General features: G+C 36.9%; 4 protein-coding genes and 2 long non-coding RNA genes across 7 annotated transcripts; 2 read left to right on the top strand and 4 right to left on the bottom strand.

The window, feature by feature from the left end:
- The first annotated feature begins 27,425 nt into the window (after nt 1–27,425).
- Nucleotides 27,426–30,637, top strand: LOC110912366 (nicotinate-nucleotide pyrophosphorylase [carboxylating], chloroplastic). 2 transcript variants are annotated; one of them, XM_022157066.2, is made up of 11 exons: nt 27,426–27,588; nt 27,738–27,834; nt 27,939–28,099; nt 28,201–28,334; nt 28,433–28,496; nt 28,589–28,671; nt 29,414–29,497; nt 29,608–29,760; nt 29,848–30,024; nt 30,096–30,163; nt 30,296–30,637. In XM_022157066.2, exons 2-11 carry the CDS (start codon nt 27,773–27,775, stop codon nt 30,390–30,392), a joined length of 1,083 nt encoding a protein of 360 aa, XP_022012758.1. In that variant the 5' UTR covers nt 27,426–27,588; nt 27,738–27,772; the 3' UTR covers nt 30,393–30,637. The 2 variants fall into 2 exon arrangements, with proteins under 2 accessions (XP_022012758.1, XP_022012759.1); XM_022157067.2 differs by lacking the exon at nt 27,426–27,588 and adding an exon at nt 27,639–27,659.
- An 855-nt stretch (nt 30,638–31,492) lies between these two features.
- On the bottom strand, nt 31,493–34,760 carry LOC110912363 (U-box domain-containing protein 11). Its single transcript, XM_022157064.2, has 4 exons — nt 33,692–34,760; nt 33,345–33,461; nt 32,887–33,258; nt 31,493–32,799 (listed from the first exon to the last, which is right to left on the bottom strand). Exons 1-4 carry the CDS (start codon nt 34,187–34,189, stop codon nt 31,729–31,731), a joined length of 2,058 nt encoding a protein of 685 aa, XP_022012756.1. The 5' UTR covers nt 34,190–34,760; the 3' UTR covers nt 31,493–31,728.
- A 681-nt stretch (nt 34,761–35,441) lies between these two features.
- Nucleotides 35,442–36,298, top strand: LOC110912365. Its single transcript, XR_002577879.2, has 2 exons — nt 35,442–35,534; nt 36,058–36,298. It is a non-coding gene; the product is annotated as an uncharacterized LOC110912365 (long non-coding RNA).
- Nucleotides 36,299–39,292: 2,994 nt separating this feature from the next.
- Nucleotides 39,293–46,690, bottom strand: LOC110912364 (multicopper oxidase LPR1). Its single transcript, XM_022157065.2, has 3 exons — nt 46,306–46,690; nt 39,640–41,097; nt 39,293–39,558 (listed from the first exon to the last, which is right to left on the bottom strand). The coding sequence occupies exons 1-3, from the start codon at nt 46,513–46,515 to the stop codon at nt 39,505–39,507; spliced, it is 1,722 nt and encodes a 573-aa protein (XP_022012757.1). The 5' UTR covers nt 46,516–46,690; the 3' UTR covers nt 39,293–39,504.
- Nucleotides 46,691–47,744: 1,054 nt separating this feature from the next.
- On the bottom strand, nt 47,745–61,917 carry LOC118484971. Its single transcript, XR_004875306.1, has 3 exons — nt 61,905–61,917; nt 61,711–61,833; nt 47,745–47,823 (listed from the first exon to the last, which is right to left on the bottom strand). It is a non-coding gene; the product is annotated as an uncharacterized LOC118484971 (long non-coding RNA).
- Nucleotides 61,918–63,242: 1,325 nt separating this feature from the next.
- LOC110910250 (threonine--tRNA ligase, mitochondrial 1-like) lies at nt 63,243–63,730 on the bottom strand. Its single transcript, XM_035981107.1, has 3 exons — nt 63,648–63,730; nt 63,443–63,570; nt 63,243–63,368 (listed from the first exon to the last, which is right to left on the bottom strand). Exons 1-3 carry the CDS (start codon nt 63,661–63,663, stop codon nt 63,258–63,260), a joined length of 255 nt encoding a protein of 84 aa, XP_035837000.1. The 5' UTR covers nt 63,664–63,730; the 3' UTR covers nt 63,243–63,257.
- Nucleotides 63,731–72,089: the final 8,359 nt, after the last annotated feature.

Below are 72,089 nucleotides of genomic sequence, written 5' to 3'. Positions count from 1 at the left end.
GCATATGTATAAATGTATGGAAAAGATTCAATATGTTGTGTGTGCGTGCAAGAGGTAAACATCGAAAGTAAATTCGAATTTGAAAGATTGCATCGTATAAAATAAATAGTAAAACACATGTTCGATTAAAATTTGGGATGGTTCCAAAACGGAACGTTGACTAACCAAAGTGGTCGAAAAAGTCTTTCGAATTTGAGGAGTATGCTTTGGCCTAATAGGTGAAATACTCTCGCCGACAAGTCGGTTATCGGTATTTACCCTTCCGGTTACTACATGTCCCAAATCAATTGAAATTTCGAGACTTGGCGGGATTTATGAAAATCAAGGAGTGGAACTAGTCGACAAGGTGCGGGTTTCACCCCTAACTTGGCGATTTAGTATCCTAAGTGTGGTTGGTACTCGTCGGGTCAAAATTTGATTTCAACACTTTGACGAGGGTCCACTAGAATTCAAAATTTGAATTTCTCCATCAAGGTGAGGATTTCACTCCTAACTTGGTGGTGAATTTCGGGTAAGAAAGAAAAGTAGAAGGATTGAGAGTCATTCACCAAATTGTGGGTTTCACGCCTATTTTGGTGAAGTCGTCTCGTTTGTGTATTACGTGTGGCTTTGAGGTTAGTATAATTGAGTAAAAGACGTATGCTCAAAATGGTATCAACAAGTACAAGCATACTAAGTATTGCAAGAAATAATATGAAAAGGCACTTCAAGAATAACACATAAGGATGGAATAATGCAACAAGTATTAACAAACAAGGCAAGTATTAAAACAAAAGTGACATATATGTTTAAAAAGGCAAAAAGCAAGTAAACGAGGAGTAAATAATGTATCATGCAAGTGGTTCAAGAAAAACATAAGAATAAGGCTCTAGAACTATAGACTAGGTTAAAGCATTCCTACTTTTCCTAATTCCCTATAGTTATGGCTCTGATACCAATCTGTCACACCCCAACCAATGGCGGAAACATCGGGATGAGACGAAGTGTGAAGATTGCTAGAGACATCATAACGCTATTTGTGACAATATTTAATAAACCGATTTCATTTCATAATTCATTTGTCAACATTACAAAGAAATCAAATAACGTCAAGTTCAAAGGAATTACAATACAACATAATCAAAATTGATACAACGATTAAACCTAAACGTCTATATGTGTATCTAGGCATCAACGCTACTTCATTTCATAGCATCATCATCCTCAACCTGTAACATGTTTAAAATAAAGTTCAATGCAAAAGCAAAGGCGAGTATACAAGTTTTAAGCATAAGTATAAGTATAAGTATAAAAGTTTAAAACGAATCCACATGGCAACTTAGTCTATACGAGATCAACCTAACGTGGCATGCAATATTTCTAGCCAACCTCTGTTTACGCAAGAAAGTTTAATTAATTCAACATGACCCAAGTTTAAGGGGGGCGGTGCGTTACTCCTATAGCGCTATACATGTCGAAGGGAGGCTCGTGAGAGCTAATGACTAAAACATATCACATAAGTATGGTCCACGTAAGCATCGAGTATCATAACATAGTATTCATGTATAAGGATTGTTTTGTGCATTGCATAAAGAATAAGTTTAAGTGTAGTTTAATAGTAAAACATGTTAAACCCCAAAAAGTGGTAAACATAAAAAGGGGGTTGCGAGTATACTCACAAAATTGCTAAGTCTTCCGATTATCCAAGTGTTGACGAGTGTATGAGATGAGAAGGATGGAACATCGAAGTCTCGAGATTATGAGTGGTTAGGATTGCGACTCCTAGAAGATAACGCACGAGTAAAAGATAAGGAAGGCCGAAAGCACGAAAGTGATTTCCCTAGATATGAAATACGTGAACGTTCTAATTATTTATAAGTTAAATAATTAAAGACTTAAATATTGTATTTTATCTAAATATTACCCATTGATATATAATAAAAATTGTAAAGGAATCGGTTAATTGTGATAGAAGTAAAAGGGAAGTTCTAAAAGAGTTGATGAACATTTAAATTCTTAAAACAATTCTCATAATATTCTATTTTTACTAAAATAATTGTTAGTTTATAAAAAGATTTAAGTTAGTTTAGGAAGCAAAACAAAATATGTGAACATAACTGACCTGGTAATGGTTTTAAATATCAACCAATTCAACCAGTTTTAATTTAAATTTAATTTGGTTTATTGTTAATATATATTAGAATGTGAACACTACCATTTACACTTAAAGTCATGTAATAAAATAATTTTTTTTTGACGTAAAGTCTTAATTTTTGTGAAGTTATACCCATTATTTAATCAATACAAATGTAACTCTAATTATTCAAATCAATATAATAAGAAGTGGGTAAAACATAATGATGCCACAACATTGTTGGAAAGCAAAAACCCAGATATTTGAACGTAAGTTTATTCGCCATTTTCATATGTTAGCTTTTAGACAAAAAAAATGGAAAACTACCTCGCCATTGGGCTGGGGTTTTCTTTTGTGATATATAGTTTTGCACTTCATCTTCTTGGTTTTAAAAGAAACAGTGAACATAACATGGTATGAACCAACAACAAACCCACTGTTATACTTCCTCAATTTTGATCAAACACAACAGTCGTTCCATACGTAAGAGAAATAAGGGAAAGATAAATTGATTCGAAGAAGTAAAATTTACCGAAACGATGGACGATTCGCGCGTTGAGTTTCGAATGTCTACGGCCGCGTCGGGTTATCCGGCGACGCCTAACTTCCTCCGGCAACTCCGCCAATCGTACGTCGCCGTCGGACAACGACAACATCGTCATCATCTACATTCCAATCTCTGTCGCGTGCCTCCATCTCTACCTGCCCTCTCTCTCCGTCACTGAGAAGGACCCACGCCGCCGTGTACGGTGGTCGGAGGCGTCCCTCCTTCCTATCGTTCTTTGTCGCCAGCCACCGGGAACTCATCGATCTCTCTCTCTCCGCGTTTGGCCATCGTGTGCCACCACAATCCGGTGGTGACCGATCGTTTCGACACCGTGCAACAGGGGGGGAGGCTGTGAACATCGCCGGCCGCCGGTTAATCGGCTCCGGCGTCGGTTAGTCATAGAGAGGGAGTGGAGGTGAGGTAGGTCGTGTGGTTTGTGTGTTTTTAGTTGTGTGTGAGTGAGGTTATAGTTGCAGACCAAAGATTGGGAGGGAAGATGTGAGCGGCTGAAGATAAGAGTTAGGGTTTAGATTCTTCTCTTTTTTTTATACATACAATTATATGCACAAATAGTCCCTCAACTTTAAGGAGTTAATTAAATAGCTAGATTAACTTGGTTTAAGTTTGATTTTCTATAACTAACTAGGTTATCTAAATAACTTTAAATTAATTAATTAATTACACAGATAATCAACCATAAAAATCTTTCGACGGTTATTTAATTCGCGAAGAATTTCCATTGGTTCAAGGTTAGGGTTCGAATTTCAAAACGGGTCGGATTTCGGGAATCCATTTTGACGGATGTTACAGTTTTCTCTAACCAACGCAGTGTTGCAGTTGCCCCTTCGTTACCTGCAAATTCAATAGGTTTGCAAGCAAGAAACTCTTTGTAAGTGCAACCAGGTGTTGCAGCTTTTATCCTCTTAGGGAGTGGGGCCTGTTGCGGATCATGAGTGTCATGATTGCCGCCTCCATTTATGTTGTTACTGCCGTTATCTTCTGGAATACGTTTACTAGGAATTAATTGTGGTTCGGCAGGTTTCTGAACAACAACCACAATTTCTGGAATAGCATGGGCTATTCCTTGGGCGATAAAGTGCTCAATATCTTGTCGGGTTATATATTGATCTTCCGGTTCTTGCTCAGATTGATTTACTTCATTAATTGGTTTATTGTTAGCGTTTTCCATCTGCTAATTAGAAATTTATTAGTGTCTAACTTATTACTAACAAATTTAGCACAGATAAACACATAAATTACTACAACATACAAACATAACCAAAATTGTCGATTTCTCGACTTTCATTTTGTTATTGTATATTGTATATGCCTCCGTACACACCGTATCTTACAAAGTTTTATTGCCCATTTTACAGAATTAGTTTTACTATGTTAGTTATAATACAGACAAACTTTTTCCATCCTTTTCTATCTTTTGGTTCACTGGCAGTTTTAGTAACGACGCTCCCTCTCGTCGTACTTCCAAGATAGTTGCTCCCCCATTTCCCTGATCCTATTACCTGTACCTATCAGTTCTTCACCGAACTGACGAAGTTCAGCTAGGTTTTCATTACTCATGGGAGGATTAGGGATAGGTTCTGGGTCAAATTGTGGGAGAAAACTATAGGGACTATTAACTATATTTTGGAATTGCCAGTCATTGGTCCACCATTCCTCCATTTGGCCTAATGGTCTGGTGTGAACTAGTGGGTCTGGAATAGCTGGTCCTAGGTTTAGTGGGAATTGGGCTGTAGCCGGGAAAGAGAAGAGATTATCGTTGATAGGCTCTAGAACATCACAATTATTCAGTAGGCGGTCTATTTCGTCCTGAAACGTGATTTCCTCAGACTGTTTAGAGCTTTCTCCAATCTCTATTCCCTTTTGCTTTAGGTTTATTCCTAATTCCTTTTCTGGTGGTTTCGAACTTTCTCCAGTTTCTATTTCCTTTCCCTTGTTCATGCTCACAGGGTTTTCTATTTTGGGAAGTCTCCTAGTGGCTGGTTTCCTACGACGTACTTTCCTCCACCCTACGTATCTTCTCTTCTTTTTAGGTTTGGCTTTTTTCCAGCGGTGGAGCTTTGAATTCCACATGTTCTTCTATGTCAGCAATGTAACCAGTAAAGTCGTAAGAGACTTCGATAGGCACTGGATATAAGTTGAGATTCTGGAATGCTTCCGACATCTCATTCATGATGCATAGTATATATGCAAAATACAAGAATGTAATGTTAAAACTTTGGGACAAAGTTTAACAAACAAACACTGAAGTTTTATTGCATACTAATTTATCCAAAGGACAACAGAAATAAACACACTAGGATTTTATTTATTTACTGGATTGTGATTTCTCTTACTAGACCCAACTTATCGGATATTTAGAGGTTGGCATTTTCTGCTACAGTAGCTAGCATATAGAGATTTGCCCATTTCTTGTCTATTTTATCTTCCCAAGGTGTACTATTACCCAACTCTTGGACTTCTGGGTTAAACCTAACTCTCTTGGTTCGGGGTTTCTTTTTCTCCTGACTCTTCTTAAGTATCGAATCCCTTTTCTCTGGGGAAAGAGGATTCTCATAGTTTGCCTTGCGGACAAAGATTCCTTCTTCTAGGTTTACTGGGTTTTTAGAAGAAGATGCAATATCTAATTTGTGATAGATAGCAGACAGCTTTTGTTTACCCATACTGTAACTAACAAATAATCAGTTAATACAACAAATAATCTCAGAATGATAACTAGTAAAATTAAGTATTTTGTCAAATACTTAATTCCGTAATAGGCTTAAATCAGTGGCTCGATCAGTGGCTCAATAGTTATTAATTATTAGCTCTGATACCACCTTCTGTCGCGACCCCCGACCCACCCTGGACGGAATCGGGAGCCGCGAGCAGTCCAGTGGTACCCGTGGTATCTGATTTATGCGGCAGCGGAAGTCTTTTATTACAGGATCTTTTCACCGTAAAAATTTCTCGTTTAATATATTACACAAAGTTGTTAGGGATAAATTTCCATAATTTACAATACGTTGATTTCACACAGAAATCATTATTTGCCAAAACATGTTTTATTTATTTATTCACAATGAGCCACTTCTCTGAGCTTGTAGTGCTTTACTGCACTTTTCCTGGATCACACAGATCACCTGAAACATGTTTTGAAAAAGGTTTTGTCAGCGGGGAAATACTGAGTGAATCATTCTGTTTTCTAAAACGACCCGTTAGTTATAAATTACAGTATTAAGGGGAATTACAATGTTTCTGATATCAACCAACTACCCACAGTATTTGTCACTCGACCAACCATTGGCTAGCCCATTTGTCCAATGGTGTCTGTGACTGTGGTCAGATCACCCCTTGGCCACCCGTTTGTCCAAGTGTGACGGGAAATAAGTAATGTATACAAAACCCCACATACCGGCTGTAATTTGGTGATTACATAGACTTAATCCCTGTAATTATAACCTTAGAAAATAACTTGGAGTTTTGTAAACTTACTCACAAACTGTGAGAAAACAGTTTAAAAGAAGAATGACTCACATTGCAGATTAACGAGCAATAGATATAAGCCTACTGATTAGCCTTGATTAAACCTAGTTTAACACAATGCACACACAGGCAGGTTAGTAACTAATACAGCAGTTACGTCAATTCACGAGATTAAACCCTCACAACGATTAATCAGTGCAATACTCGATAATTCAATCGGATTCACAACGAATAACAGAGCATAGTCCGAATTCGAACAGCACTCTAATATTCAAGTCGAAATCACGACGAATAATCAAAGTACAAGCTCAATTGAGCAGCACCCGGATTATTGTTGGATAGTTATAATCGATCGGATGTTGAATCGTAATAGCGATCGAGTTATTACCCTGATTGCGGCAGCACCTCGTGATCGTGTGTGTGTGATTGTAGTGTAACAGTGAAAACTCAACGTACACAGAAGCTTTTTGCAACGTTTTAACACCACAGTTCAAGTGCCAAGGTCAGCTATTTATAGCCAGAATTTCGACTCGCTTACGGACCGTATGCCTAACCCCTTACGGTCCGTAAGGGAACCTGGTCTGCTTACGGTCCGTAAGGACCAACCTTTACGGTCCGTAAAGGGTGCAGCCTACTTCCTAGCCTAGCTGAGTTCGGTTGTAGCCTTGGTGAATCAAAAATTTCAACCAATCAGCATCTTGCAACGATTTTAATTAGATAATTATCAATTAGGGTTTGCCCCCCTCGAGTTTTAGGGGCCCTGATCCTGATTCCGATTGTTCCGGAAATTTCAGGGGTTATGCCAAATTACTTGGGCGTCTTAATTAGGGTTTTCTTATTGGATAATTATTATCCTAATTATGGATTTTAGTGACAGTTGTTACAACAAGTACATCACAGTGTCATACAACATCAGTCGCCTAAGGGCTACATCACCCCAGTCCAAAAACTATATCAAATCAGTGCCAATACATCAAATACATGTCAACAAAAGTCAGAATCATAATGTAGTCTCCAAAAATGCTGTGCAGTCAAAAGCAATCGCCGTCTTCTCACCAACGTCTACCCATACGGTACTGAAGAGCTCTACACTGATGGCGGTGGAGGACGGGGAAAGTGGGTGTAGAACAAACGACACAACTGGAGCTAGTCCTCCTCCATGGCTCTCTGGGTACACAAGAAAGAAGCAACCTGCTGCTCTAATGCCGAAAGGCGTGCAGCATAGTCCGGTGGTAAAGTTCGAGGGTGCTGCAAAGGAGTAGGGTGGGTCTGACCCTGGCACTGACATGTCGGCGGCTGAGCTCTCTCAAGCTCCTGAATGCGCCGCGTGTGTGCCTCGTGCTGGGTGACAAAGGACATCAAAACGTCCTCAATGGAATACCCCATGTGGAAAGGATGGTAGGGGTCGGTCGGTGGCATAACAGGTGGTGATGACTAGAGGAACGGCTCACTGGCTGGATCAAAAGGTGATACAGGAAATGGTGGAACAGGGGAAAAAGTAGTAGAAGACGGTGGTATAGCAGGGATAGATACCGGTATATGTCCAAAAGGGTGAGCCGAAGAACCCTCTCCAGGTCGTGCTGGAGGTGTAAACTGAGGGAATGAAACGGAGGTATCAACGTGACGAGTATCAGTGATCTGAGGGGGAATAGGTGGAACCTCATCATCAGCAGGAATCCACCCGTGCTGGGCGTGCTCATCTCGTGGGTCCATCTGTGCCTCAAAAAGTGCACGATCAAACTGAACAGGCATAGGATCATGGTGGGGTGCAACAAGAGGGTCAACCGGTGCATCAGCAATAAGTGGGGGATCAACATGATCAACAGCAACGACATGATCGCCCTCCAACAACGGAGCATCCACATGGTGATCATCAATAGGTGGGTCAGCAATCACAGGCTCAATAATGGGTGCGCCAGCATGAACTGGGTCATGCTCAAACGCAGGGTCTAGAGCGGCTACCTGCTCAGGGGCCATGGCAGGCTCGGGATCATCAAAGGCCATCTCAAAATCAAACTCAGGGTCGATGGGATCAACTGGGCCAACTGGGTCGACTGGATCTTCCATAGGCTGATCCATAGGTATAAACTCTATATCCTGATCTAGGTCGAATCCTAGGGGAAAAACAGGATCGGAATCCTCCTCATCATCGTGGTCGAAAGCAAAGCTAGGAGCAGGGGCAACAGAGGATGCTCTATCTGGATCTGAACCGTGAGAAAAGTGCTGCGCACTCTGAGTGTGTGAAGGTGCGGAAGCCACAGACTCGAAAGAGTCTGGGACCGGAGAGTGAGCAGGTGACTCCTCAGCGGGAGCATCTGCGATCAGCAAAAGATCACCAGCAGCAAGAAGGGCCTCGCCCTGAACATCCTCCTCTAAGGGCTCGTCATCAAACAGATCGACGTCGCCATCAACGTCGGCGTCTATAACAACCCTCGGTAAAACCGACATCCTCATAATAATTCCGATACCCTAATATATCTATGTGTCTTTATATGTACCCCGTATGTGAAAACCGAGCCCCAAAATAGATTATATTATATAAAACAAATAAAAACAATAATCTTTAAAGTTGAGGCGGGCCGCGTAGGGCCTCACCTCAAGTTAACGCGGGCCGCGAGAGTGTTTAACCAGACTTTTCCTAAAACCCAAGTTGATGCGGGCCGCGTACATGGTGGGTTAAGTCCATGCGGGCCGCGAGTGTCCGGAATTGTGGCGTGACCCGGTGCGGCCACGTGTCCAACTCGTGTCAACCCTAGATGATGACCGGAACAAGCTATACGTTGACTTTGGGTCAACGCGGGCCGCGTAAGGCCTGGCCAAACTTCACGCGGGCCGCCTGGAAGTCCAATTACAGCCCTATATAAGAAGGCAACGGGCTTTCGGTTTTCGTCGCTCACAACTTTCTTTCTTTCTAAAATTCTGAAGTAGTATACACTATACCCGGGCATTATACCCCCTAAAATAGCGAGGTTCTGCTACGATGTAAGTATTATAACCCCTGGAGACGTATTAGATACGCTGCCCGATTGATCTAGGGTTCCGTAACGGCTGTCGTGGTTCTGCCCGACGTAGTCGTTGGAATGCCGTCTCGGGGAGGGTATTACTAATGTTAAAATGGGTTATTATACTAACACACGTGCATTTGTGTAATTTATAGATTATCTCCAGGAAACCCTTACGAAAAACCTAAAACAGCAATGTGAGTTGATCCACTTTTTGTAAATCTTTTGTTACTGTTTTTACAAAACCTTAAATATCTTTCCATGCGAATGACAGTTATTGAGTATTTGTAAGAATACAATTACAGTCGGTAAATTTGGGGTTTTGTATACAAAATTTGTTACCACCTGGTAAAGGAGTAACATGACCATAAGTCGGAACGACATTATCGAGTGGTGGTAATTGATATAACTTGGAAACAAATGTAATTGCGGATGCGCCCTCAATACTGTTCACTGTGAATTTTTATTTAAACTTGATTAAACTGGGATTCACTCACCAGTATTTCCCACTGACAAAATGTTTTTAAAACGCGTTTCAGGTAACAATATGTGAAAGCCAAATAGAAGCCAGCTGGACAGCACTGAAGGCTTGAAAAAGTGGCAATAAAGTTACCTAATAATAAAATGGATGTTTTTATTCAAATAAATAGGATGTATTCCTATGAAACGTGTGTATTAAAAAACTTGGGTTTTACCCATATGTTTAATGTTATAAAACATGGTGGTTACTCTGATTAAAATATTTCCTAACTACGGTCCTGATGAAAATTTCCGCTGCCAAATTGAATAAATAAATGTGATACCACCGAAACTGGCTCACGGCCGCCCGTTCCCGGGAGATAGGGATCGGAGGCTGTGACAGAAGGTGGTATCAGAGCTATGCCACTGATTCAGCCACAGAAGTGTTCTGCTGACATCAAAATTCAAAGTGTTAGGAAATAAATTATGGAAATACGTGTATAATTGTATTTCTTGCTCTGTGTTATCTGACGATTTGTTAGTTTACAGTATGAGTGACCAAGGACCTTCTGACGCCTATCGTCAACTGTCTGGTTCGCCTAGGAGCGAAGGCACCTCCTCTTCTCAGCCTGCCCTCTCAGGGTATTCTGCTGACACAGAAGAAGGGATCTTTGTGTTTAAGGCTCAGTCTGAAGAGCCATTTCCTCAGAAAAAGAGGGGATGGTTCAGTAGGGGAGCGCACGAGCGTAGGAAAAGAATGAAAAAGTTGCAGGAACAGCGAGTGTTAGCCGCAGCAAAAAGAGAAACTGATGCTTATAATCAGGATATGCTCAATAGGGGTATCGCTAATATCCACATTTTAGCAACCACTGCTGCTGATCCAAACCTGGAACAAATGCTAGCACCCCAACCACAAAATCCTGATCAACCCATGGAAATAGAAAACCAGATAGAAATGCCTGATTTCAACCCGGAGGAAATACCTAGGGTACCTGCACCTGATCCTCTAGACCCAAACAACTACGACCCCTGGTGGGACGATGTTAGGGACTATGTGCAACAAAACCCAATACAGGAAAATGTGCCAGTGCCCAACTTAGGAGCTTACCCAGGATTAGATCCTCAAGATCCCTACAACATTAGTGATGCATATGTTAGGGAAATTTTAGAGAATCCATACCCATACCAGGCCCCTATGCCTCCGTATCAGGAACCCATACCTCAGTTTCCAAACCCAATCCTAGAACCTGCACCCCCAATGAGTGCAGAAAATGTCCAGGAACTTAGGACTTTTGGGGAGGAAATTTTAGAAAGCAGTGATCGTATGCGACAGGTGGGAGAACGCCTCGTATGGAAATACGATGAGCATAATATGGATTTTTGGATGAATCCATATCAGTGAAGGTGATGGTAGAAACAGTAATAATAATAATAATAAAATAATATATGTGTGTATGTGTTAGAAAAAAAAAAAAAACTACGGATGCATACTATTAGTATTGTAGCTTTACATTTCAGTCGGTACTGGTGTGTATTGATGCATACTATATAAATAGAGTAAAAGTCGCAATGCTCGACGTTTTTGGTTAAACGTGCGTGTTATGTGATTGGATATATTCAAATATTAATTGTGATATTAATATTTGGTAAATGTTTAAAATTCAGATGGCCGACGCGGGAAATCAAGAAAATCTGAATAACGATAACCAGAGTAACATTAACGTGGTTAATGAGAATTCGGACAATAATAATAACGGAAACCAAATGGATAATAGTGCCGTTCAGCATATTGTGGCACAGGGAATTATAGATGCAATGCCATTTATTATTCAAACAGTTCAGGAAGCGAATAATAAAAGTAAGCATAGCAGTGAGCGACCAACTGAACCAGAAAACAGCGTAAACAATGGACCCATACTTCAAGCGCCCGTTCCCAAAAGAAGAAGAACCATGCCACATGGTTGTTCTTACAAGGAATTTTGGTCCTGCAAACCAATAGAATTCTCGGGCAATGAAGGACCCATTGCAGCTTTACGCTGGATAGAGAAAACTGAGGCAGTTCTGAAAATAAGCAAGTGTGCTGAAGAAGATAAAATAATGTTTGCTTCAAATCTGTTTAAAAATGCAGCCTTAGAATGGTGGAACACTATCCTCCAATCCAGAGGAAGTGATAGGATTTATAATATGGAATGGGAAGAATTCAAGAACATGGTAGAAAGGAAATTCTGCCCTCCCAATGAAAAAGAACAGATAGCAAATAAGTTTCTGAATCTAAGAATGACCGGGGTAGACAGTAAGGGTTACACTACCACATTCTTTGAATATGCTAGGATAGTACCTACCCTTGCATCACCTGAACCGGTATTAATCTCCCGTTACATCTGGGGATTAATTGGAGAAATTAGACATGTAGTCAAGGCCGCTAGACCCCAAACCATAGAGGAAGCTGTAGAACTAGCCAATACCTTGACAGATGAGTTAATCCGTACTAGAGAAGAAGACCAGAGAAGAAACCTAACCCAAAGGCTTACTCAAGAATTCCGTTCTGGGAATTCCAATCGTAGGAATGTAGGTTCTACCTCTGCACCATACTGCAAAGCCTGTAAAAAGAAGCATTCTGGAAGATGCTCTACTTACTGCAATTTCTGCAAAGCACCAGGACATAAGGAGGAGACATGCAGAAGAAAACCAACTAATGGGATGTGCTTCAATTGTGGAGAAAAAGGTCATATCAAGCCAAACTGCCCAAAATTGACCCCAGCTGCAAATAACAAGAACCCTAGAAATGCTAGAGCATTTGTTTTGACTGCAGACGAAGCCAAGATGATCCCAGACGTCATTACTGGTACGTTTTTAGTTAATGATATTTTTGCTAAAGTATTATTTGACTCTGGTGCCAACCAAAGTTTTATTAATACTTCATTTTGCAAACTCCTAAATCAATCATTAACTAAACTACCACAAGAATGTCTAGTGGAAACCGCAAATGGAGAAACTGTTAAGATTTCTGAAATCTTGCAGGGAACAAATATAGAAATTTTTAATCAAAAATTTATTGCAAACCTTTACCCAATGAATCTGGTAGGATTTGATGTGGTGTTAGGAATGGATTGGTTAATAGCCAATAAAGCCAGTATTTTATGTGAACAAAAGACAATTCAATTAAAATCACCAAGAGGTGGAAAGATCTCAATTAAAGGAGATAAACCATGTAGACCCACTAAATTTATCTCTGTGATGAAAACTGCAAGTTGTATAAGGAAAGGATCTATAGTGTATTTGATTTCTATAATCACTAACACTAAAGGAAAAGAGTTAAAAGATACCCCAGTAGTATCCCAATTTTCAGATGTCTTTCCAGAAGAATTGCCAGGACTACCGCCAGACAGGGAAGTTGAATTCAGAATACATCTGTTACCAGGAACAGCACCGATTGCCAAAGCACCTTATCGTTTGGCACCCGCAGAAATGCAAGAACTGAAGAAACAACTAGACGAGTTATTAGAAAAAGGATTCATACAGCCAAGCTCATCGCCATGGGGAGCGCCGATTTTATTTGTTAAAAAGAAGGACGGATCAATGCGTATGTGCATTGACTACCGGGAATTGAACAAAGTCACGATTAAGAATCGGTACCCATTACCGAGGATCGATGATTTGTTTGATCAACTTCAAGGAGCTCGATTTTTCTCTAAAATCGATTTAAGATCAGGATATCATCAATTAAAGGTACAGGAAGAGGATATTCCTAAAACCGCATTCAGAACAAGGTATGGTCATTATGAATTTACTGTCATGCCATTTGGTTTAACCAATGCCCCAGCCGCATTTATGGACATGATGAATCGAATATGTAAGCCATATTTGGATAAATTCATAATTGTCTTCATAGATGATATTCTCATTTATTCTAAAAGCAAAGAAGAGCATGCAAAGCACTTGCATTTACTTTTAAGTTTATTAAGAAAAGAAAAGCTTTATGCAAAATTTTCAAAGTGTGAGTTTTGGTTAGAACAAGTGCAATTTCTCGGACATTTGGTAAATCATGAAGGAATTCATGTAGATCCAACAAAAATCGAAGCAATTACCAAATGGAAAACCCCAGAGTCACCAACCGAGGTTAGAAGTTTCTTAGGATTGGCCGGTTATTATAGAAGATTTATTCGAGATTTTTCAAGAATAGCCATTCCTTTAACTAAGTTAACCTGTAAATCTGTTAGATTTGAATGGGGACCAAAACAAGAAGAAGCCTTTAGAATTCTTAAGCAAAGATTAACCCATACACCAATACTAGCATTACCAGAAGGAACTGAAGACTTTGTAGTATTTTGTGATGCTTCAAAGTTAGGTTATGGATGCGTATTAATGCAACGTCAAAAGGTTATAGCTTATGCATCTAGACAGCTTAAGAGTCACGAAGAAAATTATTCAACCCATGATTTGGAATTAGGAGCTATAATTTTTGCCCTTAAGATTTGGAGACATTATCTTTATGGTAGTAAGTTTACCATATTCACAGATCATAAGAGTTTAAGATATGTTCTCGGGCAAAAAGAGTTGAATATGAGACAAAGACGCTGGATGGAATTGCTTAGCGATTATGACTGTGATATCCAGTATCATGCAGGAAGAGCCAATGTAGTGGCTGATGCTTTAAGCCGAAAATATTACGAAAGGCCAAAAAGGGTACGTTCTCTTAAATTAAATCTACAAGTAGATTTAAACAATCAAATTAGAAAAGCACAAGAATCAGTAATCAAGGAGGATACTGAAAAATTAAAAGGAATGATTAAAGAATTAGAACAAGGAACAGATGGAATTTGGAGGTTCCATCAAAAGAGAATGTGGATACCTAAATTAGGAAATTTACGTCACCGTATATTAGAAGAAGCTCATAAGTCTAAATATACGATGCATCCAGGAAATGATAAAATGTACCAGGATTTAAGGAAAAATTTCTGGTGGATAGGAATGAAAAAGGATGTAGCAGCTTATGTTTCTAAATGTTTAACTTGCTCACAAGTTAAAGCTGAACATCAGAAACCCTCAGGTTTGTTACAACAATTAGAAATACCAGTTTGGAAATGGGAATTGATAACAATGGATTTTGTTACCAAATTGCCTAAAACAAGGAAAGGTAATGATACAATCTGGGTGATTGTAGATATATTAACCAAGTCAGCTCATTTCTTACCAATGAAGGAAACCTTTAGTATGGAACAATTAGCCAAATTATATGTAAATGAAATTGTTTCATTACATGGCATTCCTTTATCAATTGTTTCTGATAGAGATAGCCGTTTTACTTCTCATTTTTGGTCAAGTTTCCAAAAAGCAATGGGAACTAGGCTAAATCTAAGCACCGCGTATCATCCTCAAACAGACGGACAAAGTGAAAGGACAATTCAGACAATGGAAGACATGCTTAGAGCTTGTGTAATTGATTTTGGAGGTAATTGGGACGAACACTTACCTTTAATAGAATTTTCTTATAATAACAGCTATCACACAAGTATCAATGCTGCACCATTCGAAGCACTTTATGGACGAAAGTGCAGAACCCCAGTCTGTTGGGCAGAAATTGGAGAAAAACAATTATCTGGACCTGAAGTAGTACAAGAAACAACTGATAAAATCATTCAAGTCAAGGAACGACTGAAAACAGCACGTGATCGACAAAAGAGTTATGCCGACAACAGACGCAAACCATTAGAATTTCAAGTGGGAGATAAAGTATTATTGAAAGTCTCTCCCTGGAAAGGAGTGGTAAGATTCATCAAGAGAGGAAAGCTTAGTCCCAGGTATATTGGACCTTTCAAAATTCTTAAAAGAATAGGACCGGTAGCCTATCAGCTACAACTGCCAGAGGAAATGGCAGGAATACATGATGTATTTCATGTATCTAATCTCAAAAAGTGTTTAGCTGATGAATCACTCGTAGTACCTCTTAAGGATATAGAAGTTAATGAACAACTCAAGTTTGTGGAGAAGCCTCTGCAAATTGAAGATAGGAAAATTAAGAATCTTAAACATAAAAGACTAGTTCTGGTCAAAGTGAAATGGAATTCCAAAAGAGGACCTGAGTACACGTGGGAGCTTGAATCCGAAATGCAAAAGAAATATCCACACTTGTTTCAGTAGATCTCGAGGACGAGCTCTAAAACAAGGTGGGGAGGATATAACAACCCTCGGTAAAACCGACATCCTCATAATAATTCCGATACCCTAATATATCTATGTGTCTTTATATGTACCCCGTATGTGAAAACCGAGCCCCAAAATAGATTATATTATATAAAACAAATAAAAACAATAATCTTTAAAGTTGAGGCGGGCCGCGTAGGGCCTCACCTCAAGTTAACGCGGGCCGCGAGAGTGTTTAACCAGACTTTTCCTAAAACCCAAGTTGATGCGGGCCGCGTACATGGTGGGTTAAGTCCATGCGGGCCGCGAGTGTCCGGAATTGTGGCGTGACCCGGTGCGGCCACGTGTCCAACTCGTGTCAACCCTAGATGATGACCGGAACAAGCTATATGTTGACTTTGGGTCAACGCGGGCCGCGTAAGGCCTGGCCAAACTTCACGCGGGCCGCCTGGAAGTCCAATTACAGCCCTATATAAGAAGGCAACGGGCTTTCGGTTTTCGTCGCTCACAACTTTCTTTCTTTCTAAAATTCTGAAGTAGTATACACTATACCCGGGCATTATACCCCCTAAAATAGCGAGGTTCTGCTACGATGTAAGTATTATAACCCCTGGAGACGTATTAGATACGCTGCCCGATTGATCTAGGGTTCCGTAACGGCTGTCGTGGTTCTGCCCGACGTAGTCGTTGGAATGCCGTCTCGGGGAGGGTATTACTAATGTTAAAATGGGTTATTATACTAACACACGTGCATTTGTGTAATTTATAGATTATCTCCAGGAAACCCTTACGAAAAACCTAAAACAGCAATGTGAGTTGATCCACTTTTTGTAAATCTTTTGTTACTGTTTTTACAAAACCTTAAATATCTTTCCATGCGAATGACAGTTATTGAGTATTTGTAAGAATACAATTACAGTCGGTAAATTTGGGGTTTTGTATACAAAATTTGTTACCACCTGGTAAAGGAGTAACATGACCATAAGTCGGAACGACATTATCGAGTGGTGGTAATTGATATAACTTGGAAACAAATGTAATTGCGGATGCGCCCTCAATACTGTTCACTGTGAATTTTTATTTAAACTTGATTAAACTGGGATTCACTCACCAGTATTTCCCACTGACAAAATGTTTTTAAAACGCGTTTCAGGTAACAATATGTGAAAGCCAAATAGAAGCCAGCTGGACAGCACTGAAGGCTTGAAAAAGTGGCAATAAAGTTACCTAATAATAAAATGGATGTTTTTATTCAAATAAATAGGATGTATTCCTATGAAACGTGTGTATTAAAAAACTTGGGTTTTACCCATATGTTTAATGTTATAAAACATGGTGGTTTACTCTGATTAAAATATTTCCTAACTACGGTCCTGATGAAAATTTCCGCTGCCAAATTGAATAAATAAATGTGATACCACCGAAACTGGCTCACGGCCGCCCGTTCCCGGGAGATAGGGATCGGAGGCTGTGACAGCGTCGAGAAGCAAATCGTAAGCAGGATATGAAGCAAGTGGTACGGGAGCAGGGATCTCCACAAGCGGTAGGTCCCCGGCCAAAGGGCCATCAGCGAGCTCATCAGCACCATCAGGTAACGCAAAGGGCTGAAAGTCATCCTCGTCTGTGCTAGTAACGTCGGATGTGTGAACCTCGCGCTCTGAAGACTCTAGGTCGTCTGATACTATAGGTCTAGGGCCTGTGGTGTCTGAATCACCAGTGCAGGTCGAGTCCATGTGTCTGTCACATAAACGCAAACATGCACAAATAATCAGTCATATAATCAGGTAAACACATTAGTCACCAAGTAAGCAATCAAATAATTCTCCTAGTCCCACTAGCCTCCCAGTCTCCTAGACTGCTCTTCCTAGTCTCACTAGCCAAATTCTCCCAGCCTCTTAGACTGCTCTTCCTAGTCTCACTAGCCATCTACCTCGATCTCTTAGATCGAGCCTCGGCCTCCAAGACCGAGCCTCAGCCTCCCAGACTGAGCCTCAGCCTCCCAGACTGAGCCTCAGCCTCCCAGACTGAGCCTAAAAATAATAAATAAAATGTGCTCAACATTTGTTTGTAAAAACGTTTTGGATCTGGACTTAAGTGGTATGCAGTAAAAATGTTTTCGTGAGAGCCCTAGTGATCATAGTCTAGACTCGAGAAGGGATCCTAGTTCGCTATGAACCTGGCTCTGATACCAAGCTGTCACACCCTGGCTTTGCGGAAGCGTGGTTAATTTGGTGTGACTTCTTAATACCATAGCTTAACCATAACAAAGCTATATGAAATTAAACCATGCAAGATCATCCATTTAATTAAGTTTTAAAAACCAAATACAACAACATTGTCTCGACGGAAACACATCCTAACGACATAAACATTGTTCAACAAACACAAACATCAACATAAACACAGTTTAAGGACTGTGACTTGTCCAGGAAAGAGTCACATTCCCTAAACCCGGATGACCTCGTAACTAGTGCAGCGGGAAAAAACGTGTCATACCGCGCCAGATCCTTTAATTCCCTGAAATACATGTAAGTTGAAAAATCAACAATAATGTTGAGTGAGTTCATGTGTAAGTGAGTAAATAAACCTTTGTAAGTATAAAAATCCTGGTATGTAGCAAATAAGGAAAAAGAGATCACCAATGGTTTGCAAGGCCATTGATATGTGTGAAGTGCAAGTAGGGAGACTCAAACCTAGCATATTTATGCGTTGGGCACAAAGTCACCCCGAGGTCCGTTTCTAGTTTGGGAAATAGTTAGACAACTATTTCGTGTTTATATTTAGTAAATACTTGGTAATCATTTTCCTTCCCATGGATGGGGGATTTAATACATGTGTGTTCGAAGTATATTATTAAGTCTCACTTAAAATATATTTTATTTCTAACTCCGAAATATAAATATTTTTCTCAAAATATTATATTTTCTATTACATAAAAGTTTCTCAAAATAATACCTTGACAACATACGCATTCATAAATATTTCCTTAATAATGTGTAAGTTACATTTTAACGATCGAGTGGTAATAATAATTACCGGTGTAACTTGTATATTTATCGTGAAAGCGTTCGTATTATTTTGGAGTCGTTAACATTCGATAGTATTATTTTTACCCTAAAAATAATATTTGTGTACTTCACAAAATAATCATAAACACATATCACGTGACGTATGAAAAATATATACTAAATATATATTTACCAAGTTTTATTTTGTGAAATCCCACCTCCGATATTTTGTAGATAAAGTCGTGGCGAAATCTGTAATTTGAAAACAATTCGAAAAGTATTTCTAACACTTGTGGTGATAATAATTCTAAGTGTTAGGTTTTTGGAAAAATTTCGCCAGAGTTTCCTTTGTAACGGGAGGTGGCCACGCTTTCAAGCGTATCATTTTCTTTTATAAACCAAATCAACAACTTTCTCATTTAACCAAAACAATGTTCAGAACAACAAACTAGTAAATAAATATGTAAATCGCAAAAGATTATATGAACTTGTAGTTTTCCAAAACTATGAAGTAAATCTCATTACTTTTAGTGGATCTTTATATATATTAATCCGGTTTCATAAAAACCTCGTTTTTAAAGAAATTCCGTCTTTACATCTTCTTGTAAATTTTTACAAAAATAGTTATTTTGTCGAAACTTTATGTGTTACACACTCGTGTGTTCTAAAATCATTCTTGTTCATGTAAGATCCATTTTTAGAAAATATGGTTTCTTTGACACTCGGTCTTTTGAAAATACCGCTTGTAGATCCGTAGATCTACTAGTTTTAAACACTATTTCGTAAGTAAAATCATTTTCACACAAGTTCAAGTTTGATGTGTGGTAGAGTTTCATCACTTAACCCTTGTTACATTTAAACAAGCTTTATGTCATAATCCATGATCATGACCAATCCGGGTTAAACGATGATCCGAGCTACCACAACATAGATCGGGCCTAAATAACTACACAAATCAAATACTACAAGATTTACACAACATTCGAGCTTTTAACCATCATTACTTGCATTTTTAGTAGACTTTTATGTATCAACTTGTATGTTCATGACTTTTAACCGTTACATATCATTTTAACCATCTTAAAATAGTTCGAGAGGGTGATTCAAGCAACTTACCACTAGCTCGAGGCTAGGGAAGAATCTAGACGCAAAATGATGGATAAAAGCAATGAGGTGAGGTCCTTCGAGCTCCGAATGCACCAAGCTTCCTTGTAGGTGACCCTTGACACTTGAATGGTCTTGGAGTGTCGTTAATATTAATTTTAGTGATACAACTTATTCCCGACACTTTGGAAAGTGTCTAATAATATTTTTCTCATGTTTTGGCACTTTATTAGTTAGCTAAAAGCTGAATGGTTAATTAAAGTGCTGAATTTTGTACTTAGAGCATGTTTTAGGCACATCCGATCACTGTAACTTATTCCTAGAGACGCAGTTCTACAACTCTTGTATCTCCACACTCACTATTGGTGTAGTAAACTATCTCAGGATCATACAGGCCTTAGAGGCAGTATCTGCCTGGTGCTAGTTATGACAGCACGTTCAATAGGTTATCCGTTCATAGTGCTACTGTGCTTTTGTGCATCATGTTTGTCACTAAGGTTCAGCATGTAAATAATGTAGTGACAGTAAATAGAGTGTGATGCAAGTATGTACATGTATCAACATTCAAGTAGCAGTTTATCCACAATTTCAGGTAAGCACAGTAATTAAGCAGTAATTAATTATTAATTAAGTCGTACGGATACCTGGTTTAGTGAGGGTTGTCACAGATACGACCTATAATTGTGTTTGATGAAGATAAGCGTAAACCTACTCAATTATATGGCCTTAGAGGAGCAATTAATCTCAACCATTGATCTTGCAAATCAACAGTCTAAATTGTCTCTTCTACGTTTTGGACGCTAAGATTGTCTTGTATAATAATCTTCCCTACAAGTGTGATGATTACTAAAAAAATAATTGATCAGTAATTTCGTTATCCTTCTCAAGTTTCATTCATGTTTTCTTATTAAAACTTTTATACATTTAAGTAATGATATACATTATATTAAACTATATATCATATACTATGTTGTGGACCTCGTGTGCTACACGAACTGAATAAAGAAGATATCTCATGTAAATAAAAATGATAAATACCGTAAAATAATTGCTTAAGATACCCATAATCAGAAAAATGTCAATTCTTCGAAATTTGAAGAAAATCAAAATAAATTAACACAATTTAAGATGGTAATATACCACAGATAATTGTTGTTAGTTATCAATATATGCGTAAGTTAAAACTTACAATTTAGACAACTTGAATTGTAAATAATTGAAATGGAAACCTACACTTGATAAATCTGCTAGTACGTCTAAATCTTAATATTAGCTAGAGCACATATTTCATTAATGAGTTTCACTTTGATATCATATTTTGTTTTTTATGCAAAGAATAGTATAATTTATTTTTTTAAGTTACCACAAGATTCATATACTAATGTTTAGGATTTTATTCCATTTGTTTTTTCTTTAGGTTGCTATATCGAATGACGGTATCATAACGAATCAAACTGATACCGATCAAAGCTGAATTCATGTCGTATTGTACGAGGGATTCCACTATTTAATACTAAAATTTATATATTTTTTATTGTTAATAACTAAAAAAAACTAAACTCATCCCATAATTTATTTAACCGATCAAACGTAAACTCAAGGCGCTATGTAAATCTTATTTACAATAATGAAAAATAGCTTATATATATGATTGATCGTAAATAAATAACAATCATAAGTTAAATAGAATTTATTAACTAGAAAATTAACTTAAATTCAAAAATATATATTCGTTAATTCTTCAAGATTCTATAGCTATATTCAACAATAATTTATATTATATATATATATATATATATATATATATTAATAAAACAATATTAGAATTATATTAAAACCGTGCGAATTAAATCAATATCTTTATGTTATATATTAATTAATTAATAATTATAGCTAAATTCAACAATAATATATATATATATATATATATATATATATAGGTTCCTGTAAAAAAGTGGTTTTTTGTGAGAAAGGTAAGAAAGAATCTACACCATTATGGTTGAGATCATAATGGCAAAATTATAAATAATGTTTACTATTAAACATATTAATTTTTTAGATTAAGGGTATACATGTAAATTTAATATTTTTAAATTAAGAAACTAACATTAATGCACATGCAACTTCCCCCGTCTTTTTTAAACGTCAATAACTTTTTATACGTAACTTTTTTTTTAAAAAAGAGTGTTTTTTATCTTTAATATGAGTACCACATTGCTATACTTATATAGAAAAAAATATGTTTCGATCAGATGTTTAGTCCATGATGTTTTGTCTATGTTCATACAGTGGTGTTTTAATTGTATTGTGATTCAAAGCGTAGTGTTTTAAACACATACTGGAATGCAGGTGTAAAACACTATACGATGAACATGCGAAGAACATCTACAAGAATGTAGGTTTTAAAACACCATGGTGTTTTAAAATATGAAATCTGGAACATCTACTAGCATGCAGATGTAAAACATCATGCATGCAGGTTTAAAACACCATGTACAATAACCATACTATGAACATTATACTATGAACACATTCTGGAAATGGAGGTAGTGTCTTTAATAGTGTTATATACTTATTGAATGGTGTTATATACTTATTGAATGGTGTTATACAATTATTGAATAATGTTATATATGTGCTGAATAAGGATTTTGCAGTGTCATTCGTAGTGTTTTTATAGAGATATTTAAAATGATGTTATATACTTATTGAATGATGTTATATACGTGATGAATGGTGGTTGCAGTGTTATTCGTAGTGTTTTTATAGAGATCTTTTAAAAAAAAATCATGTTTCTATAAATAAGGTGGCGGTTATGGAATATTTTGAATTAATTGAATCAATGATAAAATTACTTGTTTACCCTTTTGAATTAATTTAGACTGATGACAGATGTCATCTCCATAATATTTCTCACACTTCTCACACTTTTAACCTTTTTTTTACAATAACCTTACCCCATATATATATATATATATATATATATATATATATATATATAGGGGAAGATTCATTTGAGAAGAAATTTAATGTGAGAAGAAAAAATAAGAAAATACATATTAGTAAAATAATATTTCATTTATAACTCATATCATTAATTTTTCTCTCTTTAATTAATGAGTCAACTAATCATTAATTATTCTAAATATAATCTACAAAAGCTACACATATCAAAATTTTCCTACATATAACCTACAAATTATAAAATTTTATCCTACACAGTCGAAATTTATCCTACACGCCTCGAAATATATCCTACACAACTCGTAATTTATCCTACATAGCTAGTAATTTATTTTTACATTTTAAATTAAGTTGTTTTTTTTTAATTTGGAAAAAGTATATATTTTGAAAAGTAGTTACAAATTTAATTTAGTTAGTTATTAAAGGTAAGAATACAAATTAATGATTTATGTAAGTTTACCAATATACCCTTATATTAAAATTAAATGCAAATATTAAATAAAGTAAAATGAAGCATTCTTATTGGTTGAAACTTCTTCTTTTTTTCTTACAAAAATTATTCTCATTTGAACCCTTCACTATATATATATATATATATATATATATATGTATATATATATATATAGGGAGGGGCTCATGCGAGAACCACCCTTATACCGCGAGAACCAATGTGAACACAACCTAAAATAGCTAAAAAAAACTTTAAAAAACCTAACCCCCACCCCCCCCCCCAAAACCTAAACCCCCCTCCCCCTAGCCCAAAAACCTAAACCCCCCTCCCACCCCCCCCCCCCCCCCCAAAAAAAAATCCTAACCCCCCCCCCAAAGCTAAAATGCTAAAAACTAAACCCCCAAAAAACCTAAAAAAATCTAAAAAAAATCAAAAAAAATCAAAAAAAAATCTAATTTTTTTTTAATATTTTTTATGCTCAAATCGCTACTTTTAGTGGCCAAAAAAATAATTTTTTTAATTTATTTTTGGCTTCGAAAAGTAGCGATTTTTATATAAAAAATATTTAAAACAAAATTGTGTGATTTTTAACTATTTTTAGGCATTTTTGGTTGTGTTCACATTGGTTCTCGCGGTTCTCGCAATAAGAGGTGGTTCTCGCATGATCTTCTCCCTATATATATATATATAGGGAGAAGATCACAACCAAAAATGCCTAAAAATAGGTAAAAATAGCTAAAAATGCCTAAAAATAGCTAAAAATCACACAAAATTTTTTTTTGAATCTTTTAATATTTTTTATAAAAAAATCGCTACTTTTCGAAGCCAAAATTTTTTTTTTAATTTATTTTAAAAAATAAAAATTTTTGGCTTCTAAAAGTAGCGATTTTAACATAAAAAATATTAAAAAATTCAAAAAAAAATTTAGATTTTTTTTTGATTTTTTTAGATTTTTTTAGATTTTTTTAGGTTTTTTTAGGTTTTTTGGGGGTTTAGTTTTTAGCATTTTAGCTTGGGGGTGGGGGGTTTAGGTTTTTGGGGGGTGGGGGAGGGGGTTTAGGTTTTGGGGGTGGGGGGGGGGTGGGGTTAGGTTTTTTTTAGCATTTAGCTTGGGGGGGGTTAGGTTTTATTTTTTAGGGGGGGGGGGTTAGTTTTTTTTTTTTTTTTTTTTTTTGGGGGGGGGGTGGGGGGTTTAGGTTTTTTGAGGGGGGGGGGTGGGGGTTAGGTTTTTTTAGGTTTTTTTAGCTATTTTAGGTTGTGTTCACATTGGTCCTCAAGGTTCTCACAATAAGGGTGGTTCTCGCATGAGCCCCTCCCTTATACTTTTAAATTATGTTATATATTAACTAATAATAATAATATTAGAATTATTAGAAAATATCTTTTATGTTATTATATTATATTATTAATAATAATAATTAATAATAAAAGACCTATATTAAAGAAGAAAATGTCACATGATATAAGTTGGTGTATCACAGGGTTGGATATAAAAAAATCTTAATTGACTATATATTTGATTTAATTTAATTTAATTTATAGGTGTTATAAAACGTGTATTAAATGGGTTAAATATAAAAAATATAAATCATAAACTTTTATATAATCATTATCACATGGTTAAAGAATATAATAATATTATAATCTTATACCTTCATAATTCATGATTTTTATTGCACAGGTTTAGGAAATATAAACTATATTTTTATAAAAAAATATTTAATGCCTTTAATAAACGTAAACTCTAAATGTAATGATATTATAAAGTTAAAATTAATTTATGATTTTAGTTTTAAAACATCTTGTTTTTTAATCTCTATATATTATGTATATTTCACGTAACATATTTATAAAAAATTCTTGTTTCTTAATCTTTGTATATTATTGATTAATTATAATTGGTCACGTAATGATACTTTATCAGTAATAGTCTCAATTAATTAGACACAATTTAAATTCATCAAACATAACCATAGTTGACCATGAGTAAACATACATAATCAAAATTCACCATTTATCAAAAGGACTTTCAATGCATTAGTGAAAAACTTTATTAGTTTTATTTATAAGAGGTTAAATAAACCATAATTTTTAATGTCATTTTATATTATTAGGAAGATGTTTAAATATATAATATTGATTAAAGTTAGAGGGAGAGATCATAAATATTAAAATTGAGATAATTTACAGTAAATAATGATAATAATAATAATAACAACAACAAAATTATTTTTAAATAAATTAAAAGTAAAATTGGGAGGTTGAAAGAGAGATTGCCATGTAGCATTAGTTGAAGTCCTCTATTAATATTTAGATTAGATTAAACTTTATATTAGAGAAACCAATTAACTATTAAGTGATTAAACATAAATTGTAAACCATAAAGATAAATAATGATACACATTATATCAAACTATATATCATATACTAAACTTTAAATTATATAAACTATTAATTACTAAATGATTAGGCAAACATATGTCGCCGGTGGAGTACCGTACTATCTTTAAGTATCGCCTCATGATTCCTTTATTCCCAGCTGATGAGGTGTGCCCTATTTGTCATAAGGCGTGTTTGGATTCTTTTGGGGAGCATGCAGTTCATTGTAGAGAGCTCCCGGGGTTCAAATACCAACATGATTTGGTTAGGGATGTTTTTTACTTATTCAGGCGCGCTGATATTTCTGATAAGAAAGAGGCACTTGTTAATTTCTTAACTGACCCGTGGGTCAGGCTACTTCGGGTAAAGTGACCAAACACGAGAAAGCATGCCTTGACATCCAGCACGTGTTTATACCATTTGCTTTTGATACTTTTGGTTTTCTGGCGCCAGAGGCTGTGGGCCTACTTAGTCGAGTTCAAAAAGTCATGCATAGTATTGCTATGACTCCGTGATCTATGGACGTAGTTTTTAAAAACCTTAGTGGGCCTACTTAGTCGAGTTCAAAAAGTCATGCATAGTATTGCTATGACTCCGTGATCTATGGACGTAGTTTTTAAAAACCTTAGTTTTGCTATTCAAATGGGTTAGCGGCGCAACTTGTTGACCGTTTACCAACTATCTCGATGTAAATTCATAAGGTTAAACATAAATTATAATACATACATATATGTATGATCTTGTTTTTTTACATACAAACGAAATCAACCTAGAGAGAAGTGTGAACTCACGATCATGACTCATGTGACCCAAGTTACTCAATGTGTTAATTTGTGTAGCCTCTAAGGTCAAGCGTAAACCGAGATGCAATCTTGACATTATGACCTTATATCATGGTCCACCAACTAATCAAAATTGTCGTATAGTCGCATGGTGTTGTCGTCTCTCAGTTGAACCATCCAACACATCAACTCTATATGGTTTTACTTTAAAAATTATATATTGTTGTTGTTGTTATTGTTGTTGTTGTCGTCGTTGTTGTAATTAAGCGGTTTCGAAGGTTTTTTAGCTATTCAAATGCGTAACACCCATATCTTCATAGACCATTCCATAACACTTCAAACTTATAACTATTGACAAACGTGCTCCTAAACTTTTTGATTCAAACATAACAAGCGAAAAACATCCGATTACCTTAAAGACATCTGATTATTACAATTTTATTTTTCTCTCAATTCTATTCATATACCAAACAGACATACACTTGGTAAAGGAAAACCCTTACCAATATACCTTAAAGACATCTGATTATTAACTAAGGTGTTCAAAAGTAAGCATTTAAAACCCTTTAGGTACAAATGTCTAGAGCATGTGGCACGTTTTTGATGTTCAAAGAAAAACATTAGCGACCTTAAGTAAACACAAAAACAACAAATTTAGGGATTCTAGTCATTCCAATCCAACAATTACATGGATCAGGTTGTATCGTTTTAACTAATCAAGTAGTTATGAGCCGAACTCGAGATTTACACTATGTTCTCGAATCTCATTTAACAGGGGGAGGAGAAGGAAAATTTTCTCTCATAATCTCTCCAATTTGAAAGGTGGAATATATGGTCATATTTTCTTCTATTTTTTCATCCCCTCCCTCTGTTAAATGAAACTCGAGAACATGATTTTTCATATTTTCTATCTTTTTTCCCTCCGCTCACTTGTTAATGTTAAATGAGACTCGGGTACAGAATTTAGTAACTACTCGGTAGCCGAACTTTAGGTTTAAAAAAAGGGGGTCAAAACTCAAACGAGCAGAGGTCGCTAGTGGAGCAAGAGCAACACCACCAATCCAAAAAGATTGTATTCGCACAAACAGAATAAGATACTAAAAGCTGCTCAAATTGCTATTATTATGTTTTTGGGGGTTCTTCATCATCCAGGTAATCCTTATAACCTACCTAAGCAGTTGCATTATTTAGATACCAATTTCACGAATTTTGCCACTAATTTAGTAAGCAATAATTCATTTTGCAACTTTATTTTGTTTGTTAATTGATTTTAGAAGATGACTTTACTCTTTCACTTGCAGGAAATTAAATTAAGGGCATATTACAATTTCAATAGATGTTTGGAATTTCTTTTTCTCAATTAGTTGCACCCACTAGTCCACTTATAGCTTCTTCAAGGTTTGATTAATATCATTTATTCATATATGTAGTAGATACAATATGATGTTTTATGTGTATCTGTATGTGTATGAAACTAGGGTTTGTTTTGTATGATATAATAGGTGTTGCTCAAGAAACAAACTGGTAGTTAAAATGACAGCAGTTACAAATGTGAAGCATGAAAAATTAATCGAGTCGGTTGTTGTAAAGCCGCCTGTTCACCCGACTTATGATTTAAAGGGTGTTATTCAACTAGCCCTTTCTGAAGATGCTGGAGATAAAGGTTTGATTTTTATTCTGTTTTTTTTTTGTAAATTTTCAAATAATTGTCAGGAATATGGTTAAGTAACATATTTTGTTGATATGTTGGGCGAATTAATGTAGGGGATGTGACTTGTTTGGCCACAATACCGACTGAGATGGAAGTCGAGGCGTATTTTCTGGCGAAGGATGATGGAATTGTTGCGGGGATTGCGCTTGCTGAGATGATATTTAATGAAGTTGATCCTACTTTGAAGGTATTGACAAACTATACGCCGTACCAAAATAAAAAAAATTAAAACTTGTGTTAGTTTACGGAAAGTTAGTAGATTTTTGATGTTCGAAATGGTGTCAGGTGGAATGGTTTAGAAAAGATGGAGATAATGTTGTTAGAGGACTAAAGTTTGGCAAAGTGCATGGTAAGCAATAGACATGATGAGCTATAGAGATTTTTAAAATTCATATATTGATTGACTATTATTGTTTTGTGTTTCGTATGTAAACCTATTAGGAAGGGCGCACAGTATCGTTGTTGCCGAAAGAGTTGTGCTCAACTTTATGCAGAGGATGAGTGGCATAGCCACACTCACAAAGGTGTGAATGTTTACATATTTATTTTAATTTGCAAGACTCTAGAGTTTTGAGTGGCCTGTACGACTGTATGTATAAATCAGTTAGATACGTTGATTTTCTATGATTTGTTGACCATTATCTATTTGTTGACTAATTCTATCTTTATAATATACCAGGTTAGAAACCCGTGTGTTACACGGGTTGATAAAAGAAAGAGTTAATTGCCCGGATGGTCCCTGTGGTTTCACGTTTAGTCCCTACCTTTCGGAAATAGCAGGTATGCTCCCTATGGTTTGTCATTTTGTTACTCGGATAGTCCCCTGACATTTACTCAGGGGACTATCCGAGTAACAAAATGCAAACCATAGGGAGCATACCTGCTATTTCCAAACTAACTGACATCTACTCAGGGGACTATCCGAGTAACAAAATAACAAACCATAGGGAGCATACCTGCTATTTTCAAAAGGTGGGGACTAAACGTGAAAAAACGTGAAACCACAGGGACTATCCGGGCAATTAACTCTAAAAGAAATATTAAATAGTTAGTAATGAAGATTTAGAAAAAATAAAACGCTAGTTTGAGATAAGATATATTTACAAAAATAAGAGATAAAACACAAAGGGGTAAAATAAGAGAAGCGAGAAAAAGAATCTTGGACTCACAGAATTGTGACACGTGGCACAACCAGTTACTTATTTCTTAGGCTTAAATCTGTGATTTGTTAGAAAGGTTTTTCATAAGTGGGTAATTTTGTTACAGGCCATGGCAGACGCTGCTCATCCGGCGTGCATTTTGGAAACAAGAAAGACTGCTCCGGCATTGCGTTTGGTGGATAAGTGGGCGGTGTAGTTCCCTTGTTCCTATTTTATTTTACTCTCACAAACCCTAAGATTTTTCTGCACATTTTTTCCTTAATAATGTGTGTGTGTGTGTGTGTGTTTTTCTGTTAACAGGTACTCATAGGTGGAGGGCAGAATCACAGGATGGGTTTATTCGATATGGTGATGATAAAAGACAATCATATTTCCATAGCTGGAGGCGTTTCGAATGCGCTCAAATCAGTTGACGTTTATTTAAAGAAAAATAATCTCCAGATGGGTGTTGAGGTAACTAACTTATAAAATCATCTTTAAAATCTCAATGAACCTCGTCAGTAGTTATTTAAATCTGTTTAATTTTGCTTCTATGAACAGGTGGAGACTAGGACATTTGAAGAAATACACGAGGTCCTTAATTATGCTTCCCAAAACGATACTTCGTTAAGCCGAATAATGTTGGATAATATGGTTGTGCCTCAACCTGACGGAGACATTGATGTATCCATGCTTAAACAAGCTGTAGAGCTTATTAGTGGCAAGTTTGAGACCGAGGTAAAATCCTATTATCATTTTTTATTTGTTTTTATTTTTTAGCTGTTTATAACCGAAGTAACGTATTACAGGCATCTGGAAATGTTACTCTGGAAACAGTACACAAAATTGGGCAAACTGGAGTGACATACATATCCAGGTAATAATGCGTTTAAGAAAACCTTTAAAAATCTTTTGTTACCGTTTATTAATCAAGTACTAGTTTAATTATGATATACAAAATTATGTGATTCTATATAAAGCTTTTTGTGTAATTTGTTCTTGTATGCAGCGGGGCGCTGACTCACTCGGTGAAAGCGCTTGACATATCCCTGAAAATCGATACTGAGCTGGCGCTTGAAGTTGGAAGGCGCACAAAACGAGCATAGTTCATTGTTAATACGAGAGTCGGTTTGTTTCCCTTCAAGTGTTTTGTTTCATGATTATGATATGATTTCTCTACTTTGGTTGTAGACAAATCCAAGGAATAAGGTCATAAAGCATGACCTGTTAAATTTTACAAAAGAATCTGTTGAACTTTCTTTTTCTATATTTATTTATATTTAACTAACAAATACCTATAGACATGTAATTCTTTATTTTAGAATACACTTTTGGATGAATTGGGCTCCTAGTCTGTGGACTTTGATATGCAGTAACAGTTGGGCTTTGGGCTTAGTGTTGCTTTTTTGCTCATTATAAAAATATGGCCTTTGTCCATCGATATACAAATTTTTTAATAATTATTTTTTAGTTTATTAGCTGTGCAAATGATTAGTTGATTCTTAAGATTTTTTGTGTAATGATTAGTTAGGTTAATGATTAGATTCTTGAAAGGGTTATCAAGTGATTTGAATGCATATCAGATTTAAAAAAAAAAAAAAAAAAAAAAAAACAAAGAGAATCGTTTAGGAGTTCTAAACGGGCCGTGTTTGTCAGTTGGCAGGTCGAACCAAACATGTCACAAACCCGAAAACCGTGTGAGGGAAACTTGAATCTAGACACAATATGAATTTGCACGCTGATATAAACACGACCTTTTTAATCTGTTTTTTTTTCTTCATTACCTCTAAAATAAGTTGAGAAACATGTATAAAAAATTACATTTGAATTATAAACCTGATGTCAATCTCTCTTTAACTTATAAATTTTGACACAAAATACACAACCATTTTATAATTACGGTGTAAAAACACATTTCAGTAAATGAATGGTTTAACGTGTATACCCAAACCCAAGTCCATTTATCTAAACGTGTCTACAGGCTTGATCCGAAACCATTTAGACTAAACCCAAGGATGTGAACTTCGTTAGTGATTCGTGTTTTGTAAAAAAAAAAAAAAAAAAAAAAAAAAAAAACTTGTTCTCAATTACATGTGCCCTCGCAATTAACATATTAAAAAAAATGCTATATTAGAATCATTAAGCACTAGACAAGCATAATATATAAGTCACAAGATACAAGACACATATAATCACGCCAATCAAGGGTATAGAATATAAATTTTGGTATAAATATATCTTCAAAGATTCACAAATGTTATCTCAGATGTCAAACAAACAATAACAAAATCAAATCAAATGAATTTGCAGTGACCAATATGAAAACACAAAGAAAGCACAAGAAGTTGCTTCAACTCTTTGTTCTTCTTCACGAACCGAAAAAAAAAAAAAATCATGTATAAATAAAATCAAGTATAAATATCAACCAATCACCATGAAAAGTTAGCCATCAACATGTTGAAGTTGTTGTTGAGACCTTTGAAGATGCCCCAGTAACAATACAGCCTTTCGTTTAGCCCGTTCTGTGCCATTGTTAGCAAGCTCCATTAACGGCGTTAACACCCCGAGCCTGCTTATAACTCCAAGATTCTCATCGTCTCTTTTACACAACGAAAGCAAAATCGAAATAGCATTTTCTTGATTCCTTGAATTTGCAGCCGCCACATGTTCAATCAAATTCGGAATGATGCAAGCTCTTAACATGGCAGCTTTAGCTTCTTGATGACTCGCAAGAATCGAAAGTATAGTCAAAGCTTCATCAACCATCGAACCATTTGACTCGGTCAACATTTTGACTAATACCGCAATGACTCCGGCCCTAACCGCCCTCCCTTTGTTTCCTTGATATATACACAAGTTGAATAAAGCCGTTGCAGCATCGTTTTTCCCTCGTTTGCTTCCATTTTCAAGAAGATGAACCAATAGCGGAATCGCACCCGACGCACCGATTATTATCTTGTTTTCATCAGCAAGCGATAAGCTAAAAAGCGTAGCGGCTGCATTTTCTCTCGTTTCCATGGCGCCTGTTCTAAGGACTTGTACAATTGAAGGTACCGCATTTGCAAGCATTATGAGTTCTCGATTATCTTCGTATATCGAGAGGTTGAGAATTGAAGTAACCGCATGCTGTTGTGTAATATCGTCTTCAGACAGTATTAAACTAACAAGAACCGGAATCGCTCCTGCTTCAGCGATGAGTATCCGGTTGTCTGTGCTTCTTTTCGATAAAGATCTTATTTCAGAGACGGCTGCTCTTTGTTCTTCGATAGACTGGCTTGAGAGATTCTGAACAATTGCATCAATCATATCGAGAAATGATTTATCGATATTTTTCAATCGCGAGTTTGTGAGTAAAGTTGGGTGCTCAACGTTGTGAAGCGTACACCATTGAGTGATTAAACTTCTCAAGACATAGTTGGGAGTAAGTATGAGGTTTTGAAGTTTTTGTCGAGTTTTCGGGCACGTTGTATTCCCGCAATTTATCCATCTTTGTATGTATGATCTCTCATAAGTCTGCAAAATAACATAAACATTATAATACATAAACATGTTTCTGATGTTTGGATATACAACTTCTGTTAACAAACGGTTTCGACATACCTGTCCTGTGGACACAATAACAGGATCTCGGATGAGCTCTAGTGAAATCGGGCAAAGAAAATCATCCGGAATCACAGGCTTCTTGTTCTCCTCAACGTTGTTTACTGCATCCTCGGCAGGTTTTAACATACAAGATGCGTCAGATGACGCAGTAGCAGGCTCGTATATCATCTCATCTACATCATTTACAACGCTTTCGTTCGAAACATTTCCCACTTTCAATTCAACTTCATTATGATCATGGCTAATTCCATGAACAATATCAGACTCTTTCGCCAGTGATTGAGATAAGCCAATTGATAAAACGGTCAGATCTTGTGATCCACCGTATCGTTCAGCGGCTCTTTTTAACTGAACTCGGACTAAATCAACCTATGAAACAAGATATATTGAACATAAAAACTCCTAGAAGATAAGCATACATAAAGACAAATATACATCATGTTTGTATGTCTTACTTGCTCTTTCACTTCCTCTGATATGTCAAAATGATCATACGGCAAGCCGGCTAACGCCTTTTCCAATTTCGACGTAACGCATTGGAATTGAAACACAATTTGTTGTGCCGTTCCGTCCTTTAGTTGATTAAGACATAAAGAATGTTAGGATCGAATTGCAAACACACACACACACACACAAACAAACTACGGAATATACCGGTTCAGTCTAAGCTGACCTACGTCCACAGGGCTGCAACCAGCATATAATATTATACTAAATTAAAGCTAATTTAGGGTTTCAACTAATTAAAACAAATAGACCAAGCCTGCCACATTTAAGGTTGTTCAGACAATAATTGAATTACCGTTGAAACATTACAATCAAAGCTTCCAGCAAACAAAACCAATCTTTTAACCGCCTTAATCGCCTCCGCAACCTCACACAAGGCACTCGAATTCGACGAAGAAGAAGCGGACAAATCCAACGGCCTCAAATCACCTTCATAATCTCTAATCTCCTCCAATAAATGCGCCAATAACGCAACTCTTCTACACATGTCAGAACAGTCCTTCTTGAAGGCTCCTGCGAACCCGGTGGCAGATCTCCGGGCCACATCTCGGACTAGCCGGAGCAACGACTGAATTTCCGCCACAACCGCGGTGGAGTGGTCACCAGCCATGGTGGAATTGTGGTGAATTGGGGGTTTATAATTTATAAAAATGGATGGGAATGAATCAAAGAGAAATGTGGGTGTAGTCAATGATTGAAAGTTGAAGCGTGTTTTGGTGAAAGGGGAGAAGACAGTTGTATTATGAAGGGGAATATAAGTTTGTTTGTTGGTTGTTATTATCGCATAGAACATGTTTTTTTAATAATTTACCCGCGCTTTTTTATTTAATAAACGTGATGTTCTCTAAAAATATCGGCTTGGTTATGTTTATTGTACTTTTTTTATTTTTTTGTAAAGGTGGTAGGGGACTAGGGGGAACTCGGGATCAATTTCATTGTAACAAGATTATGATTTAAATTGTGTGAATATGATGAGTGCAAATAATAGATGTACATTTATACGGATTAAATATAAGAGTGACGCTTCAACGGTTGTATATGTAGAGTTTGGGTCAAATGAAAAGTGGGTTTTGTATGAAAAGCGTAAATAGTAATTTGGATCGTAGATTTTACTATTTTAATGGTTAAGATCGAAAGTTTGAAAAAGGTTTAAAAGCATGAAACACATATGTTATTTTTTTTTATTTTTATTTTTTTTTGAAAAAGTTTGAGCAACTTGATCCTCATCGTTTAGGGCAAGTTGGCAGATTGCAACATGAGGACGAAACGGTCATCTTCATCTGTTTTCCGCATCAATGTCTATTTTTATGAGTCATAAGTCTATCTTTACCTACAGCTTTATCTGTACTATTGAATATGATTTTTATAAATTGAATACAAAAAATAGAAGTGAAGGAAAAAAATACGAGATAAAAAGAATTAAAAGAGAATAATCATATACCTGAATTCTCCACAAGGAACAAAAAAGAATGATGACCCAAAAAGGAAATTCTTTAAGGGTAAAGGGAGTGGTTAAACACTTGGATTAGATAAATTTCCAAATCAGCCAATCAAACAGTGCCACGTCATTTTATCTATTCTGTTTATCTATTGCTCAAAAACGTTGACGGTGGTTAGACACTTGGATTAGGTAAACTATTATTTAAAAAAAAACATAATGAATCAAAAGCTGACAACTTCATCTCTCAAATAACTTCACCCCGCATCGGTAAACCTTTACCGCTCAAACGACTTCGCCGATCGGTAAACACCATCGGCGGCGGTGTTACCGATCGGTAAACGCCTTACTGATGGTGTTTACCGCACCACACCATATAACCTAAAGTAGGTTAGAACTTAGAAATTTGTACTTCTTTTAAGCTGAGTGAGTCATCTAACTTGTAGAAGGGAGGGACATTCAAAGGTAGTATTCTTCTCCCAACTAATCAACCAGCGTCATGTCAAATTCATTACAAACTACCCTTACACTACAAAACACATGTGACGCCCTACCCTAACACTACAAAACGCTACCCTTTTAATTAAACTCTACATTCTCCCACCGACAAAAGAATTCAAACCAGATGATTCCAAGCGGCTATTCTTCCAGCCATAGAAACCTAACGTGCGACGTTCGGGAATTTTGCCTAAAATTTATAGTAATGTTTTTATTTATTTTTTAATTTTTTTGGGGGGTGGGGCAATTTGTAGTCTATGTTTGCAAGTGTGCAACCAACAATTTGATTAATTAGATGACTGTAATATTGGAGATAAAGAGTTTACATATGCAAGCACGTACATAATTTATGGTTAAGAATCATGAAAATTAAAAGCTTTAAATTTGTTTTAGAGTTAGTTACTATTTTCGTCCCTGTGGTTTGTCAAAAATCACTATTTCAGTCCATTAATTTAAAAATTGCGATTTCAATCCCTGTGGTTTCACTTTCGTAACCATTTCAGTCCACCTCGTAACCATTTCAATCCATGTACTAACAGAATAAATGGATTGAAATGGTTACGAAAGTGAAACCACAGGGACTGAAATGGTTACGAAAGTGAAACCACAGGTACTGAAATCGCAATTTTTAAACTAATGGACTGAAATAGTGATTTTTGACAAACCACAGGGACGAAAACAATAATTAACTCTTTGTTTTAATGTGAAGCTACTGTAAATTTCAGGGAGAACAGAAGGAACCAGCCAAGCAATTGGATGAGGTAACATAGTGATGTTTTTGTTTCCTTTCAAAAAAGTGTAGCCCACAGTAAAAGTGTAGCCCACAATAAACTTTAGACCACCTCATATATATGTATTGGTTTAATAAAAGAAGTCCATGAAACAATTATATAGTTTTGTTGGGCAGTAGTGTAAATGATTTTTAAAGGAAACAACTTAATAATTTCTGTTTATTATTTTTATTAATGAATTGAGTTAAAAGATCAAATAGTGGAAAATCGAAATGTAAGGCTTTCTAAATATTAAATTATGGTTTAGATGGTTGATAAATAGTTGAAAACTCAATCAAAATACTAGATTTCTATGTACGTAACACGAGTGCTTTCTATAGAAGTCGATGTGAAATACGACAACTTTCTTTTACTATTTTAGACCGGAATTCATAAAAAATGATATGTTATAAGTGTATAGTTTTTCTTATATGTCTTAAGTAATTATAAAGCTACTTATATACTAAAGTCATCGGGTAAAATAATATGGACTTCTCGTAAGATAGACAGGCCTTTGGGGAAAATGGCATGGACCTCTTTGTATAAGTGATAATATTTTTAACGTGTTTTTAATATGGCTAGTCCTTTGGAAGAAATGAATGTTTTCTATGTTATTCAAACTTTATACTTATCAATGTAAGTTGATCCATTTTAGCATATATCTTAAAAGAGTTGAAGCATTAGACTATTTCCAATGGGTCCTTAGAGATCAAGCGTTTGGAAGTCCTTGGATGCCCTTATTATTGGAGCTTATCCACCCTTAGAGGCCCTTAAGTGATATGCCCACAAAGGTTTATGTGATGAGGTAGACCCAAAGTAAAAAAAGAAAAGTTTTATTGAAATAATGTGTGTAATGGGTAGTTGATGAGGTGAAAATTAAGATGGTTAGATATTTGTAGGGTTGAAGATGAAATTAAGGTTTTTAATAATTTGTAAGGATATTATGTGGCAGATGACGTGCCAGCCAATGGCGCCTTTAACATTGGAGATAGTTATACGGACAGGCTAACTAATCTAAAGAGAGCATTTGTCAGTAATTATAGTTAAAACTTGAGTAAGCTGCCATTTTGGTCCCTGAGGTTTGGTCACTTTTGTCACTTTAGTTCAAAACTCAAACCTTTTGCATTTGGGTCACCGTGGTTTCAGTTTTATTGGCATTTTGGTCCAAAAGTGAAATCATGTCATATTTGTCTTATAAAATCATTTTGTCCTTTTCCTCATGGGCAAAATGGTCATTTCTTTTTTATTTTATTTAAAGCTTTTATTAAGAGATCTGTCACTAAGTCTGCAACCATCCATCCATCTCTCTCTAAGGGGCTGTTTGTTTTTGCTTATAACATCTGCAAAGAGCTTATGTCTATAGGCGGACAGACATAAGGCTTTGAAGACCGTTTGTTTTTTTTTTAAAGAAGATCAGAAAAGTGCTTTAATTAGCTTAAAAAAAGCCAATAACATTCATCTTCTCAAACCTACAGATCTTCAAAAAATGCACAGATCCTCCTCCGCCACCACCTCCACCTGCCACCACATCTCCGCCACCACCTCCACCACCACATCTCAGCCACCACCTCCACCACCACCATCTCCAAAACCCACCACAACCAAACCCATCAATTAAAACAAAACCCAGACCGTACAGAGAGAGAGATCGGACAGACATAAGATGTTCCTCCGCCACCACCTCCACCACCACATCTCAGCCACCACCTCCACCACCACATCCACCACCACCATCTTCAAAACCCACCACCACCAAACCCATCAATTAAAACAAAACCCAGAGTTTGTAGAGAGAGAGCAGACCTGTGAGAGAGAGCGGTGAGAGAGAGGGAGACCGTAGAGAGAGAGAGAGCAGGCCTGTGATTGTAGAGAGAGAGAGAGTTTGTAGAGAGAGAGAGAGCAGACCTGTGATGGCGGAGGTGGTGCGGTGGTGGTGGCGGAGGTGGTGCGGTGGTGGTGGTGGTGGTGCGGTGGTGGTGGTGGTTGTAGAGAGAGAGAGAGAGTTTGTAGAGAGAGAGAGAGCAGACCTCTGTTGTGTGTGTTGTGTGTTTGTGTGAAGTTGTTTTTGAAGAAAAAAAAAACAAACTCTCTTCTCCTTGCAGACTACAGACATTTGGTCCACATCTTCTCTTGCAGATGCCTGCAGATGTGGTCCGCAGACTACAGACATTTTACTTCTGAAAAAACAAACAGCACCTAAGTCTGCAACCATCCATCTCTGTCTAAGTCTACAACCAGTCACCACCATCACAACCACCAAGGCATCAACCCACCACTACCAACCTCTCCATTATTGTTGAAACCACCATTGTTGAAACCACCACTATCCAACCTCCACCACATCCCTTTTCACTCCGTCTAACAACAATGACGAACCAAAACCGAAGAACAAAGAGTAACCGTCACCCAGTCATCGCCGGAGAAGATTCTGGCACCGCCGTGCAAGACGCTGTCATCAAACGCCTCATCCAAACCCTCATCGACGAGATCAGTAGTGTATGCTTGATTCGGTGAAGTGCAGATCTGTTGCATCGGAGACTACGGCGGCGACGACGAAGGATAAGGACGGTCAAGTTGGTTATTATCATTCTATCTTATCCATAACATGATTATTAGGAAAAAGTTTGTTAAATATCAAGTATTTGAATTTCACTACTGCTGAAACCACCACCGTCGGATTAGGGTTCCTTTCACTTTGATGGCGGTGGTGGCTGATAGTGGTGCGGCGGTGGCTGGTAGTAGCGCTAGAGAGGGGGGAGGTTGTGGCCGGGTGCAGGTGATGGTGATGTTGGTGATGGTTAAGCGGGTGGTGGTGATGGTTGTGGTGAGGCGGTGGTAAGGCAGTAGTGGTGATGGTTGTGGTGGTGAGGTTGTGGTGGTGGTGGTGAGGCTATGGTCCTTTAATAAAAGCTTTAAATTAAACATTTGTATTTTTTATTTTGGTCCAAAACTTGAATCTAGTTACACAAATAGTCCCTTTAATAAAAGTTTTAAATAAAATAAAAAAGAAATAACCATTTTGCCCCTAAGGAAAATGACAAAATAGCAAAATTTTATAATACAAATATAACCTTATTTCACTTTTAGACCAAAATGACAATAAAACTGAAACCACAGGAACCCAAATACAAAATATTTGAGTTTTGAACTAAAGTGACAAAAGTAACCAAACTTGCGACCAAAATGGCAGTTTACTCTTAAAACTTTATGTAGATTACGTGATCAAAGTTAACAATTATGTAAATCCAATTAAATTCACACATTAGAAATAGAAGACGGGGCATGACACAACTTTCTTAATTATCAACATTATATATTTCTTATTTTCTTTGTCACCCACATTTTGTCTAACTTCTACATATCATTTGTATTCTTTATAGCTCCAAGACTATTAATTTCCACTCATTTCACAAGTTTCAAAGGCCTCATCATCACATTATCTTCATGATCCAATATCTGCAGATAAAAAAAAAACCAATATCATCACCAAATAGTATGAAACAAATCCAATCATCATCATACGAACAAGACACTTACATGGCAATGGTAGACATATCCCGGCTCCGCGGTTGCATCGAACGCATACGATGCATTCGTATGTATATACGCAAACTTCACAATGATCTTCGTCACGTAACCGGGATGCATCTTGTACACATTCTTCCATCCTTTCTCATACGGTTCCACACTCAACTTTTCACCACGTGCGTATTTTTCAATATGACATTTTTCCGCATTATTCAACTTATTCATACATTCTCTAAATTCATCTATATTTGTTATATTCGTTTGATCCAATACTCTAAACAGTCCAAGATGAATATGCAACGGGTGATTATCCTCCGTCAGATTAATCACATTCCATATCTCCGTAGACCCCACCTTTGGTTCCTCGGTTACCGGCTCATCATACGACTTCGCGTTAATATACAAATGAACCGGCTCATCAATCGGACTAGTGTACTCGTACATAGCAATGTAACGCGACTTCGACACTTCTGACAACATCGGTGTCGGGTACTTTAACAACTTTTTCGGGACCCGCGACGAGTCAAACTCGCGGTTACGGTTAACTATAAACTTCATGACTTTACCGTTACTCTCGTTGACCGGGTCCCCACCGGGGTACGGGTACGCGGCCCCATTATGTAAAATAACCGAACTTGACTTTGACTTTGAAAAGTCAACGACCACGTCAGCTATTTCAGACGGGCCCAAAAGTATATCCTTCACCAATACTGCCTCCTCGCTATAAACCGAGTCAGATCCTACGTGGATAAACCTTAACCCGTTACTAAAAAAGAATTTAAAAAACCGGGCGTTACTAGCATTAATAATCCGAAACCGGTATTTTCTCCGGCGGACTGCCATATATGGCCACGCTTTCCCATTAACGACAATAACATCACCGAAATACTCCGGTTGCCACTGCGGGTGAATATCCGGGTTGTTTCCTTTCGTGTCCATATAAATCGACCCGTTGACCCGAAAACTTCGGTCAAACACGACCAAGGGCCGGTCAAACTCATCACCAGAAGGGAGTCTAAGTGGGGCCTCCACGTCAAGATGACGAATAATGTAGGCCCCAAACAAACCAGCAAGAAGGTTGACTCTGGTCAACCCCATTGCATGATCATGATAATATAAGTTACCAGGTTGTTGTTGGTTGTGGTAATGGTATGTTTTTTTGGTCCAGTGGGGCCCACGTTGACGGAACCCCTTAGTGAACCACGAGTGTGAGTTACCGTCGCTTTGGGGTTCGTCGATTCCGCCGTGAAGGTGGACGACGGTTGGAACGCCTTGATTGTTAGTTGGGATGGCGGTTGGGATGGTGGGGTCCCATGGGAGGATGTGTTTTGAAGGGAGTTTATTTTGCCACGTCACACGGGTGCTGACACCGTGGACGGCTTCGATTGTTGGACCGGGGACTGTTGCGGTGTGCTTTGTTTCACCGTATGCGAATACCTTGGTTGGTGGAAGATCCTTGTGGAATTTCTGTAAATAAGGTTTGTCAAAGATTTAAGGTTGTTATGATGTACAAATAAACTATAAACTTTTGATAATGAAGATACATTGATGTAAGATTTTATTTTTATATTTGGGATTGTTTATGGGTTGGTCCATGTTACATACTTTTTGCCTGAGGTTATCTTGTAACTTGTAAGATAACCACAAAATACTGACTATTTGAAATATAGAAGAAAAAAGAATCTCAAAAGACTAATATATGAAAAAATAAAGAAGGATACATGAATTATTGAAAACATATTTATCTAACTATAAAATTATATCTGGTACTTTAATGCCTATGATATAAAAGTGTTGTTAATAAAGTTATGCATGGATATGTTATTTTTAATTAGTTTTTTTCTAATCAGGGAAAGTTACTAAGTATGAGCAAGCACACAAACTTGTGCTGTGAACAAAGATGTTTTCATTTTCTTTGCTTTTGATAAATTTGGATCCCTTGCCCCTGAAGCTGTTGAAGAGAATACAGAGAGTCGTGAACAACAATTTCTTGACACCGAAGAACCAGAGCTTTGTTTTCACTAGGATTGGTTTTACAATTCAAAACAGGGTTACGACGCAACTTGTTGCCTGTTTACCTACCACTATTATGTAATTTATTTTCGAAACATAATTTAAATAATAAGTTTTTAAGTTGTAATAAATTTATTTAGAATATTGTGAATTTCATTTACTTGGAGAGGAAAAGAACAAAAAAGAGCCATAAGGGTGTAGGGACCCACCTTTTGATACACAATATTTTAGTATATTTTACTCTTTAAAAAACTATTTTAAAAAAATATTGTATAGGTTTTTTTAAAAAAGAAAAGTTAAAAAAAAAACTATTCTTAGCAAATGCAATATATAATTTGTTATCTACAAGGCTATAATTAGAAGTTTTGACTATGATCCACTATTGCTTCGTCATCATTATGTTATTAGGGAAAAGATCAAATAGGAAGTTAATTTTCGCTAGGAAGGATAGGAAGCCATAGGATTATGACATGTGGCAAATTTTAAAATAAAGAGAAAGGGTATTTTAGTCAATCCAACTCCTTCTTCTTCCTTTTTCAAAACCCAGTAAATTCAAAAACCCACCATTTTCAAAACCCACCATCTTCAACTATTTCTTCACTTTCTATCTCAATAATCACTACATTATAGTGCGATTTTCATCACCAATCAATGATTCAGAACCCGATCAACGTGTTCTTTAGCTTTTTTTGAAGAAAACCCAGTTTAATTTCATAAAAAAATCTCGTTTTTTCCGGTGATTTTGGAGATAATCACTCGATTCGTTCGATTCGAGCGTTGATAAGTGTTTCTATCATTCAAATTTTGTCAATTGATGAAGAAATCGGCTTCGATCCATGTAAGAAATTCTTTAATTTCATTTTCATGATCTGGGTTTTTGATTTAGTCATTGCGTTTTACAATCTTTGCGGGGGTCCGGGGGCGGCAGCCCCCGGTAGCGGGGTCCCAGGGGCGGCAGCCCCTGGCGGGGTCCAAGGGGCAGAGAAATTAATTTTCCATAAATTGGCTCATTTCGAAGACAGTAATTCGTAGACAATTCAGACAGTTCACAGTGACACATTTTTTAGGTGTTTTCAGTCCATTGCGTTTTAGAATGAGTCATTTTTAAGTGTTTTCTGGCCATTGCGTTTTACATATAAGACATTTCTTTGTGTTTTTGGTGCATTGCGTTTTAGGTAAAACACATTTTTATGTGTTTTCTGGCCATTGCGTTTTACAAATAAGACATTTCTGTGTGTTTTCTGGCCATTGCGTTTTACAAATAAGTCATTTCTTTGTGTTTTTGGTGCATTGCGTTTTAGGTAGAACACATTTTTATGTGTTTTCTGGCCATTGCGTTTTACAAATAAGACATTTCTGTGTGTTTTCTGGCCATTGCGTTTTACAAATAAGTCATTTCTTTGTGTTTTTGGTGCATTGCGTTTTAGGTAGAACACATTTTTATGTGTTTTCTGGCCATTGCGTTTTACAAATAAGACATTTCTGTGTGTTTTCTGGCCATTGCGTTTTACAAATAAGTCATTTCTTTGTGTTTTTGGTGCATTGCGTTTTAGAAAAATGTCATTTTTTAGGTTTTTTTTTTCATTGCGTTTTACGTAACTGGTGGTTTTTCTATTGCGTTTTACGCAACTGGGTTTTAATTTTTTTTTTTAAAATATAGCAATAGTATACTCGTTTTAAAGAAAAAAAAACGCTCGTTTTTTTGGTGCAATTTTTATAAAAAAATAATGTCGTATGAAAGAGTTATTAACGTTTAAAAAATGGGGGGGAATTGGAGGAGAGAGAAACTATTGGCTTGGATTGACTAGAATGCCCTTGAACAAACTCACGCGCCTCTTTTATTCTTTTCAATTTCCCTGATTTAATCTTAGCCCTTGATTAACTTAATGAATGGTCAAGATCACTTCCTATCCTTCCTAGCCAAATAAACTTCCTATTGTATCTCCACCCTATGTTATTAAGCAAGCTTACTAAAAAATAATCCGGTATATTTCTTTAACAAAATTTTCTAGATAAATACATTACACTCACACATTATGTTTTGAACTCTCAACCATTTTATTGTCGAGTACACCATTTCCACCAGGATGACGACCCACATAGCTATATGTTTTAATATACATGATATATACAGGTTAGAATTATCATATAATATTACTAATAATTAATGGGTGAACAAAAGAAGAAATTTAAATTGTTCGTTTACCTTTTTTTAAGTTGTTCATTCTTTTTTGAAAAAATATTATGTTTTTGTATCCAAATATGTAGGTTATACAAATTTGTTTGTATATATATTATTAAAATTATTACAGAGAGGAATAAGAAATAACAACAGTTTCATTTAGATACTTTTTATTTTAAGTGTTGTAAGATTATAATTATAATATAATATAATGGTAAATGTTTAATTTTTGTTTCTTTAATTCTCAAAGTCTAGATCCTCCACCAATACATACTTATTCAAACATTATATCATGATGATAATGAAAGATATCTTTGTTGAATGAGCAAATATGACTGAAATAGTCACATCACCTTTAGAAATTGCATATGTGCATTTATATATGGTTTATCTAAACAATCAAGTAATAATATACTTCTGTGTTAAATGTTCTTTTATATTTGGACGAAACTATATTAACCAATATTTATACTGACTAAGCATACAGTAAAACCTTGCGTCTGAAAAGGTCTCAATAGTGAAATTTTGAATTGTTTTTTATAATGGATTTTCATTTTGGAATATATTTTATTATCGAATGATGTAGCGTAGATTATTTTGAGTTGAAATTGTATTTTATGGATTTATAAGGTTAATGATGTAGTTTTGGATTATTTTGAGTTGAAATTGTATTTTATAGATTTATAGGGTTAATTAGTCAACCCAGTTGAACCACCCAGTATAACCCGGTTCAACTGGTTGAACCATTTCTGAGCCTAACCCAGTACGATTGAAAAACTGGTTTTTAAACCATTGGTTCAAATTATTCATGTTAATACTTATTAGTATGTTCATGTCAAAAAAAAATTATAAAAAGTCCATAAATAATGAAAAGATCTTTGTGTCTGTTTGGTAATGGTAATGAATAAAGAATCACATGAATGGCTTAAGTTTTGAATAAAGGGGCATGAAAGGACAAAAAATGGGACCAAGTAAACGGAAATTGTCTAGGTCTTTGAGAGAGAAATGAGTTGTATCTCGACAAGAAAAAGGTGAGCATTTAAGGTCGTGAATTTTCCACATTACAAAAAAATGGCTTTGGGTTAATATCATATCAAACTCTTAAACATATTTTGAATTAATCTAGTGGTTTTATATGTTGATCCAGTTATATTTTAGTTAAACGAGTTATGTTCGTATCAACTAATTAATACAGCCATATAGATTCACATCATAAGCAACTTCTAAATTAATGTCATGTTGAACACGACCCATCAGGCTGGAGGGTGTGGGGGCGTCACCCTCGTCAGCTCATCATGTATAGCACCCCATAAGGCTCACCACATTCTCCATTTTAAGAGGGGGGGCGCCATGGTTGAGGCGCTAGCATGGTAACGAGAAGATTAATGTGTTCAGGTGGGGCCCACAACATGTAATCCAATCAATTTTTTTTAATTTTATTTAATAGGGGGCTCCATCCACACCCTACAAATTAAAGGAGGGCTCCATGACTGATGTGGATCCTACGTAGCCTGATAAAGCCCCTAAGGGACTCCAACCGCACTCTCCAGCCTCAGCATAACTCTCCAGCCTCATCACATCTAGCATCTAGTACGTAGTATTGTCAATGTAGAACTCATATCAAAAGTATTTTATAATTATAATTTAGCTTTAAAAATCACATGCTTTGTACACCAATTGTCATGGAAATTGATGAACAAAATTCTTTTTTTTTTTTAACGGCCAACGAATCCTTCAAATGGGCTACTGGCGAAATTCACCACATCGGGATACACTCGCCTTCCGAACCGGGGAAAACCCCCACCTAGGGCCGAAGCCCGTGAACACTCGCCCGAAGGCACGACAGTGCGGTGAGGTAAAACCCGCTCAGTTCAAGGATCGAACTAGCGATCGCCACCTACTCGCCTAGTCTCCCATCATCACCAGGTGCCGCAGAAACTAAATGCTAGGGGCAGGAATTGAACTTGAGTCACTTGGAACACAGTGTCTCTCCCTTACCACTACACCACTAGCTCATTTGCAATTGATAAACAAAATAACTTTGTAAATTTAAATCAACTTTATTGCTACAGGACAACTGGACAAGTAACATTGGAATAAACTACATAAACGTTTCACTTACTTTTAAAATCTACGATAATTATCGGTAAACCTTTTATATTCAACAATTTTATTTTTTTTAACAAAAAATATTACTTTTTTACACTAATAATTCTAAATTTTGTCCCGATTTAAACTAGAGACCTCCCTTTTGTATTCAACGAATTCATGAAAAATATTTCAATATATTATTATAATATAGCTTGAAACGTTGTTGGAAAAGTATAAACATTTAATATGAGGCATCTTAGAAAGTTGTTGCAGACTTTTGAGTTTCCAACACAACAAGGTAGTACAAAATATGAAGCAACATGTACACATAATAACAATAATATAACAATGATAATAATAATAATATTCTAAAAGAAAGAAAGACATACCCAGTACTTCTGAAACATGGAGATTTTGAGTCTCTTGGAAACAGGAACCCCATGAACAACATCATAGCCTTTGATCCGGGGCATATCTGGAATTTCATCCACAAACATTTCCAACTTGGATGGACTTACAAGCCCTCCATCACCGTAAACAACCGCAAACAGACCCAAAATATGAACTAGAAAGAGGGTATAATTCATTTTTAATTCCATTTCTACCCTTTTCTGCAATATGCATGTATGTACACACTAAGTATGTGTATTTGTGTGTAAGAAAGATTGGGAGAGGGAGGGAATGAAGGTTTTGTGTGCAATTATTAATGGAATTAGATTCATATATATTGTGTGTGAGTGCGATAATGATTGGGTGGTGTGTGTAATGTGAAGAGGGGGTCTTGTGTTTCTGTCTAAACAAAAAAAATAAAGTAATTTTCTTAAATATGACATGCTAACTTTTCTATTTTCCTTTTCTTTTTTGTGATATGTTGTTTAATTTGTTGTAAATCTGATTTAACTTTTTTAATATTGGTAACCATGACTATAAAGTTCTTATTTTCAAGTTTTTAGCTTTATTGCCAAATAATGTAGAGTTTAAACAATTTTGAAAATCCATATACTATTTTTTGCTTAAAAGTGACAATAATTTCATTTTGAGATTTTTCGAAGAATCTTTGTTTTTGGGAAAGTTGATGCTAATATGTTGTGATTTATAAGTAAAAATAAAAGAACTTTTATATATAATAACTCAAAAAACGTTTTTTTATTGAATTCTTTTTTAAAAGGTAAATATACTAAAATATTAGTTAAATTGTAATTGATCGATAAACATTGATACATTAGCTTTAAGTGATATATTTGTTAAATTAAAAGTTAATGTTTTGCACTAAGTATGAACATATGATAAGAAATAATTACTCACCACACAAAATTGGGTATAAAATCGGATGAATCTAGAAACTAAATGAACCAAAAATTTCAAAAGAAATATGCAAGTAATAAATGGTATTGATCTCAAATCTCAATTGAACTTTTTGTGAAATTCTCTTAGTGATCTTTTTTTAACGGAAATTCTCTTGATGATTAATTTTATTCTATCAGAACTCTCTAGCTCTAGTGGTATTAGTAAATTAATGGTCACTTACTTTTAGGTACGTTGCATATTTTATAACACTTAAATTTTGTTTTGGTTATATTTATAGTTTTACTAGTTACCACCCGGGATTGCTTCTCAGACTGAAGAAAGTTACTTATATTATTATTAATTTTGTTTATGCATAAAGGTTTGACAACTCTTAGACGGAGCTTTGATTTCTTGTTGTCGGTTGTTTCCAGTAACTAACTCCTATTAAACGTAATAATAACTTAATTAGTATTTTCCTGAATTGAAAATAAATATATTGAAAAAAAGACCTGTATACTTGAGTCCATGCACCCTATGTAAAGTTTCACTTGGCTAGCCCTTATGCATTTCACGTTCTTGTTCTTGAATATATCTTTCGCCTTTCTAGATGAATCAAAGACCTGTATAAAATTACCTAATTATGTTAGAACTTTTGAGATCGTTGATACTTGTGCTGGATTAGTTTAGTCATAGTTTGTAGCTAATATGAATGTGCAAGGGCTTATTTTGTAATTCTCTAATAGTATAGTTCCTGACCTAGTGTAGATAAGATCCCAGCAAATTTATAAATTTGCTGGGTGATCAGGAACACTATATATAGCTCATGCCTTGTAACAAACTCAAGCTTTTGGCTCTTGAATGAATATTGGTGTTGTTGCTTTCTTGTATTGATCTTGTGCTCAAATCTGATATCCAAGGTGTTTTATTGTTATATCTTATTGTTTGGATTCAATACAACACTTGTTGTATTCATTAATCCATTAGCTTCACCTTCATCTTTGATCTTTCTTAACTTTTCATATCTCAAACACCTAATCAATAGGTGTTATGGGTTAAAACAACCAACCGCTGTGATCCGGATTCGTTTTGGGATCTACAATTTGGTATCAGAGCCTTAGTGCTCTTGGTTGTTGTGTTCTTGTTGAGATTTTTCATAGTTTTGAAGGTTTTTTCTAGAGTTTCAAAGTTTTCAAATTTTTGGTCTTAAAATGGATTGATTTGGTGTGTTTAATCGATAGGTTGTTGCTAATACATGATTAGGGAGTCATTTTGGACATTTTGATTCATCAAAACATGGTTTTTGAGCTGTTTTTGAGTGATTAGAGGGTTTTAGTTCGTGTTAAACCCTCTGTCCAGCGATATTATACTTGAAGACAGCGAACAACTTTTGAACATAGCGAAATTAATCTTTGAATTCAGCGAACTCAGCGTTGAATATAGCGAATTTAATTAGATCGCTGAGAAACTTATCGCCAGATCACTAATTTCGACGATCATCATTCGAGCGAAATTACTGATCATCAGCGAAATAGTGTTCAGAGGCCCTTGAGCGAAATTATCGAAGGCGACTTCGAGAACTGTGATACGGAACCACAGCGTTCTTATCACGGTATTCGGCGGATTTAATCTAACCTTCGTCTGTCTGTGTTTTGACAGCGGAATTATCGTGTTCGCTCGTGCAGGACTACCTAAAACATCAGCGAAGTTCGAAGATCTGTTGGCGAATTTGTTCAAGTCTCGTTGGTCATCAGCGAAATTACTTCTGTCACCGTGACTTGTCAGCGAAATTAACTACTGTTCAGCCCCATTTCGTCTACAACTAGCAAAGATGTCGTTGAATCAACTAAGTCCGATTGCTCAAGCGGAACTTGAGACTGGAACCACCACTCGACCACCAAAGTTGAAAGGTGCTGAAGACTTTAGCACTTGGAAGACTCGCATTCAATCGTTCTTCGAGTACGCTGACTACAACCTGTGGCTATCTGTCACCGCTGGACCCCACATTCCAACGGTTGTTTGAGGAGATGCAGTAGTTACCAACAATGATGCAACTACCTTTACTGATGAAGACAAGGCTCTTATCCAACGTGATCGTCGTGCTCACGCTGCCTTAACCATGGCACTATCAACCAACGACTGCAACATGTTTGAAGAATACCGAACTGCAAATGCACTCTGGAATGCATTGATTGAGTATTATTAAGGAAATGAAGAGTTGATCGAAAGTAAGAGAGATATGGTACAGAAACAATATGACATGTTTTGTGGAGTTCGTGGAGAAAGTCTTTCTGACCACATCAGTCGTTTTCTGAATATGATGACCAAAATGAAGAAGGCGGGAAATCCAGTCACAAATCGTGCTGCAATAAAGAAGCTGCTAGATTCACTTCCCAAGGAATGGAGCCTACAATGCATGATGATCAAGAAGGATTTCCTCAACAATCCAAATCCTGTCACTTTGTCCGATCTGATTAATACCCTAAGAGCCTTTGAAATGGATGTCAACAAAAGAGAGATGAACACTGCTGGTTACCAACCAAAGTCAACTCAAACCTCCGCTGGATTAAAAAATGTGGCATTTCTTGCCTCAGGGGGCACTACTCCACAAGCTTCCGACTTAATCTATGCGAACGCTTCCGCAAGCGCATCAAAAGCTCCACAACTTGTTGAGAAGACTATCACTGTTGACCCTCAAGCATTGAAAGTGTCCACTGAAAACGTGGCACTTTTCAACACATTTCTGAGCAGCTATGAAGCCCTAATGTCTGGAGAACTGAAAAAGGAGATGTTCACTGCTGAAGACATGTATCAGGTTGATCCAGATGATATGGAGGAAATGGATCTGAAATGGCAAATGGCCATGATCACTTTGAGGCTAAAGAAATTTCAAGACAAGCATTTGGGTCTTGGAAAAGCTGGCTTTGACAAATCTAAACTCAGGTGCTACAACTGCAAGAATCTAGGACATTTCAAGCGTGATTGTCCTTTGTTGAAAGAAGGAAACAGTGAAACCACTCCTGCTGTTAAGCAAATCACAATTGAAGAAAACAAGAACAATGCGTCTCCTAGCACGCCAAAAGCTTTAGTCGTCGAAGACTATGATTGGAGTGAAGAAATTACTGAAGCAAAGGAGCAAGTCAACAAAGCTCTGATGGCCAAGATCTCAGGTGAATCCTCATCAAGGCAGTTTGAGAAGCAGACAACTGGAATTCCAAAGGGAGACAATACTGCTGACAAAGGTTTGAAAAGTATTCTGACTTCAGAGGAGCCTAGAAAGGAAAAGAAATGTGGTCAAGCAGAGGAGCATGTTTCGAAAGAGGCATCTGAGAAGGGCAAGGAAAAGGTCCCAGCAGCCGCAATGAAAGCAGATTCATCAAAGGAGAAGGCTGACAAGGACTTGGTAAACAGTATTCCACTTAGTTTCAAAGAAAAATTATGCACACCTGCATGCATTGATGTCGTGGCACATTATAAATTCTTAAATCTAGAATTTGAAAGACAAAAAGACAAAGCTTTAAAATTTAACAACGAGCTTAAACAGAACGAGGCTGCATATCAGAGAAAGTTGAACTCAACTTTAGCTGAAATGCAAACTCTTAAAGAATTTGTGTTTAGAAAAGATTTTATCATTAACGATCTTACAGAAAGATTAGAAAAAGCTTTGAACGAAAAGAATAAATTACAAATTATAATAGATAAATGGAATGCCAGTCAAAAGGCCTTTACTGACATTAAAAACTGCCAACGACCAACGTTTGTGAAGGACGGGATTGGGTATAAGGATAGGCACGGAAATGAAAGAAAACTTTTCTTTCCTCCACATAGCAAAAACTATGTGCCTATGCCGACTCCTCATCCCGAAAACGTTCTTATCAATGAAAAGGCCTCTGTTGAACAGGATGATTTTTGTGAAAATGAGACAACCGCTAACTGTTCTAAAAGCAATGCAGATCCCATTGTGTGTAAAGAAGATGTGTGCGATGAGGATGGAGACTGCGGCGGGTCTAAAATAGGAATTGGATATTCAGGCGACAGTTATTCCACCGTTAACTGGTTCGCCTGGAACTGTTCTAGGAAAAACAATGTTAAGGATGATTGTAATAGTTTAAGTAGGATGGATGACTGTAATGGCCGAGTGCCTAAATTTAAATCTTCGGATGACTGTAAGGGCCATGTGCCTACATTTGAGACCCGTGATCGTGAACATTGTGTGTCTGAATGTCATGATTTAAATTATGCGTTTTGTGATGATAAAGTTGCCTGTGAATCTCCTGTATTTGTGCCAGAATTGAAAAAGAATAGTTTCGGAAAATTCCTCACAGAGGAAATTCCCGAATTTATTCCTTCTAGAACAGGTGTGATGGATTCAGAAAAGAGTGTCTCTGAAGATCATGGCAATGAAGATTCAAACTTTACTGCCTCAGAAGACGAGCAAGGATCAGGAAGTTCAAGTGAAGATCAATCCACCAATGATGAAAGCTTCGAATGTTCAAGTTCTGAAACCATTGAAGATCAAGACTCAGAAGGTCCAAACAAAGATCAAAGTTACAATGAGTCAAGTTACGAAGCAAGTGAAGAGCAAAGCTCAAGTGAGGACAACATGTCTGAAAGCTCATCCGATTCAGACAATGATGACGAATACTCAGAAGATGAAAGCAGAGTGGACAAGAAAATGAAGAAAGCAGAAAGCTCAAGACTCTCATCACATACATCATCTTCTAACACCAAACGACCCAGACATAAAAGATGCTTTCACTGTGGTCATTTAGGACATACAGCGAAACACTGTAAAACCAAGAAGTTTTCTAAACCAGAACATGATTTTCTTACAAACGTCACATATCAATTAAATTATCTTAAGAAATCTGTTAAAAATCTGGTGGAGTCAACTGCCTATTTTTGGAAACAAAAAGAGGTTAATGTGGGTCAAAATCACGATAGAAGCCCAATGAAGCAAATTTGGGTTCCCAAATCTAGCTAACTTGTACATATTTTTGTATATCAGAATAAACTCCAGAAATGGCTTCGGATGCTCATGGAGTACATCTGGCATGTGGACAGCGGATGTTCGAGACACATGACTGGATTGAAGGAACTTCTGAAGAACTTTCGCTTCATTGATGGTGATTTCGTATCTTTCGTTGGAGACGAGAAAGGAGGAAAGATCGTTGGAGTTGGAGATGTGGTGTCTGAAGCCCTCTGTTAGGACCGGTTTGACTCCGAAACGATTGCGTAATCGAACGTGTGACGTGCGGAATCCGTACACGAACGCGAGCTAACACACATGATGTAATATAAACGTGATTCTATTAACGAATCTGAAAATGTACAGCACCTGAATCATGAATAACTAACTTTCTCTCTCTAGCTTTCTCTCTCTAGCCTCTAGCTCTCCAAGTTGTGAAAATGACAAAAGTTCTAAACTAGAAGCCCTAGAAATCTATTTATAGGCCAAGGCATTTAATGAGGTTTCCCATTAATTACAGTTATGCCACCTTGCCTTTTTACTAACTAAACCTAAAATATAACAATGTAACTCTCGTTTTCCTCGGTTTCTGCTACGGACTAGATTGACGGAGGCGATAGATAGATAATGCACTAACACCCTCACGTTGTAGAACGTCAACTATGTTCTAGAATTGTGTTACAATCTTATGAGTGTTTCACAAGTCTGTGATAAAGCAATATCGGTACTTTTCAATGACATGGAATGCTTGTTTCTGAAGCCCGGCTATGTTGTTCCTGCTGAAATGATCATGCTTACTGCTCCACGACAAAACAACACATACGTGCTCAATATGAAGAATCCCAAGACAAACGACAATCTAACCTGCCTAATTTCTAAGGCTTCAGAATCAGAGTCACTGCTTTGGCACAGGCGATTGGGGCATGTTAATTTTAAAAATATGAATAAACTCTCTAAGTTAAACTTAGTAAGAGGTCTTCCGGTTAAAGAATTCCCATTTTCTGAAAAATGTATAGCATGCGCTCACGGAAAGCAACACAAGAAATCGCACAAGTCCAAAGCAGTGAATACGATCACCGCGCCTCTTCAATTGATGCACATGGATCTTTTTGGTCCAATTAGTGTTAAAAGTCTTGCTAAAAGTTCTTACTGTTTGGTGACCACAGATGATTTCTCTCGGTTTTCTTGGGTCTATTTTCTTGAAGCAAAAAGCGAGACAGCTGAAGTTCTCAAAACATTCATCCCGCTGATTGAAAATGTGACCAAATTGAAAGTGAAGTCTATCAGAAGTGACAATGGGTCCAAGTTCAAAAATCAGACCTTCATATCCTTCTGTGCTGAAAAGGGAATTCATCTCCAATACAGTGCGGCCAGAACTCCCCAACAAAATGGAGTTGCTGAAAGCAAGAATAGAACGCTGATCGAAGCTGCACGAACCATGCTGGTGGACTCAAAGCTTCCAATCATCTTCTGGGCAGAAGCAGTAAATACGGCATGCTACGTTCTAAACAGGGTACTAATTGTAAAACCACATGGAAAGACTGCATACGAACTTCTCTTCAAAAGAAAGCCGCTCATTGACTTCTTCAGACCATTTGGCTGTTCGTGCACCCTTCTTAACACTCAGGAAAATCTCATCAAATTTGAAGTAGTGGGTGATATATGCTACATCATGGGGTATTCATCCACACAGAAGGCCTACCGTGTTTACAACAAAAGAACAAAGATGGTGATTGAATCCTACTATGTTGATTTTCAAGAAGGAAACTACACTAACACCGGAAGTACTCCTGATTGGTTCTATAATGTGGGTGTGATTTTTAACACCTTTGAAATTCCGGATGTAGTTCCAGAAACTGAGCCTGTTGAAGACACACATGTTGAACCACTGTTTGACTCATCTGACATTGGTTTAACTCCATTTACCACCCGTCTATCTCCATCATCTGCTGATCCCATTCTGGCTGTGAATGAAGCAACTGGTGACACTTCGCCTGAGAACACCCAAGACAACGGTGCTTCTTCTTCACAGGCGAATGTGGATGAACCAACTCAAGAAGATGATCCACCAGTGATTTACGTGGATGGACACTTCACCAACCTTCCGCAGCAGATTGAATCTCTGACAAATGCCAGATACAAGACAAATAAAAATCATCCTCTTGAAAACGTCATCGGGGCTGTCGAAGAAGGAGTACGTACACGCGGGCAGTCGTCAAGCATCAACAAAGGTCTCTTCGCAACTTTTCTTTCGCAATCCGTCCCACGAGACATTGAAGATGCTATTCAAGACTCCAGTTGGGTCCAGGCGATGCAGGAAGAACTATCTCAATTCAGAAAGCTTAAAGTTTGGGAACTAGTAGATTTACCTGAAGGAAAGTTTCCAATTGGCACAAAATGGGTCTTCCGTAACAAGATGGATGATCGTGGAGTGGTGATCAAGAACAAGGCCAGATTGGTGGTACAGGGTTTTCGTCAGGAAGAAGGAATTGACTATGAAGAAGTATTTGCTCCAGTTGCACGACTGGAAGCAATCAGAATATTCCTGGCGTATGCATCATATAGAAATTTCAAAGTTTTCCAAATGGATGTCAAGAGTGCTTTTCTTTATGGGAAAGTAAAGGAAGAAGTGTATGTATGTCAGCCTCCAGGGTTCGAAGAACCTCATTTTCCAGGTCGCTATTTCAAGCTGGACAAAGCACTCTATGGTCTTCACCAAGCTCCACGTGCTTGGTACGAGACTTTGTCCACATACTTGTTAGAGTGTGGATACACCAGAGGAAAGATAGACATGACTCTCTTCACCAAAAAGATCGGGGAGGACGTGATGCTGGTTCAAATCTAGTCGATGATATTATCTTCGGGTCAACTAACGAGGCGTTGTGCAGAGAATTCGAGACCATCATGAAGGCAAAATTCGAAATGAGCATGATGGGAGAGCTAAATTTCTTCTTAGGGCTAGAAGTGAAGCAAAAGGAGGATGGGATTCTCATTCATCAGGCAAAGTACATTCGGGATATTCTCACGAAGTACAACATGAACGATTGTAAAGTTGCAAGCACCCCGTTCGCCTCTCAGACAGAGCTTACTCTAGATCCTCAAGGAAAACCAGTAAACAAATCCTTTTATCGCTCGATGATCGGTTCTCTGATGTACTTGACGGCTAGCAGGCCGGACATTATGTGGGCAGTCTGTCTTTGTGCTCGATTTCAGACAAATCCCAAGGAATCCCATGAAATTGCTGTAAAGCGCATCTTCCGCTATCTCAAAGGAACACCGAAACTAGGTCTTTGGTATCCTAAAGATAGTAATTTTGATCTTATTGCATATTCTGACAGTGATCATGCAGGTTGTAAAGTAGATCGCAGGTCTGTATCAGGAGGATGTCAATTCTTGGGAAATCGTTTGATCTCATGGCAAAGCAAGAAGCAAACAACGGTGTCCACCTCAACCGCTCAAGTAGAATACACCGCGGCCTACAGCTGCTGTTCACAAGTTCTCTGGATACAAAATCAGTTGCTGGATTATGGAATCAACATCATGAAGACTCCTATATTCATCGACAATGAAGCGTGTCTAGGAATTGTGAAGAATCCCATACACCACTCAAGAACAAAGCACACTGAGATTCGAATTCACGCAATTCGAGATGCTTACGAAAAGGGATATATTCAAGTGGTGCCAGTGGATACAACACAGCAGCGGGCCGACATCTTCACGAAAGCCTTCGATAAAACCCGATTCAACCAGTTGGTAACCTGGTTGGAAATGGTCAATTTCCTTGACTGGAAATGAATCTTGTGATCAAAATGTGTTGTTAAAAAAACGTTTGTTGAAAGTAAAACAAGTATCGAAAAACGTCGCCCACCAAAAAGATTTTCTTATTAAAATTTTATTTTCGGGCAAATGGACTCACGAAAATAAAGATTTTAGGGGGGATATATTCAGAAAATCCAAAAACGATTGCTTATGTCTGACACCTGCTAGAGGAAGTGATAGAAAATTGCTAACACTTTGTCATTTCTTGCATATACAGAAAACAAAAAGAAATCGGGGTACCAAGCAACGACGTGTCGGTAGATTCAGCAACACCGATGAGTAAACTGCTGTTAGGGAGCAAAACATAATGTCTATACAAGAATTCTGGCTTTTCTCAGGCATTTCGCATCTCAGTGGGTAACACGTTGCGGCATATGGCTTAATGGTCTTGAATCTAGATTACCAAAGTCTGAGATTTCGGGTCTTTATATTGGTATTTCATTCGGAGGATATCATAGTTGTTCTTCTGCTACATCCAGATACATGCTGACCTAGACGCTATGATATTCTTTTAATAATAAGTGCCTTACAAAAAAAGAAGGAGGCCAAACCCTTTCTAATAAGCGCCATTTTTGGCCAAAATCCTTAATAAGCGCCATTTTTGGCCAAAATCCTTAGATAGATTAGTTTAGTAACTCTGATGTACGGTGGTACTGACCTGTTCACCGAACTATCTATCTTAACCCTCGATAGCTCATGGGATCTCTGTTGTACGAAAGTACAGACCTGATCTCCGTTCTATCGTTGAAGAGAATGAAACCAATATACTCACCTGTTATGAAGAATCTTTGTGCATACCTTGATCGCGGGGGTATGTCCTGATGTGGAACTCACGAGGGCGTAATGATTCTATTCTCAATAGCTTGTGTGGGGGCCATCGAAGACTTGTCAATATTACCAAAACATGATAATAGCGCTCTCCGAAGGCATGTTGAAAGAAGGATGCATGGATTTAAGCGGACAAACATACTGGCAGTTTTTCTTGTGCCCCGGTTAGTAAATAATAATAATAATCTATGAAGAATTTGGCGAGTGTTGGCAATATGATCTTCTGCAGGTAAGTTCGGTGAGCGTCGGATATTTCAAGGAAATCTGCATTAAATGGAACCTCCCAAAGCAAGAAATTTGAAGTTTGGAGTCAAAATGGCCCAAATTTTAGCAAAATTGTAAATATTTCGAAATAAACAGTATTTTAAACAAAAATGGGCACGTTTTACGAGAAAGTCTGAAATCAACGAGCGAAATTAAAGATTGTTTGAAATCATGCATCTAGCGGCGGAATTAAGATACCAGCGAAATTATAATTTCGCTGGTTATCTAAATTCACATGTATAGATATTTTTTTTAACCGTCAGTCACTTTCAAAATTTTCAAAACTTCTCAAAAACGGTTCTTTCATCTTCTCTCTTGTTTATCACCGGATATTCTAATTAAATTAACACAAGATTCAACTCCAACCAAGATTATCAGGTAATTTTCTTCACTAAATCGCTGTGTTCGTCTCTTGATCGGTGCTTTCACTTCTTGATCGGTTGGGATTAATGGTTAATGCTTCATACATTGTATGGGTTTTGGTTGTTCTTGATATACCACAAGTCTGTTGATTATGTTAAATGATACAAGTAGAAAACCAAGTAAAATCGACACAATTCTGATCACTCACGATTCTGTTTTCTTTGCAAAATCATGTCTGATCGTTTGAATGAAAGTTGTTAAGGGTTTTAGAAGGGTTTTATAAGAAATTTATGGTGCCAGCGAACTTAACATGATGATAGCGAAGATGGCGAATTTACTTGGGAATTTCAAAAGTCTCGAACGCGAGTTCGAGCAACCAGCAAACGATCTATTTCGCTCGTGTAGCGATTTAGTCTGTTGTCCTCGCTGGTAGATCGTTTCCGGAAAAGAAACTTTGTCATCGCTATGTTCGCTAGCGAAATTAACACATGATCTGATTGAGTTACCGACTAAGCTAAACCAGATCGTTAGCAAACTTAGCGAAGATGCAGTGACTATTCGGTCTGGTTCATCAGCGAAGACAGCGATGATAACCAATCTGTGTTGGCGATCTAGTCTCCGGATCTCGATATCCGGCATCAGCGAAGACAACCATGTCTTGACAGCGAAATTAATGTTTTTTTTTTAATTTTTCAAATTCATTTAATTCATTTAATCTAATATTTTATATAATCTTGTTTAATGTTTGTAAATACTGTTCTGTGCATAGTTTCTTGTGTAATTTTCCGTTCTAACTTGCCTCGTTTTACGTGTCATGTGCAGTATGGTGAAGATTCTCGAGTGGGATAAAACGTTGAAACATAATCAAAGCATCAACCTGGATGAAGTGCCTCTAGATTTTGAAGATGTAACTAGATGGGTACGTTCCAGCAGAATCGGTTATGCTGTGGAGACAGCAGTTAAAGTTTACAACATTCACATACAAGAATTCTGGGAAAACGCAAAAGCAGAAACCATCAACAACAAAAGAGGGATAGTGTCGACGGTTCGCAACAAAAGAGTAGAGGTGACTGAAGACCGGATACGCCAGGTTCTGAAGCTACTAGACAATGATCAAGATCCGTTAAGCCTGAGTCAAGATGATATCCTGGATGGTTTTCGAGGGATGGGTTATGTTGGAGATTTCCGTCAAAAGAAAGAGATTAAGAGAGGAGGACTCACCAGAGACTGGAGGTTCATTGTTCATGTTATTCTATGAGTCTGGCTCACCGAAAGGGTGGTTTTGATGGTTTGAACTTGGAATGGTCGGCAGCCATGCTGAATCTATGTCTTAATCAGAAGTTTAATCTCTCTGGCTTAATATTCAACTATATGCTTTAAAATGCAAGTGGAGCTACGTGGGCGATGTATCCAAGATTCATTCAGATGCTGATCAATGATCAATACAAGGATCTTCCAAACGATGGAAATCTTTACAAATTTCACGTCCCCACTAGCCGTCAGTACACTGAGATCAAAACCAATGAATGGGTATTGCTGCATGATTGGATGTATCGAGCTGAGAGATTACCTCTGGTAAAAGAAGCATATAAAAAGTACAAGGAAGCTGTTCGAGAAAAACAACAGCGAGCTGCTCAAGCTCAAGCCGAAGCAGCTGCAAAAGAAGAACGCGCTAAAGGAAAAAGGAAATAAAAACAGGCGGCTGAAGACGAACCACCCAAAAAGAAAAGGGCGTCGGAAAGCACTGAACGATTTATGGAGGCAGGCATAAGGGCGGCCGAGTCAGAAGAACACCACCAGCACATTAAAGATTTGAAAGCGATTCACGTCTTGCAAGAAAAGGAGAAAAGAGAAAAGAAGTTGAAGCGAAAAGAGATATTAGCCTCAGAAAGACCAAGAACAGTGACTGAGGAAGTTCAATCGTTGAATGATTTCGTAGATGCAATGATTGTAGACCCCGAGGAAGCATCTGCGAGCAAGGGCCCTTCTAAAGTATCTCCTGTGAAGCCAACAAGGATTTCAAAGCCTCCAGTACCTCCACAAAGGGTTCGTCCCTTTCAAGAACTCTACGGCAAGCTGATCAAAGATACCGGGCCTTCAGTTGCCAAAGAAATCTGTCTGCCAAAGAATCAAGTAAACGACACGAACCTTCTGAGGGAAAAGATCAAGGATCAGAGGAAGAAAAACAAAGAAATGACTGCATACATGGCTAAACAGTCCAAGTTCATCAGATTCCAGCAAGCGGGGTTGGAGAAAATGTATAGAATGATGAGGAACATGTGTGAGCAAATGAAAGTGAAACCCATGTTTTCCTTTGAAGAAATCTTCGATTTTGAGGGGTTCGTGGAAGAAGAAAATACTCGAAAGGAAAAGGAGGCTGAAGCTAAGAAAAAGCGTTTGGAATCGGTTGACAAAGTATCTGAGGGAAACGAAAGTGATGAAGAAGCTGTGGATCGAGATGATATGCCGGAAAAATTTATCGAATGGGGTCTTGAAGACGAAGTTCTCTATGAACAAGAGAATGGAAAAACATTCGCTCCTGAGCACCCTGAATGGTTCAAGAAGGAGAGAGAACGACTCCCGGATTTCTATCAAGTTATAACAGTGGAAAAGACTGAAGCTACTGATAAGATCATCAGCTGGATGTACGACAATGTTCGAGGAATGTTTGTAGTGAAAAGACGTGGTGGAGTAATCCAGTATTTCCAGACCGGATTTGATCTTTTCTCACTTCCCAGGTGGGATCTACGGGAACTTGGTCGTCTAGACATATTAAACCCTGAAGAAAGAGGAATCGGGAGGGATTTCGAGCGAATAATTGCCAAATAAAGTAACAGGGGTTTCCCGAATCATGCTCCGCAGCGTCCAAGACGCAGAGTCTCAAAAACAACCATCGATCCAGTAACCGGAAAGGGAAAAGTGACGTGGGTGATCAACCCAGCCAAAGTTGTCACGAGGATCAAGCTCCTAGAAGAAGTTCCTGTCGCCCTCAACAATTTTAAGAAATGGTTTTACGACAGCAGGACCGGTGAAGCTGTAATAAGATCCAATGAAAATGTGGATATTTGTATTCTGGATCCGATGGATGTTTTTATGTTTGGGCTCTCAGATATGACAATATTAAAAGCTAGTCGTATAAAAGTGGGAGCGGGTAACGCAAACATGGAGGAGGCAGCGTTATTTCAGAGAGCGGTGGAGCGAGCCTGGAATTTGAAAAGGAAAATGCTGGATCTGGTTGATAAAATTGAGAAGAGGAAAGAAAAGGAAGATAAGAAAAAGGAAGCAAGAAAGAAGAAGAAACACGAACGAAAGAAAGAAGGAACTTCTGCTTCTGCAACTGAATCCACCACTACATCACCACCTCCGGCCTCATCCACATATGAGGCCACTAGGAGGACCAACCAATTTGTGAAGCTGCAATTACTCAAGAAACCTCGGTTACACCAACCGAGACTCAAGCACCACCAGAAACAACAGTGCATGAAGACAGTCCCAAAGAGCCTGAGAAGCAAGCTACAGAAAATCCAGCGGCCACAACTGAAGAATGAAAAGACAAGTATGCAACGATCTAGGGGGGATATTGTTAGAACTTTTGAGATCGTGGATACTTGTGCTGGATTAGTTTAGTCATAGTTTGTAGCTAATATGAATGTGCAAGGGCTTATTTTGTAATTCTCTAATAGTATAGTTCCTGACCTAGTGTAGATAAGATTCCAACAAATTTATAAATTTGCTGGGTGATCAGGAACACTATATATAGCTCATGCCTTGTAACAAATTCAAGCTTTTGGCTCTTGAATGAATATTGGTGTTGTTGTTTTCTTGTGTTGATCTTGTGCTCAAATCTGATATCCAAGGTGTTTTATTGTTATATCTTATTGTTTGGATTCAATACAACACTTGTTGTATTCATTAATCCATTAGCTTCACCTTCATCTTTGATCTTTCTTAACTTTTCATATCTCAAACACCTAATCAATAGGTGTTATGGGTTAAAACAACCAACCACTGTGATCCGGATTCGTTTTGGGATCTACAAATTACCCACAGAATTTGAAATATTTTTACTCTCGTCTAACAAGAGGGGTCGTTTTTAGTCACTTTATGTATTATTTTTTTAAAATAATCAGAATTACCAGACATTTACTGGCTGCTTTTTATTATCTGATTATTACAACTTGAAACAGCGAAAACACATACAAACATTATCTTATCTTGGTTATGCGAAATCACATAATCAGTTTCAAAACACGCGTTTGTTAATTACCTTAAGTTTATGGTTGTGTGTAACTGCAAAAATCATTTCACCACAAGTTTCCAGACTTTGAATGGAGTCTTTGGTTGTTATTACTTCAACACATTCAATTTTCCTTTCAAACATTTGCCATACCTGCAATCGGGAAAGCATATAAATAATATATCCATGATTTAACCAATATAGTGCCATTAAATCTTGATTACCCTTATTGTTTTAATAGGAGATTCACTCAAAAGGCAATTTCCTGGTTCCAAAAGCGCAAAACATGTCACCGCCTTCTTGTGCTCCTTAAAAATAAGGTGTTATAGTCGATTTTCAAAGATTAGCAAAAAAATGATATGCTAATACACTGTAAGTTGGTAGCTAAAATAGACAAAATAAAATGTAAGTTGGTTTAAATTTTTGCAACTTCGTCTAATTAATAGAGTTAACTCACTCATTTATTGGGCATATAATAATCTGCAACTTTCAACAATTCTTCTGCCATCCATGTTATACTCGAAAGGCGTCCGGGTGACTCTCTTAACACCCTCTGAAAGTTGAGTTAGTTTCTGCATGCCTGCGTTGCAAAATACATTACCAATCACTTTGTTACCTTTCATTCACAATATGGATCACTTTAAACACATCGTTTTTTATCCTCTAAATATTATTCCTATATTAACCAAATCTACATATAGAAAACATGGTTATATAAATTAGAGTAAAATACACGGATGGTCCCTGGTCTATCCCTAGCTTTCCAAAAGTACACAGATGGTCTCTGGCGTTTGCACTTTGTAACGCATTTCGTCCCTAAAATAGACATGCTAAAACCTTTAGATTTGTTGGCTGGGGACTTAATGCGTTACAAGATGCAAACCACAGGACCATCAGTGTACTTTTGAAAAGCTAGGGACTAAATGCAAAATTTTGATAAACCACATGGACCATCCGTGTACTTTACTCAATAAATTATAATAAACCAAAAACCATTGTTTGACCAAAGTCTAACAACTGTTTAACTGCAAAAATATGATTCTTTAGTGGTTCAAAAGTCTGTTTGACCAAAGTCAAACCACTGTTTGACCAAAGTCAAACAAATGTTGTTAAAACACTTTTGGGTTAAAACAGTGTTTGAAACCACTGTTGGGTTAAAACAGTGTTGTTAAAACAGTGTTTTGAAACCACTTTTGGGTTAAAACAGTGGTTTCAAACACTGTTTTAAACCAACAGTGGTTTCAAACACTGTTAACCCAAAAGTGGTTTCAAACACTGTTTTAACCGAAAAGTGGTTTCAAAACACCGTTTTAACCCAAAACAGTGGTTTCACTTTTTCTCGGATTAAAACACTATTTGAAAAACTATAGGTTTTATGTAAAATACAATTAAAATTAAGATTATGATTTACATTTTTTTGATATTCTATCCGTGTATAGAGATTCATTAAACGTAATATTTTTTTATATTCATGCAAGAAAAGATTTATTTTTTATTAATCAAAACAATACTTAAAAGGTACACCACCAGATATATACTGCCCAAAAAGAATAAATTGTTGATATATAACTCAACATTCAAGTGATTAAAAAAATAACCTTCAGACGCTTTTGGTCAGGGTAAGATATCCCATAAACTCTTTGTAAGCTCTCACGATCTTTGTTTCCCCTCCAGTACGCTGCCGAAGCCTAACACATATAAAAAAATTAATATGCATCTATGATTCAACATTTAGAAATCTATATATCTTAAAAAACCTCACCTTTAAGCAAGCAATTGCTTTCAAAAATTGCGTATTTGGTACATGAGTTCCGATGTTATGATGGATGTTATAGATCCATCCATAGTCGCGATTACGTGTGTTAGTCCTCCCCTTAGAAAACTCCATTCCTGTCGTACCCATTTAAAATAGTTCATTTTTACGATGAAATGCAAATTGGAAATCTTGGTCGGTTTAAAGTTTAAACCTTTCCGCGATACCATGGGAGTTTATCCTCATGACCATGATGATGCAAGTATGTTACCAAGTCAAGCCATGTGACGAAACCCTGAAGTTAAATCAAGAAACATGATTGTTAGTGTAAATAAATGAAAGAACATGAAGCTTTTGAAGAAAATAAATTGTTATAAATGACCCAATAAGGGATGCCATGGAGTTTAAGTACTTGGAGAGGACCCATTGTAAAGGATAACCCCACAAGCAAAGTAGCCATGGCTGTCCAACACACCGTTGACGTGATGATGTTTTTCCTTTCATTAGGGAGAAATAAATCGCCATGTGAGCCTTTCTTTCCTTGGCATGGACTCCACCGTAAATTCATAACTCATTAAGACCTTAGTACGTAGAACATGTACAAAAAGCTGAACATGTCCAAACTCATTATAAACATAATTTTGGGGAGCAAATTTTATTAAATTCATGGTTTTAAACATAAAGGGTATGCAAGCATAGGGCATACAGCAAGGTGAACCTCAAGCGACACGTTAGCCCAAAAAACTTTCATTTATTATATATAATAGATTTAGAACATTGTTAGCACTTGAACACACAATAATTTGACCCTTTACCAATATAATCGGCCTGGATTGACCCCCTTCCACACAACAGACTAAATCTTCATCTTTTCAACTTCAAGAGCCTCCTTCTATACATCCCATCTGATACACATATAGTGCGAAATTGTTTGACGAAGCAGCAGCCATGCACAAATTGAAGTTATACCTTAAAAGACACGCATAGTCATTCAGGCTAAAAAAGAACATATTTATGAAGATTACCTGGCATGTTAGCTCATCAGTTTCATCTTAAGCTTCATCATCATCAAGAAGGTCATCTATGACCACTGTCTTCATCTTAGTCAACAAAAAGAGAGGGAAGAAGTTAATTTAGGTTCGTATATTTGAATTATAAGTAACAAAGTCAATTAAAATCATGCAAGAAGCTATTAGAGGAAAGATAAGGGATCAGAGTGGTTATATAATGGGTCAAATAAGTGTATTTTCAACCTAATCCAAATCATTTTTAAAGCATTGATTACTTGAAAACAGAGAAAAAATAAGTGTCTTATCAACCTAATTCGAACCATATTAACAATTACATATTTGGACCCATTATCCAACCAGCCCATCCCACCTATTGTGCCACCTGCTCAAAACACATATTGTAATCATTAAGATAGTGTAATTGTGTGGCAACTTAAGTACCTCAGGATGTGCCTCTAATAGTTCGCCCATCCCATGTGTGGTGGAAGTCCGCTGCACATAGCTTCTGCGTTTTTATGCCCCGGATGATTAGATATGCGGCATGCTGACATCAAAAAAGGAAATTTATATGAGTTTTGACCATAGAGCTTGCCACCTTCATATCATAGTAGCCCTAAATCGGCTCCACACAGCCTCTCAACTTACTTCAAGACAACAAAAACACATCACATTCATTGCCTTAGGCTTAGCCAATTATCATTTATTAAAACCGAGTCAATGACATTCAAAACCACCTTGTAACTGCAGGAAATCATGACTCCAGTCAGCCCCTTCATGGAAGTTTCTTTACAGGTTCCTGCTTTGGTGCTGAAAAACTTGCAGATAAAGATTCAAAGTTAAATACCTTAGTAGTTAATGGAAGGACCATGTTAATGGATCAAACAATTGCACACCACTTTTTGGTCACTCTTAATTTGACTCAATCAAGATGACCTAACCCAAATTGACCCAGCAATAGCTAGCTCTCTTTACAATAAATAACCTTTGAGATCAGACCTAATACCCCGTTCAATACCGAAATTGAAATGGAATTTAAGCAAATTAAAACCAAAACACCAATAATGACTTCCCATCAACGAACTTGATGAGGCTGACATCATCACTCATTCCTTGTCATACACAACTAAAGCACCAAATCATCAATTCAAACTGAAGCAAAAAAAAAAAAAAAATCTGAAAAATCTTTTTGCAGTCTCACTAAAAACAGTGATACACCAAATAACTGAATAAGATGATTGAGTTGGATTCTCTTCTACTTTTTTTCTCTCAAAACTACACAAGTTGACAATGCAAATAGTAGAAAATCCAATTAAAGGCTCAAAACCATCATCATAATTTCGCAATCTAATGAATTACATCCTACTCTTTCTTACTCAATAAAGAACAAAACATATTCTAATCAAACGAACTCAAAGTCGTATCATTCGTGTAACATATATTGCAATATTAACCATAAAAACCTGAAAAAACTCAGTTGTTTTGTGTCGAACCATTTATTAAAAAGTTAGGGTTTTGTTATACTTGCAATGAGTTGAAAGAGTTCATGCAAACCAAGGCCAACTAAGAAGACATGGCCGACTTCAGGATCGTAGAACTTTCGATTGACTTTGTGACGTCGCCATTCTGATTGGCTTCCATCAACACATCTAGCTGCTTTCTTATTATGTCCATCTGAACAAAATTGGTGTCTTCTCTCGAGCAATCCAGTAGTGGTTAAGGTTTTGGGGCCAAGATCTAGAAAATGTGAGTGTTTCATGGGCAGACTTATCTCAGAGTCAAGTAGATTCTAATCATGATAATAAACCAAAGTTTGGTACCTTTCAATAGCAGCAGTGGTGTTTCCAGCAACATCAAGGGCATCAGTTCGGACCCGAAACTGTTTCCAGCAGCCTCACCCAACAGCTTTTCATGTTCTTCTGTGTAAACCTCAAGCTTGGGGTTCTTTGCCATCAACAAGTCATCAACATCTTTACCCAGTTTTGACATCATCCTGAGAGTAGCTAACTGCTGGTGTACTCTGCAACCTACCCATCAAAATTCAAAATAATTTCAAATCAACAAATCAAATCAAAACAAACAACACAGAATCACTATAACTTGAAGTTAAAAATGCAAAAGAAATGAAAATTATAGTTCAAATCAGTGTAGTTTTTTTAAAGAAAAGCATCAAACAATCCAGACAATTTTAAGGTTTACCTTTGGTTTATAAGAGTCCTTAAAAATCTCCGAGACAATTTTAAGGTTTATCTTTGGTTTATAAGAGTCCTTAATCTTGAATTCTTAATGTTTGGAACTGCAATATGTCATGAAATGAGGGATTTGCTTCAATTAGCTTCTTAAGTTCAACCAACATCACAGCTCAAGTGGATTTAGTGTTCTGCAAAAGTCAGCAAAGGCACGATAGATGATGCTTAATAGAAAAATTATAGTAAGATAAATACGGTCATTTATGTGAGTAAAAAGATAACTTTAAATGAAAACGGGTCAGATGAGTCAATTTCCTATTTTAGGTTCTATCATCTATCAGACCTAGATGTGGTCAAACCTAGATGTGGCATTTTGACCATCTAGTTATATATTCATCTCAAAAAAGTCAAAGTGAAAAGGTTTGCTAAAAAGGAGACTGATCAAAAAAGTCAAACGGTATATGCATAAACAGGTCATTGGTGCAGTTGTAAATGGGCTGATAATATTAGTTTCTGATCATCGTTGTGATTATGTTCGACTCCATGATACCTTTAATCAAATATGAGTCTAATCTGAGAAAAGAACACAGAAAGAGCAAAATAATAGCTATAATACCTTCGAATCCAAACAATAGGCGACCTGTGATGACGACGATGATGCTGTCCTGTGACGGGGAAGTTAAATGGCAACGGAGTGAGGCAGTTTCGTGGTGTAATTTGATGATTTGCAGTGCATGATCATTCCTGCTTTTGTGAGTAATCCTAAACAAAGCAATATAAAAATATAGTTATTACAAATTTAGCACATAAATCCTAAACAAAATGATAGACAAATTGATGATTGACAATATTATTACCTGAGGTTGTGGATTAGCATTGTTGTTTCACTCTGAATTGTCTTCAAGATTGGCACCTCAAGCATTACATGTATCTGCACAGATAACAAAGCCAAAAGGCCATTGACTGTAACAAACTAAAAACCAATAAATCATAAATAACAACATAAAAACATAGTTAGAACTAAAAATTAACATGAAGTTTCAAAAACTCATAATAACAAGGATGAGTAGCAATACCTAGGATTGCAAGCCCTGCTATCAAAACCAACTGTAAATGTAATCGCAAATAACGTATGAGGCGTGGATTTTTCATCTACGAACAATGTAATGAGAAAGCAAAAAAGAAAAATTACCTTCTATAATACAAAGTGGTGGTGCAATGAACGATAGAGTAGCACTGGTGCACTGGTACCAATTCTTTAATCAGAAGGAAACACGCTTAGGTTTTTTTTTTTTTGAAAAAAGAAGCGATTTGTGGTTAGAAATCGTAAAGAACGATCTAAGTTATATCAAATTAACAATCAGAATATGAATCAGCAAAAGGAAATTACATACCAGAATGATTATAGTGGCTGGATCTTTGAAGAAACGATTGTAGCGGCTTGATTTGGGGATTTAATGAAGAGGGAGAATCTAGGGTTTGAGGAGGCGATTGAGAAGAGAAGAGGAGTTCAGAGAAAAAGGAGAACGATTTAGGGTTTTTTAGGATAGAGAATAGAGGAGAGTGGTACTGTTGGGTGGGAAAATGGGATTGAGGATGCCATAATCAAGCGACACGTTAGCCCAAAAAACTTTCATTTATTATATATAATAGATTTATATGCTGGTAATATTAATATAGTGAAGGGTTCAAATAAAAAGAAAGTTTTTTGTAACAATAGAAATAATAAATTTTAAACCACTACAAATGTTTTATTTGTATGTGTAATTAATGCTATTTTAAGAACATATATGTAAATTTATAATTTTAATTAATTAATTGTATGCCTCTAAATTAGCTTTTTTTAAGTACCTCTAAATTAGCTAACTAGTTAAGCTTATAACTCATTTTTTAATTTACAATTTTCTATATGTGTAAGATAAAGTGCATCATAAATTTCAACATGTGTAGGATCAAGTACAAGATAAATTTTTAGAGTAAATTACAAAAATCATCCTTTATTTTAATACCAAATTGCAAACTATGTCCTTTATTTTCAAAAAGTACAAAAAACGTACTCGATGTTTGCAAACTCTTGCATGTTATGTCCTTTAACCCCAACTCAGTTAGTTTTCATTGTTTAATTAGGTAACACAAGGGTATTTTAGTCTTTTTACCCCTTTTATTTAAACATTTTAATAAACAAAACAAAATATAAACTTAAAATATTAATATAACACACATATATACCCTTTTCTCTCTATCCCCTCTCTCTACCTATATCTCCTTTACATCATCTGTAACCACAATTTCCATGGCTCAATCACCGCCACCCTTAGCCACAACCTGCCACCACCACTCCCACCTCAACAATTAATAACTCCGTGCACCCTCAAATCCGACCACTCAATCTCTCTCTATATATATCTCTCTCTGCTCATACATACTTGTTTTCTCTCTCTCTCTCTCTCTCTCTCTCTCTCCCGTCCGCCATCGCATACCTACAGATCAGTGGTGGTTGAGATAGATCTCATAGTTGTGGCCTTTAGAAAACAGATCGGTGGTGGGGGTTTAATCGATAGTGGTCGTGGCGGGCGTGGGTGGCTGAGGCTGACCTAGTGGTTGTGGCCTTTAGACAGCAGATCAGTGGTGAGGTGCTTGATCGTTGGTGACTGTGGTCTTTATGTTTTCTTGAACAATCGAGGGGGTTTTATTGTGGGTTTTATTGAATCGGGTATAACTCAGGTTTTGATTATTAGGTATGTTACAAAGATTGTAAATGGAATTGGGTTTTGGATTTTGATTTGAGTTTGGTGGGGAGTGTATACAATAATAGCAGGTGTTTTTGATTTGAGTTTTGCGATTGGGTGTGTCCGACATCTGGTGGTGGTGGCACGTGGGTGGTGGTGGTGGCGGCAAGTGGGGGTGGCCGGTGGGGTAGGTGGTTATGGGCGATGGATGATCATATGTTTTAGTATCTAAGGTAAAATGACCAAAATACCCTGTCACACCCCGATATTTCCACATATTACCGGTGGGCCCGGCGGGGAGTATCGTGACGTAGTTGATATAATCATTGTCAATACACACAACAATATAGCACAGCGGAAGGCTGGGTAAATAAACTATTACAAACCATAATGTCTGAGTGTTCGAGTGTAAGAATATACTGACTGGAATGTAATAAGATCCACAGGCGGATCATAAAAGTACAAAGAAACAAAAACAACAGACTTCAGGTATCTATGGATTTGCAAGATCCTCTTAACCTAATAGCTCCAGCCTATTATGAGAGGTACCTGTCAATCAGTCTTTAAGAAAATACGTCAGTTTACACTGGTAAATACAATTAACTGACTCTTTTGAAAATATTTATGAAAATTGATTTAAGTGCACATGGCACAAATCATTTATAACTTGGGACAATTATTTAAAGATAATCTTGTATACAAATTTACATGTTTGTCATACAATTGGGGCCGGTTGGAAGCCAGTCGTGATTAACCGACTCACCAATTATAGAACCCACAAGGAGTTATCCCAAACATGTGGGTTTATATATATTGTTTAGCATTTGCATCTGTCAGGTGTATGCCTACACCCCGTGCATAGGTCGTGGCCATTTTCAAATGAAATGAGCCGAGGATATCCAGGACACGGTCGAATTAACCCCCAATGTTTATGTTATCAAACAAGACAGATTAAAACGGGTTATGCAAATTTATTAATCACAACCCGATTAAATGATTTCATACCCGACCAAGCGGTATTATTATACCGTATCCCAAGCCCGTATAAGGGAAAATAAGTTAAAAGTATTTACCTGAGCTAGCAGTATAATCCAAAAGCTTTTTGATGGCACCTTCTACCGGAAGCTATTTAATCTGTATAGAAGGTTTATTAACCTATTAGGATGCTAACGTGTAACACCCCGTGTTTTCGAATGTCAAAGTCAAAGTCAAAGTCCAAGTCAAGTTTGACTTCTTTGACTGAAATTAGTCTATTTTATGTTTTATTTGTATTATGTGGAGTAAGTGTTGTTAATCAAAGAAATCGAAGTAATCGAATGTTTAATCGACGCGAAACGCTTTACGACTTTGAATAGTAGGAAGTAACAATGCGATAACGTCAATTAATCAGTAATCAAGCTAATCGAATCATCATCGAACTCGAATCTCGAATTACGAGAACTTTGGTTGTTATTATACGTGTGTGTGTGCCTTATGTGTTATTTGTGCATGTTTACTTTATGTTATGTATGGTGATCAATCGAATCAATCGAACCGAAGCTCGAAACTCAATCGAACCCAATCAAAATCGAATTATAATGAAGGGTAGCGAAAGGATAGTGTGAAATATAGATGCTTGTATGTAGATATAGTGGTTGGGACTAAAAGTAATTTGAATAGGAAACTCTGCCGTATTCGTATCGTCTTCAATCAAAATTGAAATATCAGAAATCGTCGCCCCGAACACTCGAAACAGGCTGTGGATCGATCAGGCTCCTAGCCAATCGAACAGCCCAGCCGATCGGACGGACTGTCCGATCGAACAGGTTGTCCGATCGGGGTGTCTGGCCGATCGGCCAGCCCTTTCCTCTTAGGGAAGCCTATAAATAGGCCTGTCATTGTCATTCTTTCCACTTTTAGAAACCCTCTGACCTACCGGCTCGTGCTCCCCTATTTTTTCAGATTTCTTTCGATTTCGGTAAGTTTTCATCCTAAATCTTGTACTTTCTTGATCAATACACACTCCTACACCTTTCTATCTTTCAAATCTTAACTTTTAACCGTGAAATCATCAAGATTCAAGCATTCCAGGATGATGTCATCATGGTGTTCTTGAAGAACTTCATGTTTTGGCCTCAATCCATCAAGAATAGCTTAGATCTAACCGATTTCCACATAAACAAACATAAATCTTTCACAGATCTGAACATTTACATGGTGTGAAGGATTGAAAAAAGGATTTCCAACTTTCTTTCAACTCTTTTACACTCAATGCCTTCAAACCGGTAGAAAGCGGAGCTTGAATCCACTCGCTAATCCCTCTAGTAGCTGAGCGGTTCGAGATTCGGGATTCTATCTACGAGGTTCACTGACTTCGGGTTAAACATCAAGCTACCGTTCTGAACAGTTCCCAGCCGGACTTGGGTGATTCCTGTCCGAGCAGGGGAAACAAGTAAGGACGAAGGTTCCATGGTTCAGCTCGTCGTCAAAATACCTCAATATAACGTCAAGAAATCAAAAACAGCCAAGTGTTAGACGAACAGGCCGACCAGGTCTGGATGCTGACCGAACGGTTAGGCTGTTCGAACGAGCAGCCCAACCGATCGGACATGTCAGCCGATCGACCAGGCCAGCCGATCGGCTAGCACATGGTCCCACACTTTCACAATTTTATGAAGTCTGGTATGGAACGAAGTGCTGTTCGATCGAACTACGGTTTGATTTGAATTAATCTTCAGATCATGAGATACTT

This window comes from Helianthus annuus, chromosome 12 (assembly GCF_002127325.2).
Source record: "Helianthus annuus cultivar XRQ/B chromosome 12, HanXRQr2.0-SUNRISE, whole genome shotgun sequence".
NCBI classification, from domain to species: domain Eukaryota; kingdom Viridiplantae; phylum Streptophyta; class Magnoliopsida; order Asterales; family Asteraceae; genus Helianthus; species Helianthus annuus.
The sequence above is the reverse complement of the archived record's forward strand: the minus strand, read 5'-3'. Positions and strand labels throughout refer to the sequence as shown.

What these genes read in the sequence shown, in the direction of transcription:
- LOC110912366 (XM_022157066.2), top strand. Translation starts at nt 27,773, where the DNA reads ATGTTTGGAATTTCTTTTTCTCAATTAGTTGCACCCACTAGTCCACTT. An exon ending in GCATAGCCACACTCACAAAG is followed by an intron (nt 28,672 to 29,413) that starts GTGTGAATGTTT and finishes ATTTTGTTACAG; the next exon opens with GCCATGGCAGACGCTGCTCA. An exon ending in GTTTGGTGGATAAGTGGGCG is followed by an intron (nt 29,498 to 29,607) that starts GTGTAGTTCCCT and finishes TTCTGTTAACAG; the next exon opens with GTACTCATAGGTGGAGGGCA.
- LOC110912363 (XM_022157064.2), bottom strand. Translation starts at nt 34,189, where the DNA reads ATGTTCTATGCGATAATAACAACCAACAAACAAACTTATATTCCCCTT. An exon ending in TTGATTGTAATGTTTCAACG is followed by an intron (nt 33,462 to 33,691) that starts GTAATTCAATTA and finishes AATCAACTAAAG; the next exon opens with GACGGAACGGCACAACAAAT. An exon ending in CAGAGGAAGTGAAAGAGCAA is followed by an intron (nt 33,259 to 33,344) that starts GTAAGACATACA and finishes CTTGTTTCATAG; the next exon opens with GTTGATTTAGTCCGAGTTCA.
- LOC110912364 (XM_022157065.2), bottom strand. Translation starts at nt 46,515, where the DNA reads ATGGAATTAAAAATGAATTATACCCTCTTTCTAGTTCATATTTTGGGT. An exon ending in CCATGTTTCAGAAGTACTGG is followed by an intron (nt 41,098 to 46,305) that starts GTATGTCTTTCT and finishes CCTTATTTACAG; the next exon opens with AAATTCCACAAGGATCTTCC. An exon ending in GATATGTCTACCATTGCCAT is followed by an intron (nt 39,559 to 39,639) that starts GTAAGTGTCTTG and finishes TTTTATCTGCAG; the next exon opens with ATATTGGATCATGAAGATAA.
- LOC110910250 (XM_035981107.1), bottom strand. An exon ending in AAGCAATTGCTTGCTTAAAG is followed by an intron (nt 63,369 to 63,442) that starts GTGAGGTTTTTT and finishes TATATGTGTTAG; the next exon opens with GCTTCGGCAGCGTACTGGAG.